The sequence below is a fragment of the Gavia stellata genome, unplaced genomic scaffold (genome assembly GCF_030936135.1).
Source record: "Gavia stellata isolate bGavSte3 unplaced genomic scaffold, bGavSte3.hap2 HAP2_SCAFFOLD_120, whole genome shotgun sequence".
In the NCBI taxonomy this organism is placed as follows: Eukaryota; Metazoa; Chordata; class Aves; order Gaviiformes; family Gaviidae; genus Gavia; species Gavia stellata.
The window spans coordinates 52,845-121,422 of NW_026777188.1; the positions used below are offsets into that span (position 1 = coordinate 52,845).

At 53.3% G+C, this 68,578-nt stretch overlaps 3 protein-coding genes and 1 long non-coding RNA gene across 4 annotated transcripts in view; 1 reads left to right on the forward strand and 3 right to left on the reverse strand.

Annotated features, from left to right (window-relative positions):
* Nucleotides 1-23,077: 23,077 nt before the first annotated feature.
* Nucleotides 23,078-28,524, reverse strand: LOC132321810 (maestro heat-like repeat-containing protein family member 2B). The gene is made up of 11 exons (XM_059835239.1): nt 28,490-28,524; nt 27,917-28,021; nt 27,568-27,691; nt 26,515-26,615; nt 25,932-26,084; nt 25,231-25,376; nt 24,821-24,983; nt 24,328-24,524; nt 23,575-23,712; nt 23,272-23,383; nt 23,078-23,116 (listed from the first exon to the last, which is right to left on the reverse strand). The coding sequence occupies exons 1-11, from the start codon at nt 28,496-28,498 to the stop codon at nt 23,078-23,080; spliced, it is 1,287 nt and encodes a 428-aa protein (XP_059691222.1). The 5' UTR covers nt 28,499-28,524.
* Nucleotides 28,525-28,555: 31 nt separating this feature from the next.
* Nucleotides 28,556-42,282, reverse strand: LOC132321811 (maestro heat-like repeat-containing protein family member 2B; the record flags this gene model as incomplete). Its single annotated transcript, XM_059835241.1, has 25 exons — nt 42,166-42,282; nt 40,951-41,024; nt 40,302-40,441; nt 39,481-39,603; nt 38,787-38,952; nt 38,286-38,384; nt 37,644-37,795; nt 37,111-37,254; nt 36,226-36,295; nt 36,001-36,114; nt 35,448-35,521; nt 34,987-35,106; nt 34,057-34,164; nt 33,702-33,861; nt 33,276-33,316; nt 32,868-33,009; nt 32,092-32,144; nt 31,545-31,652; nt 31,219-31,338; nt 30,911-31,033; nt 29,922-30,083; nt 29,573-29,695; nt 29,189-29,256; nt 28,691-28,826; nt 28,556-28,585 (listed from the first exon to the last, which is right to left on the reverse strand). Coding segments are annotated over exons 2-25 (2,592 nt in total), but the record flags the coding sequence as incomplete, so codon positions are not given.
* A 2,441-nt stretch (nt 42,283-44,723) lies between these two features.
* On the reverse strand, nt 44,724-57,686 carry LOC132321816 (uncharacterized). The gene is made up of 4 exons (XR_009484910.1): nt 57,601-57,686; nt 55,325-55,434; nt 52,259-52,429; nt 44,724-44,769 (listed from the first exon to the last, which is right to left on the reverse strand). It is a non-coding gene; the product is annotated as an uncharacterized LOC132321816 (long non-coding RNA).
* Nucleotides 57,687-63,868: 6,182 nt separating this feature from the next.
* The window catches only part of LOC132321812 (maestro heat-like repeat-containing protein family member 2B), a gene marked incomplete at both ends in the record, with an annotated part of 11,691 nt that continues 6,981 nt past the window's right edge, over nt 63,869-68,578 (forward strand). Inside the window, 8 exons of the mRNA XM_059835242.1 lie at nt 63,869-63,949; nt 64,648-64,770; nt 65,299-65,464; nt 65,867-65,965; nt 66,456-66,607; nt 66,997-67,140; nt 67,956-68,025; nt 68,137-68,250. Coding sequence (XP_059691225.1) covers nt 63,869-63,949; nt 64,648-64,770; nt 65,299-65,464; nt 65,867-65,965; nt 66,456-66,607; nt 66,997-67,140; nt 67,956-68,025; nt 68,137-68,250 — 949 coding nt within the window. The remainder of the gene's footprint in view (nt 63,950-64,647; nt 64,771-65,298; nt 65,465-65,866; nt 65,966-66,455; nt 66,608-66,996; nt 67,141-67,955; nt 68,026-68,136; nt 68,251-68,578) is intronic.

A 68,578-nucleotide genomic window follows, 5' to 3' on the forward strand; every position in this document is an offset into this window, starting at 1 on the left:
AGTGACCAGAAAGGACTGTCCTGGTACGCTGCTGCCAGCCTTCAGTCTAGTGAAATGGCTGGTCGTGGTGTATGTTTGTTGCAAATACTCTGATTTTTGAATAATCAAGATTTGATCATATAGAAAGGTTAAGTTTGATTAATAAATAAAAGAATAAAATACAAAGGTATAAGTTAGGATTGTTAAGTTTGAAACAATAACCATAGGAACCTGACCAGGGAGTCACTGTTCCATATTAAGGACCTAATTGTAGCGAGATTGAACGATGAAGAGTCGAATAGAGCAGTTTTGTCTGGGTCCCATAACAGTGTGACCTGATATGCACCAGTGATGCTGCTTGGAAAGTTCCTTACCTTTCCCACCTTGATTCGAATGTCAAGAATGCCAATCAATAGATATTAATGGAAATAGCCATTGATTATTTTAAGTACGGACATTGATAGAATGGTATAATCAAGAGAGCTATTAATGAAAAATTAAATTATATATATTCTGTATGAAGGTAACGAGGTATTACTTATCTGTGATTTAATCATAAACTAACTGCTGAACAATGTAGTATTGTGAATAGGTAGGATTTGCTTGTCAAGAGAATGATAAGTTGTAGGCCTGGTCAGTAAATGGAGGAAAACTTAGGAAGATTCCAAGAATGGAATTTTGCAACCAACCTGAGCATGCGCAAAGATGGGGTTCGACTAAAGGACAGGATGAGGAAGACTATGGCCGACCACCAGAGGACCTTAGACGACCACCTGTGTACCTGGAGGCACATGGGTCACGAGCATTTACATATATTAAATGAGTTCTCAGAAATGGTATGAGTATGTTAATTGTTTCTTGGAAATGCGATGAATATGTATACTTTGATTGTGTATAACTTTTGTAGCGGAGAAACTAAGCACGCACACGAGGTGGAGCGATCCCCTGTGCGTCCAGTGCTGCAATAAAGAAGTGTCTGCTCACCCTCGTACAGTGTGTAGGTGAGGTTTTCTATTACAGATTTGTAACATGTTTAACAGTCACGTAACCCAAATGCATGTTAAATAGACAAGTTTTGCCCTTGTTGCTGATCTGTCTGGGAGATAATTCTCAGGAGGTCATAAATGGTATGTTCTGCTGTGCTTTAAAATAACCTGTCGCCAGAAATGTCTTCCTTAGTGCCTGCGCAGAGCAAGAACCTCCAGAAGCGAGGGCATGCTGACCCTCGGGCAGCTTCAAAGCAACGAATACTTGTAAATAGGTTAAAAATCCAGTCCCCTGGTAGCAGTGTGTCTAAGTCCACCTGACTCCACATTACTCAGCACTCAGTTAGAAGTTTTTGTGGGTAGGGGTGGATGAAGTCGATATACTCTAGAGGGAGGTGCTAAAACTGGCCAGGCAGTTTATCTAAATAAATCAAAATTTACCTTTGAATGGAGTGGCATGCCTTTAGATGTAGGGGGGTGTATTGCTTTTTCCTTCTTTTGTCTGAGCACAGCGCAGTGAGAGGTGTTTCCACCTGGGGGAGGGAAACTCATCCAACAGCCATCATCAGCCTCAGGGCTTGTGGTCCTTGATGGAATCGTTAAGTGCTTGAGTGCTTGGGATAGCTTTAGTTGTGTGGTGCTTCTCATTCTGCTCCCAGCTTTTCCCATTAATGTTTGCTCTTTGGTTAATTTGTCTGTACACTGTTTACTAAACATTCTCCATTCAGAGCTCTGAGTCCCCCCCCCCCTTTTTTTTTTTTTTTTCTTAAAGGCAGGTAAACTACATGTGCCTTTCTTTGAAACCCCATGAATAGCTCTGGAGTTTACCTTGGGGGCAGGGAAAATAGGGACCCTTTAGAGTAGAGAAGAGAATTTAATAGGGGAAGCACTTCAGTGATATGCTGCTTGTGAGGAGGAAAGTACCTGCTTCAACTTCTTTTGGTAGCTTCTGCATTGTTTAGCAATGACTACTTAAAAGACTGACTACTTCAGCAAAAGAAGAAGAAATCACTTCTGATTTCTGTGTCTGACTGAAAGAACTAACCTGAACATACAGAAAACTGATGTGAAGAGCCATTTTTGGTCATTACTGGGTCATCAGTGGTGGCCTTTGTATAAATTGGATGATGAGGAGAAATGGCCCTTCAATGGAACCTTGAATTAGAATACCTTGGTGCAATTGATGTTGTTTTTGAGGAGGAGCCGGTACCGTGTTTCCCGGATGGGGGGGAAGCAGGGAAACGTCCCCGTGGCCTCCCCCGGCTGGGGAGGGAGCTGGAGCCCAAAAAAACCGCTGTGACGAGGCCCGAGCGCGGTGCTGCGTGGTGTGTGCCCCAACCAGCGCCCAAGGGGGCCCCTCCCGCCTCAGCGGTGCTTCTCGGAGGCAGCAGCCCCGCTGCTCAGAGTCACAGAGGAAGGGCAGACCCCGTCCTTGATTTTATTTTCTCAAGGTGAAACCTATCAACCAAGCTTTAACACCTACGGATGATGATTTTGTAACGGTACAGGGAGCTACTGGACAAAGTGAAAAGGGGTATTTTTTAAAAACCTCCTTAATTTAGATTGGGAAAAGAATTGGGAATACACAAATTCTTATCTGTGCCTAACTCACCAAAACCTCTATTGGGGTGAGACTTATTGGAACAACTAAAAGCAGAAATAAAATTTGAGAAAGGAATTAATTAAGGCACTGATTATAAATGAATTAGATGCGGCTCTGACTAATGTTTCTACAGCACTTAGTTGTATCCAAGCCCAATGATGGATACAGACAATAGGAGCTGCAATCATTAGGGAAGGTGAAGATGGAATCCTACCAAAAGAAAGCCGAAAGGTGATGTGGAATAACACAACGGAATTTGAAAGGAGATTCTAATCGTGGTGGCATTTGGTTAATTTTACCTTTGACCCTACTAACAACACAGCTACAGCTTTTGTACTAACAATATATAAAGGTTTAGTATATAACATACACCCGATTGTTGTGCTAGGATTAAATTACCATGGAACTGTACTTTGTCCCCCAGAACATAGGGTATGGGCTATGAAAAACAGGAATAAGTGGCAAACTATTGATGCCGAGGTCTGTGTCGTACGAGACCAGCAAGGATTTATTTGTGAAGGAAACACCATCAAAGGGCAAGATACTTGTCTTGACACTGACCAAAATGTTTGTCACTTTGAGGTGCATCCCAACGAGACCCTAAGAACCATCATAATTTACAGGGGTATGGGATGTGTTTGTCTGAGAAGTCAGTGTGATTTTGTACAAGTAGATGATCAAATGGTGGACACGAGCAACCATTCAAATATTTGCATTTGCAACTTTGTTAGTCTTACAGGATGTGATTTTAACTACATGGCTCCTGTTACTACTTATCAATTGCTACAGTTTAATTATACATTGATTCAGGATATACAGCCCACCCCTATTGGAATGAATCTCACTCTAATAAGAAAACTATTGCATCACAAAAATTTAAAAAGGTTGTTAAAACAAGTTGAAGAAAGTGGAAGAAAGACTTTAATTACTGTCCATCATGATGCAGAGGAAATACACCAAGCAGTGGAACGAGTGAGGTCAGAGGGAGAGCACAATTGGTGGGATGTGTTTAGGGGGTATTCCCCGCCAGCTACCAAAATCTTAAACATAACGACCCACCCAATATTGGTGTTACTAATAGCTATGACAACATTAACAATAGTAGATCTTAGCCTTTGGTGTAAACTCAAGGAAGTTATTGGGCAATTATGGACACTAAAAATAATGATGAAACATAACGAACCACTTTTAAACGCCAAAGAATTTGCTTAGGGGAAAGAAAAGGGGAGAATGTTACAGGACATCTTGAAAAATAAGTGTTAAAAGCAACTCAGAAGAATTAGAAGAATGTAAAGAAGATGCTTCATAACAACTCCACCTGGCACTTAGACATATTAGAGATAAAGACTGTCTTCACTAACTCTCTGCTAACTAGCAATAACGATTAGCACAAGGACGAATCGTAGAAAAATAGAATGGACTGCCAAAACAGTGCCCTAGAGTTAACTCGTCTCATTATAATGTCATTAGAATGCTAAGGAACACACCTCCTAGCTAGAAAAGCCCCAACCCAATTAAGCCCCCTACTCTCTGAGCATGCGTGGTGAATTAAAAGAGAACTGTAACTTTAAGATGAGGTAAGAACAGTATTAACCAATAGTTAATTAAGGGGTAGCACCAGGAGGCGTAACTAACTTTGTTAACTGTTTTAAATACCTGTCATGATTTTAACCCGCTGTGCATGTCAGGAGGAGAAATCCCCTTGCACCCGGGACCGCAATAGACCAATGTCGGCTTTACACCTCTGTGTGAGCTGTGAAGTTTGTTTCCGCGTGTCACCGCCCCCTCGAAGGCCCTCGCACAGCACCGTCCTCTTCGCCAGGACGCGTGTCCCAGCGACCGGGGTGAGTCCCCGTCCCCGTCCCCGTCCCCGGGGACACCCGAACCCCCTCGCTATGGCGCGGTCCCAGACACGGCAGGAGGGGCGGCCGAGGGGGTGCGGTGCCTCCGCCCGGCAGAGTGGCGGGCGGGTCCCGCAGGAGAGAGCTGCTTCCAGCACCGCGGGAAGCTCCCCCGGAGGGGCCTGGGGCCGCTGCCCGGCTGTGGCGGAGAGGCGCGGGCCGTGGCCGGGGCGAGCTGCCCCGCAGCCGGCCCGGCCCGCAGCGGAGCGGAGCGGAGCGGAGCGGCAGGTCTGGGCGCAGCGGGGGGCTCCCGGGGCGGGAAGCGCCCGGGCCGCGGAGAGAGCCGCCGGCAGCTGCCGCCAGAGCCGCCGCGAGGCCGGGGCGGGGCCGGGGCGGGGCCGGGGCGGGGCCGGGGCGGGGCCGGGGCGGCGGCGGGCGGTCGCCCCGCGCTGTAACGGACAGGAGCGGCCGGTGGCCGAGGGGAGCCGCTCCGGAGCCGGCCCGGCCCGCAGCGGAGCGGAGCGGAGCGGAGCGGCAGGTCTGGGCGCGCCGGGCCGCGGCCGCCCCCGCGGCTCTCGACAGCGGCCGGGGCAGCGCTGGCGCCCGGAGCGGGCGAGGCCGGCGTGGCAGCCGGGAGGAGCTCGGCTGCGGTGCCCCGCCGGCAGAAAGCCGCGTCCTCTGCGCTCGCCAGGCCGGCGGCGGCAGCCGGAGAGAGCCCCCCCGAGAAGGGGCAGCCGCCCGGGCCTCGGGCTGCCGGGCGTGCCGGAGCCTGGGGCTGGTGCCGGCGGGCGGGAGCGAGAAGAGCTGCGGAGGGGTGACCCAGCGGAGCGCCTGCTCGGCCCGGTGGGAGAGCTGCGGGGGGAGGTAGGAAGGTGGGGGGGCGTCGGGGGGCTGAGACGGAGCTGGGCTGGGGGAGCCGCGCGCTGGAAGGAAACAGACGGAGCCGGTCTGTTAATACAGGTCTCTGTGACTCCTGTCACCATCACAGTTTGGGGTTTCTTGATAATGGGAAGGCCGACACGGCACCAGGCCAGCTGGTGTCGGATGGGATTTCTCAAAGGGGGAAGAGGGTCTTTGCTGCCGAGCTAGCGGGTCTCATTGACAGAGCGTTAAACTAGACTTGGAAGGGGAGGGAGATGATATCAGGCTTGCCCTGACAAGCTGTGGGATGACACGCCAAGGTTAGCGGGACAGGGTGCTAGCGAGGGCCCTCAGCCCGTTGCTCTGAGATGTGCTGGGTACAGGGCAGCACAGGTGAAGTCTTACGGAGATGAGCTGGGGGCTCCTGAGGTAATAGGAGCCAAGAGGGAAACAACAGTGAAATCACAGAGTCATAGAATGTTGTGGGTTGGAAGGGACCTTTAGAGGTCATCTAGTCCAACCCCGCCCCTGCCATGAGCAGGGACATCTTCAACTAGGTCAGGTTGCTCAGAACCCCGTCCAAGCTGACTGTTTCCAGGCATGGGGCATCTACCACCTCTCTGGACAGCCTCTGCCAATCCCTCACCACCCTCATTGTAAAACATTCCTTCTTATATCAAGTCTAAATCTACCCTCTTTTAGTTTGAAGACATTACCCCTTGTCCTATCGCTACAGCCTTGCTAAAAAGTCTCTCCCCATCTTTCTTATAAGCCCCCTTTAAGTATTGAAAGGCCGCAAGAAGGTCTCCCTGGAGCCTTCTCTTCTCCAGGCTGAACAACCCCACCTCTCTCGGTCTTTCCTCATAGGAGATTTGTTCCTCTCTCTGATGATTTTTGTGGCCCTCCTCTGGACCTGCTCCAACAGGTCCATGTCTTTCCTGTGCTGAGGACTCCAGAGCTGGACGCAGTATTCCAGTTGGGGTCTCTCCAGAGCGGAGTAGAGGGCCAGAATCACCTCCCTTGACCTGCTGCTCACGCTTCTTTTAATACCTCAAAGGAATTAATGTGTGTTCCTCTGAGGAGGTGACATGCTGAAGTGCCTCTGCACCAATGCATACAGCATGGGCAGCAAACAGGAGGAGTTGGAGGCCACCGTGCTGCTAGAAAGCTACGACCTAGTTGCCATTACTTAAACCTGGTGGGAGGAACCCCATGACTGGAGTGGGGCTATAGATGGCTGCAGGCTGTTCAGAAGGGACAGGCAAGGAAGGAGGGGGTGAGGGCTTGCCCTCTATGTCAAGAAATGGATAGGTTGTGAAGAGTTGTCTCTGGAGAATAGCCACGAGCAAGTTGAAAGCTTGTGGGTGAAACTAGAGACCGAGGAAACAAAGGTGACCTTATGGTTGGTGTCTACTACAGGCCACCAGATCAAGGGGAGCCTACTGAAGAAGCCTTCTTGCTGCAGCTACAGGAGGCATCGCACCCGCAGGCTCTCGTCCCGCTGGGGGACTTCCACCACCCCAACATCTGCTGGAAAAGTAGCACAGCGAGCTGTAGGCGATGCAGGAGACTCCTGGAGAGCACTGAGGATAACTTCTTAAGCCAGGTAATGGACAGCGTGTCGTGGATGGCGTGATAGATGCACTTCGCTCCTAAGAGAGAAGCAGCAATATGTTTATTGATATCAAACCTTGTTAAATCTCTGTTTCACAGTAAATGTGACAGTGGTTTAACAAGATTCGATGGCAAGGGACACTTGATTATTTACTGCATAGATGACAGGGTCAGACAGAACTGTTAGGGAGACCCTCCCGCTGACTCACGAGGTTCAGAGAGGACCCCCTTTGCATTCTAAACTCCTTCCCTCGGAGGAGTCTAGGTGCGGCTGGTTCCAAACTTAGTCTTGGACTTGGTCAATGGTTTATGTCTAAAGGATTATACGTGCACAAGCAATCAAAGATATAATCTTAGTGAAGCTTACAAAGTTTAGCAAGCTATTAGTCACTTACCGAGGATCTGTTGCGGCAAGGACTCTCCCAACACCGAGGCGTAAGGGATCTCTGCGGCAGGCGTAACCTTGGGAGGCGTCCCTGCTCAAGGGGAGATCCCGTCGTGCAGCCCGCTGCCGTGCAGGAGAGCTCAAAGGTCTCTTGGGCTGCTTACTATTTATGGGGGTAAGATGACTGACTCCTAGTCGTATTTGCATACCGACCACAGAGATCTTAGTTTCTTTCTTCCAGATTTGGCTTGAGTGGGACTTTGACCAGCACTGTGGTTAGGTGGGCGCATTGCCCACATCAACCCTTGGCTATTGTGTTGTTATCTGTCTCCTGAACCCGCTTTGAGCCGGACGCAGCCATCACCACCAGACGCAGCCATCACGACTGCCACTGGTGGTTATCGATGGACCGCAAGTCAGGGACTGAAGGAGCAATGTCGCTCCCACTGTAAGAGAAGATCAGGTTCGTGACCCCATGAGGAACCTGGACGTACATAAGTCTATGGGATCTGACGAGATGCATCCCGGAGTCCTGAGGGAATGGGCTGATGTAGTTGCCAAGCCACTCTCCATGCTGTTTGAAAAGTCATGGCAGCCAGGTGAAGTCCCTGGTGACTGGGAAAAGGGAAACATTGCACCCATTTTTAAAATGGACAGGAAGGAGGATGCTGGGAATGACTGACCTGTCAGCCTCACCTGTGTGCCTGGGAAGATCATGGAATAGATCCTCCTACAAGCTATGCTAAGGCACATGGAGGACAGGGAGGTGATTCGAGACAGCCAGCATGGCTTCACCAAGGGCAAGTCTTGCCTGACCAACTTAGTGGCCTTCTATGATGGAGTGACGACAGCAGCGGACAAGGGAAGAGCTCCGGATGTCATCTACCTGGACTTCTGTAAGGCCTTTGACACAGTCCCCCACAACATCCTTCTCTCTGAATTGGAGATGGATTTGATGGAAGGACTGTCCGGTGGATGAGGAATTGGTTGGATGGTCGCATCCAGAGGGCAGTGGTCAACAGCTCAATGTCCGGATGGAGATCAGTGACAAGCGGTGTCCCTCAGGGGTCCATACTGGGACCAGTACTGTTTAATATCTTCATCAATGACATAGACAGTGGGATCAAGTGCACCCTCAGCAAGTTTACAGATGACACCAAGCTGAGTGGTGCAGATGACACGCCAAAGGGATGGGATGCCATACAGAGGGACCTGGACAAGCTTGAGAAGTGGGTCCATGCGAATTTCATGAGGTTCAACAAGGCCAAGTGCAAGGTCCTGCACCTGTGTCGGGGCAATGCCCGGTATCAATACAGGCTGGGGGATGAATGGATTGAGAGCAGCCCTGCAGGGGAGGACTTGGGGGTACCGGTGGACGGAAAGCTGGACATGAGCTGGCAATGTGCGCTCACAGCCCAAAAGCCAGCTGTATCCTGGGCTAGATCAAAAGCAGCGTAGCCAGCAGGTCAAGGGAGGTGATTCTGCCCATCCACTCTGCTCTCCAAAAGAGGAAAAAACCATCTTGGGTAGATTCCTTGGAGGAGTATGGGGCTGCTACCCTGGGTCTCAGATCCCTAAAGCACACGTGAAAAAACTCCTGGAGATGCCTGGGAGGAGTCTTGGGCAGATCCTGGAGGAGAGAGTTTCACCCAAAGGACAAAAATATACTCTGGGTGCTTCCTTCGAGGAGTCTGGAGCTGCTACCCAGGATCTCAGGTCCTTGAAGCAGTGGTCAGAAGACTCCGGAAATTGCTTCGGAGGAGTCTGGGGTGGACCCGGAGGAGAGAACTTCCTCTAAAGAAGAAAAAACATCTCGTGAAGCTTTGTTGGAGGAGTCTGGGGCTGCTACCTGGGATCTCACGTCACTACATCAGAGGTCAAAAGACTCCAGGATATGCCTGGTAGCAGTCTCGGGTGGATCGCAGAGGAGAGAGTTTCCTCCAAAAGAGGGAAAAACTTCTTGGGTATCTTCCTTGGAGGAGTCTGGGACTGCTATGTGGGATTTCACATCACTAAATCAGACGTCAAAACACTCCAGGAGATGCCTGGGAGGAGTCTCGGGTGGATCCCAGAGGAAAGAGTTTCCTCCAAAGGAGAAAAATATACTTGGGAAGCTGCCTTGGAGGAGTCTGGGACTGCTACCCGGGAACTAATGTCCCTAAAGCGTATCTCCAAACACTCTGGGATCTTCTTGAGAGGAGTCTTGGGTGGATCCCAGGGGAGAGATCTTCCTTTAAAAGAGAAAAATCATCTCAGGAAACTTCCTTGGAGGAGTCTGGGGATGCAACCTGGAATCACAGGTCCCTGAAGCAGAGGTCCAAACACTCTGGGAGATGCCTGGGAGGAGTCTCGGGTTCATCCTGGTGGAGAGTGCTTCCTCCAAAAAAGGAAAACCTTTTCGGGTAGCTTCCTTGGAGGAGTCTGGGACAGCTACCCGGGATCTCATGTCCCTGAAGCAGAGGTCAAAAGGCTCTGGGAGATGCCTGGGAGGAGTCTCGGGCAGATCCCTGAGGAGAGAACTTCCTTTAAAAGAGAAAAAATATTTTGTGAATTTTCCTTGGAGGAGTCTGGGGCTACTATGTGGAGTCTCAGGTCCATAAAAAGTGGTCAAAAGACTCTGGGACATGCCTTGGAGTAGTCTTGAGTGGATCCCAGAGGAGACGTGTTCCTCTAAAGGAGAAAAAACATCTCAGGTAGCCTCCTTGGAGGAGTCTGGGACTGCTACCTGGTATCTCAGGACCGTAAAGAAGAGGTCAGAAGACTCTGGGACATGCCTGGGAGGAGTCTCAGGCATATCCCGGAGGAGAGATCTTCCTCTAAAGGAGGAAAAACATCTGAGGTAGCTTCCTTGGAGGAGTCTGGGGCTGCTACCCGGGATTCCACGTCCCTAAATCAGAAGTCAGAACTCTCTGGGAGATATTTGGGAGGAGTCTCGGGTGCATCCCAGAGGAGAGAGCTTCCTTTAAAGGAGAGAAAAGACATCTCGGGTAGCTTCCTTGGAGGAGTCTGGGGCTGCTACCTGGGATCTCATGTCTCTGAAGCAGAGGTTAAAAGACTCCGGGAGATGCCTGGAGAACTCCTGAGGAGGATGAGGATTACGATGAGTTCTGAGGAGAAGGAGAAGGGGGAGGAAGAGGAGAAAAACTCCTGAGGAGGAAGAAGAAGAGGAGGAGGAGGACAAGGACACCTGAGGGCATGGAGGGCTCCAGGAAAAAGGAGGAGAAGGACTCCTGAGGCGGAAGCAGAGGAGGAGGAAGAGAACGATGAGGAAGAGGATAACTCCTGAGGATGAGGAGTAGGATTTCTGAGGAGGAGTATGAAAGGGGAACCTGAAGACAAGGACTCCAACAGAGGAGGAGGAGGATGGGGAAGACTCCTTAAGACGAGGAGGAGGACTCAAGAGGAAAAGGACTGTGGAGGAGGAGGAGGATGACAATGACGGCAACTCCATAGGAGGAGAAGGACTCATGAGGAAGAGGACTCTAGAGGAGGAGGAGGAGGAAGAGGAGGACACCTGAGGAGAAGACCTCCTATAGATGAGATGGAGGAGGACACCACAGGAAGAGGAAGGACTCATGAGGAAGAGGACTCTAGAGGAGGAGGAGGAGGAAGAGGAGGACACCTGAGGAGAAGACCTCCTATAGATGAGATGGAGGAGGACACCATAGGAAGAGGAGGACTCATGAGGAAGGGGAAAAGGAGTCTAGAGGAGGGGGAGGAGGAAAACTCCTGAGGAGATGGAGGAGGAAGAGGAGGAGGACTCCTGAGGAGGAGAATCGAGACAAAGAATTGAGTCCTGAGGAGTAGGAGGAGGAGGAGGACGACACCTCTAGAGTAGAAGGAGCACTCATGAGGATGAGGACTCCTGGGGAGCATAAGGCCAGCTGAGGAGGAAGAGGAGGTGGACTCCTGAGGAAGAAGAGAAGGAGTCCTCCTCTTGAGGAGGAGGTTTCCTTAGCAGGAAGAGGAGGACTCTGAGTAGGAAAAAAGGAGGAGGAATCCTGAGGAAGAGAAAGAGGAGTACTCCTGAGGAGGATGAGGACTCCTGAAGAGGAGAATTCTGTACAAGGAGTCCTGAGTAGGAGAAGGAGGGGGATTCCGGAGAAGGAGGAGAGAATGACGAAGAAGAGGATAACGCCTGAGGATGAGGACGACTCCCAAGAAGGACAATCTAGAAAAGGAGGAGTCCTGAGTAGGAGCAAGAGGAAGGCTCCTGAGGAGGACGACTTCTATCGAGTAGAAGAAGCACTCATGAGGACAAGCGGGAGGACTCCTGAGGATGATAAGGCCTCCTGAGGAGGAGGAGAACTCTTGAGGAGAAAGAAGGAGTGGACTCCTGAGGAGGACGAGGAGGAGGATTCCTTAGGGGGAAGAGGTAAACACCTGAGGAGGGGGTGAAGGAGGACTTCAGAGGAGGAGGCGGCGGAGGAGGAGGAAGAGGACTCCTGAGGAGGAGGAAGATAAGGAGTTCTGAGGAGGAGTACTCCTGAGGAAGAGCAGGACTCCTGAGGAGGAGAACTCTGAGGAAGGAGGCATCCTGTGTAGGAGGAGGAGGCCTGAGGAGGAGGAGAAGAAAGAGGAGGACTCCTGAGGAGGAAGAGAAGGAGAAGGACTCCTGAGGAAGTGAAGGAGGAATCCTGAGGAGGAGGAAGAGATGGACTCCTGAGGAGGAAGAGGTAGAGGAGGAGGACTCCTGAATAGAAGGACTCCTCTAGGAGGAAGAGGAGGACTCGAGAAGAGGAGAACTCTGAAGGAGGAGGAGTCCTGAGGAGGAGAAGGAGGGGAACTCCTGATGAAGAGGTGGAAAACTCCTGGACAGGAAGAGAACTTCTGAGGACTCCTGAGGAGGAGGAGGAAGAGAAGGAGGAGGACTCCTGAAGAGCAGGACTTCTGAGTAGGTGAAGGAGGACTCCTGAAGAGGAGTACTCCTGAGGAGGACGAGGACTCCTGAGGAGGAGAATTCTGTAGAAGAAGGAATCCTGAGTAGGAGAAGGAGGAGGATTCCTGAGGAGGAGGAGGAGGAAGACGATGCCTTAGGAGAAGAAGGAGGAAGAGGAGGAGGACTCCTGAGGAGGAGGAGGACTCCTGAGGAGGAGAACCTAGACAAGAAGTGCTGAGGAGGAGGAAGGGTCCTGAGGAGGATGACTCGTATGGAGTAGAAGGAGCACACATGAGGATGAGCGGGAGCACTCCTGAGGAGGATGAGGAGAACTCTTGAGGAGAAAGAAGGAGAAGGACTCCTGAGGAGGAAGAGGAGGAGAAGGACTCCTAGGAGTTGAAGGATGAATCCTGAGGAGCGGAAAGAGATGGTCTCCTGAGAAGGAGGAGGAGGACTCCTGAGGAGAAGAACTCTTTTGAAGGAGGAGTCCTGAGGAGGAGAAAGAGGGGAAGTCCTGATGAAGAAGTGGAAAATTCCTGAATAGGAAGAGAACTTCTGAGGAGGACATAGGAGGACTCCTGAAGAGGAGGAAGAGAAGGAGGAGGACTCCTGAAGAGGAGGACTTCTGAGTAGGTGAAGGAGGACTCCTGAGGAGGAGGAATAGAAGGAGGACTCCTGAAGAGGAGGACTCCTGAGGAGGACAAAGACTCCTGAGGAGAATTCTGTACAAGAAGGAGTCTTGAGTAGGAGAAGGGGGATTCCTGATGATGATGAGGAAGAAGACGACTCCTTAGGAGAAGGAGGAAGAGGACGAGGACTCCTGAGGAGGACGAGGACTCCTGAGGAGAATTCTGTACAAGAAGGAGACCTGAGTAGGAGAAGGATGAGGATTCCTGAGGAAGAGGAGGAGGAGGAATAAGAAGACTACTTAGGAGAAGAAGGAGGAAGAGGAGGAGGACCATTGAGGAGGAGGAGGAGGAAGAGGAGGACCCCTGAGGTGGAGAACCTAGAGAAAGAGAAGTCCTGAGTAGGAGGAGGAGAAAAGTGTCCTGAGGAGGACGACTTGTATAGAGCAGAAGGAGCACTCATGAGGACAAGCGGGAGGACTCCTGAGGAGGATAAGGTCTTCTGAGGAGGAGGAGGAGGAGGAGAACTTTTGAGGAGAAAGAGGGAGTGGACACCTGAGGAGGGCGGGGAGAATTCCTTAGGGGGAAGAGGAGGGGAGGGGAGGAGGAGGAAGAGGAGGACTCCTGAGGAGGAAGCATAGGAGGACTCCTGAGGGGGAGGACTGCTATAAAGGAGGAGGAGGAGCAGGACTCCTGAGGAAGATGAGGACTCCTGAAGAGGAGGAGGAAGAGGAGGACTCCTGAGCACAAGGGCTTGTGAGGAGAAGTGGAAGAGGAGGAGGAGAGGGGGCAGGAGGCATCCTGAGGAGGAGAGGACTCTGGATAGTCACGCCGTCGATGATGCAGTCGTTACCCAGCGCTCCTCCAGTGACGGGTGGCAGCGGCAGAGCCGCGGCAGAGGCCGTGTCTCGGTGCCGGTCCCGCTGCCGCACACGGCCCCTCCTCCCGGCGCACTTCGCTCCGTGGCGGCGGGCAGCAGCCCCGCTGCAGCGTGTCCCTGCGGGAGCCCCCGCCCCGCAGCTCCCCGCCCCTCCGCCCCTCCGCCCCGCGGCCCGGCTCCGTCCCCGTCCCCGTCCCCGTCCCCGTCCCCGTCCCCGTCCCCCCGCCGCCCCGTTCTCCCCCGGCCCCGCTCCCCGCCGGGCCGCGCTGCGGGGGCTCCCCGCGGCGGGGGCGGAGCCGGCCTGAGCGGCGGCTCATGAATATTCATGAGGGCGGGCGGGGCCGCGGCGGGGCAGGTTTTTGGTGTCCGTGAGGGTACGTTGTGTCCATACGGTTTGTCGGTCGGATGAACGGAGGGAAAGTTAATTTCCGCCCTTTAGTTCAAGTGTGGAAAAAAGGACACGCTCAATGCTTGCTGCTCTTTGTGGTGACGTGAATTGGGTGGTTTTAGGGTGATGAAGCAGCCTCAGAGTGGTGTTGCAGAGGGTGGGAGCTCCCGGAGCCAAGGTGCATCCATCAGAAGCCGGCACGAAGCCGGGAGGCGAGAGCTGGCCCCGGGCGGGTTCTTGCCTTCTGCCTGCGGGACGGGTTTCCACAGCTCGCGGGTGCTGGGAGAGGCTGGGGGTGGGCACGGGGGTGTCCTGGGGCCCAGCGCCTTTGCAGAGCCTTGCTGCTCCTCTGGCTTCCAGGATGGAGAGAGTTCCGTTTCTGCTGTGAGCTTTTCAGTTGCACGTTTTTCAAAAGACAAAGTCTGGTTTTTCGAGTTCGAACATTCAGAAAATAATCTCCTTACACCTGCGGACGGAGCAGAAACCTGAAGTCATTAAGGTACAAGAAGTAATTGGAACGTGCTGAAAGTTTCTATGTGCTGGGAAGCTGGGAGTGCTTCTGATTGGGAAATATGGCAGCAGAACTTGCTCTGAGACTGGAAATAACTGCAGTAACGTTGTGGCTGTTGATGGCTATAAATGCGATGTCACTAATTGCCATCGTTTTTCTCTGCAAGCTTGTACCGCCTGATGTGCTGCCAGCCTGCCGGTTGTCACCTCGCTGCTGGGTGACCGCTCCTGGGTGCTTCTCTGGGGTCCCCTGTGCACCCAGGCTTTTAAGGCAGCCTTGCTGCTGCCCCTTCCCGGTACCCAACCCCTGACCCAGCCCTCCTGCCCCAGTGACACACATCCCTGGGCAGCCTCGGCGAGTCCCCGGTTCCTTCCTTGCAGCGGCTCCTCCGTGCTTCTCCTGCGCCGTCCTTCTGCCCAAGGGCAGCTCCTGGGGCTGCTCCTCGTCCTAAGGAGACAACGGGGACTGTCACAGGCTGCTCTGTGCTGTGCACTTCTCACAGCTGCATCTTCTTAAATGTTGAAAAAATGCCTGTGTGAAAATAAAATTAATAATCAGAATAATTGATAAGGAATTACTAACCAAGAATTATTTGAGATTTAAACAAAATAGTTCTTCTTCCGAACACTTCTGTAGTTCAACTTGCTTATTTTTTCTTCACCTCGCCTTCAAGGTCCTGCTCAGTTCTGCTTTGTCCTGCATCTCTCGTTGTTTCTTGTACCGATCTCATGTAGCCAGGCAGACCGATTTCCTCCTCCTTTTCCCCCCTTTTCGCCCTCTGAATCTGTTCTGTCATCGCCTGGTCTTTGTGGAAAGACATTTAAAAACGGTGGTTGCATGCTCCGGCCTTCCAGGAGGTGCCTGTAGCTGCAGGGATGCCGTGTGAAGCAGGTGGGACAGGCCTGGTGTCTGCTCCGGGTCGGTGTTTCCTCCCCTCTGGTGCTGCTGAAGGCAGGGTGCTGCGGACACGCAGCTGCAGCTCGGGTTCAGAGCAGAACGGGTCTGCGGAGGGAAGAGCTGCCGGGTCCCGCTGGGTGAGCCGCCGTGCCGGGCTGGAGCAGCACCGCAGTGCCGGCAGAGCTCTGGTCCCTGGCTGCCTCCTGCCCCGCAGCCCGGTCCCCCAGCAGCGTCCTCTCCCCTCTGCCAGCCTGCTTGCCCTGGGACTGAGCTTGGGCTCAACCTTTTGTTCCTCATTAGTGCATCAGGGGTTTACCGGGGGTTTTTGTTTGTTTGCTTGCTTTTTATCTGCCATGCTGTGTTAAAAAAAAAAACAAAACCCCAAACCCAAACCCTTACTGTAGCTCTTTGGATTTCTGGCATTAAATTAGGTGGTGTTTTATGGGCTGAACTAAAGGAAGTCTGTAGGATTTCTACCCAGGAGTGAAGTGACCAGAAAGGACTGTCCTGGTACGCTGCTGCCAGCCTTCAGTCTAGTGAAATGGCTGGTCGTGGTGTATGTTTGTTGCAAATACTCTGATTTTTAAATAATCAAGATTTGATCATATAGAAAGGTTAAGTTTGATTAAAAAATAAAAGAATAAAATACAAAGGTATAAGTTAGGATTGTTACGTTTGAAACAATAACCATAGGAACCTCACCAGGGAGTCGCTGTTCCGTATTAAGGACCTACTTGTAGCAAGATGTTACTAATCGTAATGACAGGGAACGATGAAGAATCGAATAGAGCAGTTTTGTCTGGGTCCCGTAACAATGTGACCTGGCCAGTGATGCTGCTTGGAAAGTTCCTTACCTTTCCCACCTTGATTCGAATATCAAGAATGCCAATCAATAAATATTAATAGAAACAACCATTGATTGTTTTAAGGATGGATATTGGTAGAATGGTATAATCCAGAGAGCGATTAATAAAAATTAAATTACATATATTCTGTATGAAGGTAACTAGATATGATTTATCTGTGATTTAATCATAAACTAACTGCTGAACAATGTAGCATTGTGAATAGGTAGGATTTGCTTGTCAAGAGAATGACAAATTGTAGGCCTTGTCGGTAAACCGAGGAAAACTTAGGAAGATTCCAAGAATGGAATTTTGCAACCAACCTGAGCATGCGCAAAGATGGGGTTCGACTAAAGGACAGGATGAGGAAGACTATGGCCGACCACCAGAGGACATTGGACGACCACCTGTGTACCTGGAGGCGCATGCGTCACGAGCATTTACATATATTAATGAGTTCTCGGAAATGGTATGAGTATGTTAATTGTTGCTTGGAAATGTGATGAATATGTATACTTTGATTGTCTATAACTTTTGTAGCAGAGAAACTAAGCACGCACACGAGGTGGAGCGATCCCCTGTGCGTCCAGCGCTGCAATAAAGAAGTGTCTGCTCACCTACGTACAGTGTGTAGGTGAGTTTTTCTATTACAGATTTGTAACATGTTTAACAGTGACGTAACCCAAATGCATGTTACATATACAAGTTTTGCCCTTGTTGCTGATCTGTCTGGGAGATAATTCTCAGGAGGTCATAAACGGTATGTTCTGCTGTGCTTTAAAATAACCTGTCGCCAGAAATGTCTTCCTTAGTGCCTGCGCAGAGCAAGAACCTCCAGTAGCGAGGGCATGCTGACCCTCGGGCAGCTTCAAAGCAACGAATACTTGTAAATAGGTTAAAAATCCAGTCCCGTGGTAGCAGCACGTCTAAGTCCACCTCACTCTCCACATTACTCAGCACTCAGTCAAAAGTTTTTGTGGGTAGGGGTGGATGAAGTCGGTATACTCTAGAGGCAGGTGCTAAAACTGGCCAGGCAGTTCATCTAAATAAATCAAAATTTACCTTTGAATGGAGTGGCATGCCTTTAGATGTGGGGGTGGGGTGTGTATTGCTTTTTCCTGCCTTGGTCTGAGCACAGTGTTTCTGAGAGGTGTTTCCACCTGGGGGAGGGAAACTCATCCAAGAGCCATCATCAGCCTCAGGGCTTGTGGTCCTTGATGGAGGCCTAAGTGCTTGGGATAGCTTTAGTTGTGTGGTGCTTCTCATTCTGCTCCCAGCTTTTCCCATTAACGTTTGCTCTTTGGTTAATTTGTCTGTACAGTGTTTAGTAAACATTCTCCATTCAGAGCTCTGAGTCCCCCTTTTTTTTTTTTTTTTTTTTTAAAGGCAGGTAAACTACATGTGCCTTTCTTTGAAACCCCATGAATAGCTCTGGAGTTTACCTTGGGGGCAGGGAAAATAGGGACCCTTTAGAGTAGAGAAGAGAATTTAATAGGGGAAGCACTTCAGTGATATGCTGCTTGTGAGGAGGAAAGTACCTGCTTCAACTTCTTTTGGTAGCTTCTGCACTGTTTAGCAATAACTACTTAAAAGACTGACTACTTCAGCAAAAGAAGAAGAAATCACTTCTGATTTCTGTGTCTGACTGAAAGAACTAACCTGAACATACAGAAAACTGATGTGAAGAGCCATTTTTGTCATTATTGGGTCATCAGTGGTGGCCTTTGTATAAATTGGATAATGAGGAGAAATGGCCCTTCAATGGAACCTTGAATTATACCTTGTTGCAATTGATGTTGGTTTTGAGGGGGAGCCGGTACCGCGTTTCCCGGATGGGGGGGAAGCAGGGAAACGTCCCCGCGGCCTCCCCCGGCTGGGGAGGGAGCTGGAGCCCAAAAAAACCGCTGTGACGAGGCCCGAGCGCGGTGCTGCGTGGTGTGTGCCCCAACCAGCGCCCAAGGGGGCCCCTCCCGCCTCAGCGGTGCTTCTCGGAGGCAGCAGCCCCGCTGCTCAGAATGACAGAGAAAGGGCAGACCCCGTCCTTGATTTTATTTTCTCAAGGTGAAACCTATCAACCAAGCTTTAACACCTACGGATGATGGTTTTGTAACGGTAAGAGGAGCTACTGGCCAAAGTGAAAAGGCGTATTTTTTAAAAACCTCTTAAATTTAAATTGGGAAAAGAATTGGGAATACACAAATTCTTATCTGTGCCTAAGTCACCAAAACCTCTGTTGGGGCGAGACTTATTGGAACAACTAAAAGTGGAGATAAAATTTGAGAAAGGAAAAGTAGAACTTCAAGTGGGGATGACCAGCTAATTGAACTTCTGAGTCTGGCCCTCAGAGATACTCCTGTTAGCTCAGAAGTACCTGAGGAAATCCAGAACCAAGTATATCCAGGGGTATGGGCCTCAGAAATACCAGGAAAAGCGAAAAATGCCTCCCCAGTAATGGTCAGGCTCAAATCAGGGGCGCGGCCTGTAAGAATTAAGCAATATCCCCTCAGAACTGAAAGTAGGGAAGGAATCCGACCAGTAATCAACCGATTATCAAATAGAGTAAGAACAGAGGAGGGGATAGAGGGCCTTCAGTGGCTGCAGTTTTGATCAGTTTTCTTCCCAGGGGCGCTGGTGCTTTGTGGGCAGAAAACTCTCCCTGGAAGTCCTCCTCCTGAAAGGTTTGTTAGGCACTGTACCTCCCACCTAATTTTTGATCTTTCTTTAATAAACCTTTTTTGTTGTTGTTGTTTGGGGTGTTACCCCCTCTCCAGGATGTGATATGCCTCTGTTTTGGAGAAAAGCAAGTAAAAGAGCAGAAGCTGGGACAGGACTAGGTAAGTCGGAGGAGTGGTAGAATATCATGGGCAAAAGCGCATTTGGATTTTGGTCTGCTCCGAAATTTTCGTACTGGCCTTCCAACTCGCTTGTTACTAATGTGGAGGTGATTGTGAATGAAGAGAGGAGGGGAGAGACAAAGGAGTGGAGGGAGCGAGGAAGGGCTCAGGGGATTTGCAACACCTCGTGCTGCATTAATCCATTCAGCAGGAGATCCTCCCCACTGCTCCCGGAGCTGTAATGTGCCGCTCCTCTAGTGTCAGAAGGGGTGACTTGCCAGTGACACTGGAGCTGTCACTCCTCGCCCCTGACTTCATAATTCCCTTGGAAGCCAGGGCTACAGCCTCTCTCTTAAGAACGTGTGTTAGAGGTGCGAGTGCACAGGGACAGCAACGTGAACGGCGGGCAGTGCGAACAGGCAACGTCTCAGTCCATGGACAGGGAACTTGTTATTCCTGTCTTCTGGTGACGGGATGTCGTGGGCTTTAGCATCTTGCAGAAGGTTGTTCTTGAGAGGATGAGAAACAGGGAAGTGCTCGTCCGTCTTCCTAAGGTGCGGCATTGGGGAGGCACAGTTGGGCTCCCAGCGTGTGGGAGAATCTGCTTTCATACTAATTAGTTAGTATGTATTAAAATGAATTTGTCCTATCCTGCCCATGTAAAACCAATGTGGGGCTGGTCCCCGTGTGGAGCTGCTCCAGGCAATGCTGAGGCAGCCTAGTGACTTCATCCCCAAGGCTTTTCCTTATTTACCTTTTTGGTTCAGACTTCCCACCTTGTTTCCTGAAGTTTAAGACCCATCCCGAAGACCGTGTTGCCGTAACTGTGGTTTGAAGAATACCCAGTGTTCTTGCAAGAGGTTGCAGAAATTGTTGAAGTGATGTCCAGCTTCCTCATTCAGGGCTGTTCTGGATGGAGTAGAAGGGGTGGAAAATTATGATTCCTGTCCTGGAGTTTTCCTGGGGAAGGTTTCCCAAACCCCACATGTTAAGGTTGAAAATTTTCACGGTGGAAATTAATTTACAAATAATCTGGTTCTCCTGAAATCAGAGCGCTCTGTGTTATGCCTCAGTTTTGATGTTTTTCAACGTTGGTGAGTCACTACAACGTTAAAGACATATTTTGGTTTGTGGCACACTTGCTTCCCTCTCAGGCTTTCCCCTCCTGACCCCAGGCTGTACTTTCCTCCCTGTTACCACCTGCGTGAGGGTCCCTGCGGCAGTGTCCGAGGGAAAGGCTGTGCAGGTTTGTGTGTTGCAAGTCCTGCGGCTGGCCTGGCCCACAGCGGTGGGTCTGAGCCAAAAGTCTATTTTTCATAAGGCGATGGAGGTGATTTGGGAAAAAAACTCCACTTTTTCATGAGACTTGATATGAAATTTTTCAAGGTGTTTCAGGAAAGGAAGTAATTTGAGTTGGAGCTACTGTGTCAAGTATTTCTGATTGGTGAAAGTCTAATGATTTTCTCGCAAATACAAAACTTTCCCACAAAAAGCTTAAGCTTTGCAGAATATAAAATCTCTGTCAGGAAGATCTTACCGGTTGGTAATCTGCTCCCGCGCTGTGCATATACACCCTCATAGCACAGATCGGTTTATTCCATCATTCTGCATCTGCTCGTTGAGCGTTACAATCTCTGTCCAAGAGTAATTGAGCGTGCATTTGCAAGATAAGCGTAAGTGACAGTATCACATTTGTGACAGCAAATAACCCTGTCTTGGCCCTATTGCTGGGAGATGGGCCTGTTTGCAGGGAGATGTAATTTGAGATGGCAGACACCGTGCTTCAGAACAGGAATGGTGCATGGTGGAAATGGAGGCAAGCTTTGTTTACTTCTTCATTTCTAAGCCCTGCAGCTGAGTTCCTACCTTAGAGATGGCAATTCCGGTCGCAGCAACAATGCGGCACAAGGTTCTTGTTCTGGAGGTGCAGCGAGGTCAGTAAGGGACCCAGCCGAGGAGCCTGTCCGGCCGTCTGGGCCATCTTTCCCCAGCTGACGGCAGGGTCGTGGCCTTTGACAGATGTGGAGTTGTTGTCGTTGGCAATCAATACCTCCCCTGCTCAAAGTGTGAGCAGCAGCCAGCCTGCCTCTGTTACGATCTCAGGTGGAGCGGGTCTTTGCAGCTGAGCGGCCGTGCTGTAAATGCAGCTCTACCTCCTGCCCAGTCTGTCTGGCCATGTTCTGGTCTGGGGCAGGAGCCTCAGTTCACATCTGGGGGGTTTGGGCAGCTGGGTGCAGGCTTTCTGTCCTGGCTTTGGGTGAGACGTGCTGTGCCGTCGGTTTCAGCCACTCTGTTTTAGTGTCTTGGAGGCTGCACCCCCACGAGCCAGCCCCGTTCAAGAGCAAACGTGTGCAGGTCCATGCATCTGGACTCTGCTCTCCTCGCCTGTCCTCTTGCAGTGTGGAGGAAGGTTACTTTAATAAAGTGAGAAGCCTCTTCCATGGCTTAGTCTGCTCCTCTCTGGTTACACCCAGGGATGATCTCCAGGGACTCCACTCTGCAGGGACCTCTCTCCCCATGTCTCTGGCTTCTTGGTCCTTTGCTTTCTTTCAGGAGATGCAGCTGAACCAAGGCGTCTGGTCCGTGCGAGCGGCAAGTCAGGGGGAAATAGGAGTTACCGGCAGGGCTGAGAAGCTCTGTGGGGTTGGGAGGAGGCTCAGACCGTTTGAGGGCAGCGCAAAGCCCGATGTGCAGGGAGCCAGGGCTCACACGTGCCTCAGACTGACCTGCAGCAGTGGGGCAGGACATGGGTCCCTCTGAGCCCCCCTCATACAAATGCCTGCTGCTGGAGAAGGTCCAGCTCAGTCGCTTGCCCCGTGCCTGGCACACTCACCTCCCAGGACTACCAGAGCCCTCAGCACAGCTGGTGCCCAGGGAAACCCCCAGCACCTCGGCCCTTGCTGGTGCCCCCTCCACAGCAGGACCCTCCCCAGGCCTGGTGTTCCACCCAGTCAGGGGCTTGACTCCCTCTTCCAGCTCCAGCCCCACCTCTGTCAAGGAACGTGACTGTGCAAGGCAGGAGCACGTGTTTGAGCAATCTTTGCAGGGTCTTCAGTTAGGAACACACGGGACCCCCGGGACAGGGGACCGGAGGCTTACATGGGCTCACAGCGGGGCCAGGGTGCCCAGCAGCCTGAGGGATGAAACTGCATCTCTGCTGGTGGGCTCCCTGTGTGGAGCTGCCCCTGCCCCACGCAGATGTGCCCAGGCCCGCCGGGGCTGGGGACCAGCACCAGTGGGGCCTGTGTTGGTGGGCAGGGGTCCGATGGGCCAGCCAGAGCCCTCTGCTACACTCTGTCCCTCTGCTCAGCCCCTGAGCCATAGCTGACCCTTTAAGATCCCCCGACATTCCCTACTTGTCCCCCAGTGCCACCCTTCTGCCCCCTGACCACACCCCTCTAAACTGCTGTGCCTCCCTTGGTTCTCCCCACCCATCCTCCAGTGCCCCCTACTCCCCCCAGTGCCCCCCTTTTCCCCTGATACCCCCCCACTGTGTCCCTGGGCAAGTGCTGGGGGGGGGGCCCAGCATGGCAGGACACCGGGGAGGGCAAAGCCTGCTGTGGTGGTATGGTCAGGGCTCTCCTGGGCTGTTCCCTGCGCCAGCCCTTGCTGGTGCCAGAGGTGGTCGTGCCGTGGTGGGAGGGGTGGCAAGGGGATCCCCATGGGCAGTGGGAGGCAAGGCCCCAGGACCCCATGGGGAGACCCCTGCTCTGGGGTCTGTCCCGGCATGACTGCGCTGTGCCCAGCCCACGAAGATCCGGGAGGGGCCATGCAGCTGGCAGCCCCCAGCCTCGGTGTCACCCACATGTGGTCCCGCCAAGCACAAGGGTGCCATCGGGGGAAAAAAGATACACTGCCCTTTAGGCATCTTGTGCTGAGCTTTATTTAATTAACTCCTTGGTGCTGGCTGGAGACAGGTATCGTGGAGAGACTCCTCTAGTGCTTGCTTCACTCGCGGGTCCTTGTTGTGCTGCAGTCCCAAGAGAGCTGGAAGGACACAGGCAGTGCTGTGGGGACCTGGTCCTGGCCAGGCGCTCCCCTGTCTGCTCCGCTCCAGGGATCTTCCCACAAAAACAGACGTCCCAAGGAGCCGGATCTCACTAAAACCCTCTGAACCCTTCCTTCCCCACCCCCTGCCTTACCTCAGCAAAGAAGGCTGTAGCTGTCACCCGCAGCTTAACTGAGCAGGAATCCAGCCATGGGAAGAGGGTCTGCTTCAGACAGGGTGATAGAAGCCCAGCATGGACCAGGACGCTGCGCAAGGGAGCACAAGCGAGGGACACACAGTTACCCAGGAAGGCCAGGTTGCCAAAATTCATGTACACCAATGCAGATACTATTCTTCAGCTCAGGACGGCTTCCCAGGCATGCTGGAAGGGTCCTGCAGGCATTTCCCTGGGCACAGCCCCGCAGGAGGCAGCCATGTGCATCCCTGAGGCTCTTACCTGGTCAGGAGACGCACCCCATCAGAATGGGTCAGGGGGTCTTCAAGGAGAGCCCACGCTGCCCGATTCATGAGCAGCCGCATCCACTTCTCTGCCATGCATTTGCCTAGCACCAACTCTAAAGCCATAAGGAAAACCCTGGCAAAAGAAACAAAACACAAACCCAGTCAAAACACAGTCAAACAAAACAAGAAAAAAATCAAAACAGCAGCAGCACCACAAAACCAAAGAAAGATCAAATCACTGCAGTTTAGGGGAAGATTTCTCTTTAGCAGAGCTAAATACCCCGGGAATGATGCTTCGTAGACTGCAGCTAACGACACTGGCATTTTCATCATGCCCCAAACCCACTGAAGCAGAAGAAACTCCACGCCCCTGGACTGACTCCATGCTAGAGAACCAAGGCAACACCTAATACCTCTTCCCACCAGCATTTTGTGAAGAATGATGCCATTGCCCGCAAGAGTCACGCTCCCCCCCGGTGGGGGTCCGCTGAGGGAGTGCAAAGCTATCGTGCATGCAAGGGTATGCAGAAGGCAAGATGACAGCCGTCCACAGCACGAGCTGCCTCAGACCTTCCTGCCTGGGAGCTGGAGTTTCCCCATGAAGGAGCAGAAGTAAACCCAACCACGACGAGCAGTTTGCTCATCTAGGAAGCGGGGCAGGCAAAGCCCTCCCTCAACCCCACAAAGGCACGTGCCTTGGCGAGGGGAACCGAAGCCAGCCCCTCCATCTGCCCCTTCGGCTCCTTACCTGCACGGCTTCTCCTCAAGCACCTGGCCCTTGAGGAACAGTTGTCTTCCGCCTTCTCCCAGGGGGGAAAGCAGCCGCTCCTCGCCCAGGGTTTCGCTGGCCCACCTCAGGAGGCTGGGAAGGAGGTGGGGAAGCAGCTGCCTGAGCTCCTCCGTGCTCCTCAGGGCAAGCACCACTTCGGAGATGGCACGGGTGATCTGCAGAGAACCGTGACCAAGAAGCCCCTCTTCAGGCAAGGCCTTTTCCCACCAGCCTGGTTCCCCTGCCTGCCTGGGGCAGGGGGGTTACTGTCCGCAATTGTCACTTCTGCAACAGCCTTGTGGCTCAGGAGCACAACACTGTCCCAGCTCCCCACACTGCTTGAGGCCGGCCCAGCACAGCGCCCTGGGAGTCTCCAGGGGCATCTGCAAAGGGCACCTGACTCCCCCTTTTCCGAAGCAGGAGTTACAAAGCAGATGCAAAGCTACAGAAACGTGTCTGCCATTGAACGTACCATCAAAGTCTCCAGAGCAGTCTCATGGTTGTGCCACTCACAAGCGGAGGAGTTGGTCCCCAGGCAGTTGTTTCGTGCTCTGTTTAGTTTCTCCACTAAGCACCTCAGGACCTGAATCCCAATGGTGCTTCTCCCCAGGCTCCTCCACAGCTCCACCGTGTCACTGCAAGGGAACAGATGTTCACCCCTGAGCCCGTATCTTCGCAGTCCTGCAGTGCCCTCAAACCTTCTCCTCCTCTGCAATGGGGCTTACAACGCCCCAGTCACGGCAGAGACACAAGCACGCAGTCTTGCAACACTCAAGACAGCTCAGGCAGAAAAAAGACCTGCTTCTTAACTGGGCCACCCCAGTGCACGCAAGCTGTGGGGTCTCTGTTTGACTACAGTGGGGAAGTGGCTGGTGCACGTACCTGTCCATGGGCAGACCTTTCCGGAGGAGACTGCTGATGACGGGCTCCTGGTGAAAGTGGGCGAGGAGAAACACGGCCCAGAGCAGGAAGGGCCTGTGGGTGCTCTGCCGCATGTAGGTGCAAAGGGTCTTCAGGATTTTTGGCACCTGAATGGAAATGGAGGAGAAAGAAGGGCTCGGTGCATCCTTTACCCCCTCCTGCGGGGCCCAGACACAGTCATTCAGCACAGGAGCAGTGCCTGCTCCCGTGACACAGGGTCCAGACCTAGCTTGAAACCTCACCCCTTCCACCCTGCCTGGCCCTGGCTCACGTCTGGAGCTGGGTGTGCTCTTGGCAACTGCGCACACGTACGCACACATGCACGCGCTCACACGCACAGACTCAGTCACTGCATGTGCCTGGGCCCAACCGTACGAGCAGCTGCGTGCCCTTGTGCACACAGAGGACACGGGCACGTTTCACACCCAACGCTTGAAGAACTCTCCCCACATGTGTGTAGCGATGCAAGAGCAAAACCAAACACGCTCTTTGAGACCCTGAAGTCGCCTTGCAGGGCCTCTGCAAGGGCACCTGACTCCTTCAGCAGCCCCTTGGCTCGACACACAGGTGGCATTTCTTGAGCCTGTGCCAACTGCACAGGGTGTCGTTAAACAGCCAACAGGAGCAAAGACAAAGTCAAATGGGAAAAAGGTCGTCTTTACCTCCTGGACTATTTCCTTCCTGCATTCCACCAGGAAGATGAACACCCACTTCCATAGTGGCTTCACACACGTGGGTGTGACGTGCAGCAAGCTGGGCAGGACCGCAGTCAGAAAGTCCGTAGCCTGCGCTGGAGGGATGCACTTGCAAACAGCCTGGAGAGAAGTCAGGAACAAGAGAGACCACGTCACAGCTCTGCTCCAGCAATTCAGAATGGAAAGGAAACTTGACAGAACTGTTAGTTCGGCAGTCGTGCAGGGGGCAATCACTTTTTCCTCCTGCTATGCATACAGTGCTGTTTACATCTGATGCAGCTACCCGATTGGGAAGTGTCGCCCCCCATGTTGTTTGCTTATTATGTACCAAATTTGTATTCTGACAAGAGCAATCACACACGCACACATATACGGTATCTGCTCCAGCATGCCTGAAGGACAGTCTTGTCTCAAAGCCTCCTGCTACTTGCTAACAACAGCCATCCTGGACAGCTTGCTCTGGAGACAGCGAGGGACGCTGGAGGGGAGCAGGGAGATGTGCAGGAGCCCAGGAGCTGGGCCCCCACCCCGCTCTTTTGGGGCCAGTTACCTTTGCTATTTTGGCGCAGGTCTGCACGGTGTCTGGGCTGTTCAGCTCCTCACCAAGGCACCTGATCTCATCTGCCTGAGGCACCACCTCCATGGTCCTAGCTGGAACAAACACCAGGAGAAAAGGGGAGTCACGCCCACAGAAAGGCAACCTCTGGCCCTAGATACTGCTAAAGGAGAACCCAGGGGGTGGCAGTGAAAGCCACAGGGAAACCCAGGGCCCTCCTGAACTCGGTGCAGCAGGATTTCCTGAGCCCGATAAATGGCTGACAAATCCCGGGCTGGAAAGAGCCCTCTTCCTCCTCGAACCATTTGTTGGGGCTTCAGGGTTTCAGCAGCTACTGGCCTCTGATCCCAGCAGCTGTGTCCCCTGTTCCCACACAGGCCACCATTGTCTCTGGGAGGCAGGAAACCTCCCCGTGACTGCCTCAGCACAGGCAGACCCTGCTGCCTGAAGAGGAAACGGTTCAAACACAACCCTTTGCGGCACGCCCCGGGCCTGCAGTTCAGATCCCTCTTCCCTGCCCAGTTTGCTCTGGGCAGCAAATTGGTTTCCTCTCTTGTGCTCAGCAGGAGAGTTCTTCCCTGGCGGCGATGAGTTTGGATAGTTTGCCTGGGGAGCTGCCTGTCTCTCCAGGCTCAAGGCAGGGAGCAAGGGGGAAGGCACCCTCTGGAATGTCAGGGGCCTCATCCGAGCGAGTTGTCTGACCACCCTCTGTCTCTCCTGGAACATGGAGGGGGGCAGACATGGAGGGGGACAGTCCCCAGCATTGGTGGCAATGTCCTGCTCTCAGACAGCAGTGGGGGATGGCCCTGACCAACTGCACACATGCGCTGTGGAGGTGGGACTCAGCGACCCTCTCCCAGGGATCCTTCCTGACATGTCCAGGGAGGCAGAGGGCTAACAGGGTGGGGGCACAAAACCAGCCAAGCACGTTGCCTCCCGCTTCCCTCCTGGGGACAGGGCCTGGCCCTGCAGGATCCCAGTGGTGCCAGGCCGGGAAGGGAGGGAGGATCAGGCTGAGCAAGGCTGGGAAGCGCCCACTCTCCTTACCTTGCATTTGGAGAAGGTAGCCAAGGCAGACCCATGCCCTCTGGCGGGACGTGGCCAGGCAGTCGCTGGTCAGAGTTGCCAGCAATCCCACCAGGGAGCCGAACCGCTTGCAAGGACGTCCTCTCTGCAGGGGAGAGCAGCAGGAAAAGGGTCGCAGGCAGCCCCAGCACCCGCTCGCCTCTATCGCCCATCCTGCTCCCTGAGCAGCGACTGGGCAGAGGGGCAGGCAGAAGGGCTGCCCCGTAATCCCTGGAGCCCCAAAACCCAGCACCCAGTTGGGCAGGGTTCCCTTCTGGGGCCATGAATGGTGGGAAAAGGGCGCCAGGGCACGCGAGGGGGCTCTACTCACCATGAGCTCGAATCGCTCCTTGCAAGCTCCCAGCACATGGGCACAAACCTGCAGGGCTCTCTCCCGCTCCCATTCGTTGGCTGAGGTGAGCCAGCCCTTCAGGACCTGAGGCAGGGTGCATCTCTCTCACAACAGGCATCTTTCTCTCCCGGAGATCCCTCTCCAACTCCCTCCTTCTCTGGCCCCTTCCCAGTGCCAACCCCAGCCCCACCGAGCACTGGCACTGCTGCCTCCACTGCCTCGCTCCCTCCAGCTGCCTCTGCCCTGAGGCTGCTGTTGCTACACTGCCAGCGTCTCCCCACTCCAGCCTTCCTCCAGGCTGCTCTCAGCCAGCTCAGGGCTGGCTCTGGGCTTTCCCTCCATCAGGGCCCACTGCTCTGCCTGGCCTGAGGCTGCAGTGGCCGGGCGCTCCCGTCCCCCAGCTCAGCCCCTGGCCCCGGCCAGACGCACAGCCTCAGAGCAAGGAGCCAAAGCCCCACATTCCCGCAGGAAAGGTATCCACCTCCTAACACCCTCTAAGGCCTCCACTCTCTGCCCCTGAAACACTTTCCCTCTTGCCCCACGGCTACTCACATGGACCATGTCATCAAAGCAGGCAGAGGTCACCTCTGCCTCCAGAAAGGCTTCTAGGAGATGGCCCAGATCTTCCACGCATCTCCTGTGCAGAAGCTGAAAGCAGGAAAGCAGAGCTGAGGTTCTGCATCATGGGGGCTGCCGGGGCGCACTGAGGTGGGATCCTGACCCAGGGGTGGGCAGGCACTGGCCAGCGGGTACCTGCATGTTCACAGCTGCCCTCACTGTCTTCCTGCCCTTTTTCATCTGCTCCTTGGAAGGACAGGACAAGACAGTCTGGCAGCACACTGCCAGCAGCTTGTGATTTTCCTCCCGCCTCAGAGGTGGCCTCAGCTTGCTGGCCAGAGGAAAAAGGAAGAGAAAACACAAAGGAGATTTACTGTCTCCAGAGTGGCTCAAACCACATCTGGGTTCCTCCTAATCGAGGGCCCCAAATCCAACACACCCCCGCCCACGCCAGCAAGCACTGCCTTCAGCGCCAGCAATTCCTGCCTCCTCCCAGGCAGCAGGCAAACCCCTGCCCCCAGGTTAAGGAACCTCGGGGGCTCCCTTCCTGTGGGAGACACCCGACATGGGGAACACCCTCCCACTCCACAGCCCCAGCAGCTCCCGGCCCCATGCTCAAGGCCACTGGGGCTGCCCCAGCCAGCTGGGATGGGGCACACTGGGAGTCCCCACAGCCCGGGGAACAGACCTCACCTCAACTCCTCCAGGGCCTGGAACACTCCATACACCAGGGAGTCCCAGGGCTCCCCCTTGATCCAGTCCTGCAAGTCCCAGAAAGAGAAGCACAGAGTTGGCAGGGGCACGGGACGGCCCTCCCGCCTCCCCTGGGGACAGGCTCTGCTGCCAGGCCTGGGCAGACACTGCCCCGTCACCCCCACGCATCCCCAAAGGCACCGCAGGAGGGCCCCTGCTCCCCAACCACAGCCACCCAGCACCAGCACTCAAGAGCCCCACCAGCTCCGGACACAGCTCCAGGAGCTCACGTGAAGCCCAGAGACCATCGTGCCTCTGGGGTAACGAGTCCGATGGCACAGCCCAAAACTCCCCCGTGCGACCACCCCGGCTACAGGCACTCACCAGCAAGGTCCACGTTGCCTCCTGCTTTAAGGACAGCTCAAAGCTGCCGCAGTTGCCCACAGCCTGGATGGCACAGCTGACCTCGGTGATGCTCTGCACCAGGGCGAGCTTGAGCTGCAAGTCCTGAGGCCAAAGAGAGCAAAGCACCCCTTCAACTCTTTGAAGGGCTGAGAGGTGGAAGAAGAGCATGGGCAGGGGAAACCCATGGGGGGCTGGATCTGGACGTTGAGGACAAACCCTTCCTTGGGAGATCTTTAGAAAGGGACCGTCCACCTCGGTGCACCCCAGCCCCAAGGGGCTGAAGCTGGGACACCCAGGCATCCCTGCCCTGTGTGCCCCATGCTCCTACCCTCTGTTTAGCTCTGGAGAGCCGCAGGATGTTGCCCACGATTTCTTTATCCACGCGGGTGAGCAGCTGCTCCTTGGGGGCACGCAGTGCAATGCCGCTGTAGGTGCACATCAGAGCAGCACGAATGGCCTGGGCGCTCTCCATCTTCTGCTGCTGCTGGACCTGTGTCAACAGAGATGCCCTGAGAGGTCAGCCCCGGGACTCTGGCAGGCTCCTGCGGCAGGCCCTGCCCTGCACCCTCACCAGCTCCTTGTTTCCCTGGGCACCTCCCAGCAGCTCCCCAGGCCACTCCTCGAGCTGCGAGTTCCAAGGCCAGAAGTTGTTCCCATCCCACAGCTTGGGATCTCGCATGGGGATGGGGATGAGGTGCAGCCAGCATCGCACACACTGCTGGCTCTTTTACCACTGATTTTAGAGGTCGGGGAGCTGCCTGGAACCTTTCTGTGGAAAGGTATCTGACATAGCCTGTCACGGTCCTGCGCAGACACGCAGCCCGTGCTCGTCAGGGGTGCAGATGAGCCCACTCTGCTCACCTCCCCAGGCCAGGCTGCACCGCTCTCTCTGTAGGGCCCTGCCCTGCCCTGAAAGGCTTCCCCACAGCCCCCAGGTGGGGAGCAGAGCCAGCGAGACTTCACCAGGCTCCTGCTCTTGGCCCTCAGCTTTGGGGAAGGGTCAGAGTGTCACACCGTGCCCACCCCCTTGTCGCCAGCTCCTGCTGAAGTTAAGTCAGGGGCAAGGTGGCTGCAAGCAAGCAACCGCTGCAGCTGCCCCAGCTGGGTGGCTCTGATCCACCCGGTGTCAAACCCCCTCCTCTCCAAAGACACCTCAGGGGCCCCAATGCCAGGACGTCCCCTCTGAAACAGAGGTCTCGGCTAGCTCTTACACGAATGCTTATCTCAAGGCAGCTGCCACAACTTGGCTGCTGCAGGTGTAGAAGTGAAAGAAGGCCAAAAAAGGAAAGCCAAACAGGGAAACCCTGGCTCCTTTACCTTCCAGCCCATGGAAGTCTGATAAAACCAGCCTCTGGTGAAAGCGGTGGAGAACATGTTCACTGTGTCCAAGACCAGATGGAAGTGGCTCTCAGCCGTGTGGGACACAACAGAAATCATTCCCTGCAACCACAGAGAAACAGGGAGTTGGCTCCAGCCCAGGCACTCGGCCATGGCCAGCAACAACGGCCAGGCAGGACATTGCGGCAAGGGGGAAATGGCAGCATGGAGGAAATCGAGGTCTGGAGCAGCCCTGCCTCTCCCCCAGGAACAGGCAGGGGATGCGCAGGACATGAACATCACCTCACCTGGGCTTCAGACAGCTGCACAGGGTTTGTCTCCTGCAGGAACCTCAGCACCTGCCCTTGGACGTGTCTGAGATCCTGACAAGCTGCCAGCACTGTCCCAAGGGCCTTGTACAGGAAAAGCTGCAAGAGAAGAGGCCACGTCCGAGATGTGGTCACGGCCCGACCTGTCAGGAAAGGTCTGGCCCCAGACAGACCCGACCACCCCTGGTGGTAGCCAGCCACTGGAGTAGCCCAGGGAGGCGCATTTTGGGGGCAAGAGAAGGGGAAGCAATGAAAACCGCCTGCGTGGGCAGAGCCCCAGCCCTGGCGCGGGGCAGGAGACACACCTTCTCCCAGGAGCCGGGGGCAGAGCTGCCCAGCTGCTGGCTCAGCTCCTGGCTCAGGCCCATGGTCCAGGCCCTGTCCTCCATGGGCTCCAGCGACGCTCGCAGGAACTGTGGGGAACAGAGAGGAAGCGAGTGTTCCCCTGCCCTTGGCCAGGATGCTTTCTACGCTCGCATGTCCCGGGACACTGCTGAGGGGAGCTACTGGGAACGGCAGACTCTTCCCCTGCCCCACCCAGCCCTCTTTTCACCAGCCTCCCTCTTCCCCTAACACCTCAGGCGAGACCCTCCCGGCATGCCAGACATAGAGGAGGAGGCAGTGCTAAGGCGTGTGCCACAGCGATAGAGGGCATTAGCCATCAGCCGTGGCACGTGCGCAGACAGCAGCTCCTCTGAGTGGGCAGGCACCTACTGCGGGGGGAGGCACAGGGCACTCAGGAGGTGCCCCCACCTCCTGCTGCCTACACAGGCAGCCCCGAGCTTCCTCCCACAACTTTGTCTGTTCCCTCTTCTCCCCCTCTATTTGTGACACCCCCCAAGGATGCTGTACCTTGAGCACACGATGCTCCCACTCTGCAGAGTCCAGGGACCTCTTGGTTTTCCCTAGAAAGCAAGAGGAAGCAAAAGCCGTCGCTGCTATTTAAGCTCACACCAAAGACGAGCCCTGTGGTCTCCTCTGCGGTCAGACCTCCCAACATTCCCAGGCCATCAGGCTAGAAAGGGCCTACAAGCACCTACACCAAAGCCCTTGTGAGGCCAAAGACACAGGAGGGATCCCAGGAACATTTGTCAGGGCCACTGATTCAAGCTGGGCAAGGACGTGCTGTCCACAACAGATCCACACTGCTTGACTGCAGCTCCCAGAACAACTCCGACCACTGCGTGCCAGCGTGCATTGGCAACACACATTTTCTCCTTAATGACCCACCACTTTCTGCCCATTTGCAGCTCTTCTCCCAGGCTATTGCCAAGGACAGCTGCTGCAAACCTGGCCTGGCCTGGCAACTTGGTTCTCCAAAGCCAGGGGCTGCACCCCCTCCAGGAGCACCAGTCCTGTCCCTTCCCCAAACACCGTCCCGGCCAGGACATGGGGGTGCCGCCAAGACCTGCCCTCCAAAAGGACATCAACAGCCCCATCCATCCCCTGGGCCAAATCGACACTGGGGGACGGCTGCCCCCAGCCTCAGCTTTGGCTCCCTGGAAGGGGAAAGGCTGCAGAGCAAGTGCTGGGGAACTGGGGACAATTCTCCTCCGTCACGCTGGGAAGCTGCATTTTCCTGACCCCCTTCCCTCCCCCCAGCCTCTCCCTCCCCACCCGCACTTTACCTTCCAAGTACTGCAGCAGGAGGGGGATCTCGGTAGTCCACACCACCCCCAAGGCTCGGTGTATCCTGCCATGCAGGGCCTGCAGCAGCTGCAAGGCAGCGACTGCACGTTCGCCGCTCTTGTGAGGAGCTGCTGCCACCACCTAGGCGAGGGCAGGAGAGAAGGGTCACTCCTGCCACCAGAGCTGCAGTTTTTCCCGGGAGGGAGGGAGGGAGCTCGATGCCGCTCCTGCACCCGGGCTGCTGCTAGCCCCAAGAAAGGAGTGGGATACCCAACGAGCCCAGGCAGTCTCAGGCACACTGCCTCCTCCTTGGGGGATCCCGGCACGGGCCTCAACAGCATCTCTGCCCTGGGCTCCCCCACCACCCCTGGCCAGAAAAGCTCTTTCCCCCGGGCCCCACTACTCACCAGCAGTCGAGCCAGCAGGGCCTGGGGAGCCGGCAGCCGGGCTGTGGGGAGGAAGAAAGGCTAGGTGAGCCAACGAGCCCCTGCCATGCCGTGCCCATCGCGCCTCCGATGCCCCACACAGGGCTGAGGGCTGAGAGCAGCTGTGCTGCCACAGCGCTGACCCGGGAGAAATCCCCAGGGCTGCCCAGCACGGGACGAAGGCAGCTCCAACATGGCCAGGAACAAGCCCCGGCTCGCCAGGAGAGTGCTGCGAGCAGGAGAGACGGGCCTCTGCGCTGGGCAAGGGGCAATGCAGGGCAGAGCCCCTCGTGCCCAGCAGCAGAGCCTGGCTCCGCCCTTTGGTTCTCCCAGGCTTCTGCTGAGGGCTGGCAGGGTGCATGTAGACACAGACTGGCCAAGCCCCTGGCTGAACCCATTAGCTTCTACCTTGCTCCTGGGAGTCCACGGCATCAGGCTCCTCCTCGTCTTCTTCACACCCTGCGCTCTCCCGTCTCTCAACTAGGGCTTGGAGACAGCGGGAGAGCGGGATCAGCATGCCGCTGTACTGGGCTGGCACTACGTACTGCAGCAGCCTCGGCCACAGGAGCTGCAGAGAAGAACCAGGCAATTCACCACATCAGCATTTCTATTCAGCTCGAAGACAAAAGTGACAGTCTGCTTTTCCCTGAGCCTTGTGTGCTTCAGCACATGTGAGGGGAGAGGTTCACAGCATGGGGAAGCACGAAGAAAAATGTCCTGAAGGCAAGAAGTGGCCACAGCAGCAGGGCACAGGGTGACTTACTTTGGTCATCCCTCTCAGAGAGACGTCCAGCGAGCCCAGGATGTCCACACACAGGGCTCGAAGAGCTCCTTCCTCCGGTGTTACCCAGGCAAAAAGGCCTCCTGCCACCTGTAAGACAGAGTTGGCAAAACCCCTGTTACTCTCAGCTCCCGACCGACAAGGCTCAGGCATGGCCTCACCAGTGCTCCTGCGCCAACCTCCCAGGAGCACTGACCTCCAGAAGGAGGACAAGAATGGCCAGACCCAGCTCGGGAACCACTTCCCAGACCCTGGGAAGGACTAGAAAGCCCTGGAGCAAAGCAACACGCACAGATCCCCCGGTTGGAGGGAGGCTCTAGCCAGAGGGAAGGTCCTCAGCAAGTCAGCAAAAGGCTCAGCCATGCCCATCCTTCATCTCCTGGGCACCCAGATGGAAACACTCACCAAAGGGACTGCCAGACGGCCTGTCCCCTTGCCAGAAGGGATGCGGGTCCCCAGACTGCTATTGGATGGGCAGGGCATGCTTTGGAGGGCCAGAGTATGAGAACACCACAGAAAGATCCTCTAGCCAGGCCCATCTGGCTGCAGTGGCTGTGTTTTGCTGATTGTGAGCACTTAAGGATGGAGGATGTCCTGTCCCTAGAAGACCCCTCCCTTTGCAAGGCAGCTTTGCTGAAGGTGTCTGTGGGCACAGCTCAGCCTGTGGGGTGCGCAGGCAGCCCCACAGTCCCAGGTGGCACGCCCGGGTGCAAACCCTCATCATTCACTGACGTCTCCACCAACATCAGCACACACACACACGAGGAACAGCCATTTGCAGGTCATTCCAATGGCAGCGCCGGCGCTGATGGCCCTGCAGCGTGGAGCTCTCCATGCTCAAGGATGCCTGCAGAAGCTCTCAGCACAGGCCAGGCACTGCTGGAAGCCCCAGGTGTCTCGCTCTGCCCTTACCAGTCTGCCTGAGGTCCGGCTGAACTCGCTGAAGATGTGCCCCACCACATCCCATGCCCAGCAGCTCTGGGAGCCAGAGCTGAGCAGCTCCCGGATGAACTCCAGAACTGCCCTCCGCACCTGCCAGGGGAGAGCGTGGTTACGGTCCTCCTGTTCAAAACCCAAAGGGAAACCACCTTTGCTTGGGGGCAGCCTTTGTGGCTCGCGGAGAGATGACAAGCGCACGGCAGAAGCTTTCGCTCCGGCCATCAGGGCTGGGCTTTAGCACCAGGCTGGACGGGCATTTGCTCCACAGAGCACAGCGACCTCCCCGCTCCACTCTGCCAGCTCTCCCCGGGGAGGAGCCATCACCCACTGCCTGGGCAATGCGCCGGCACCTCCCCAGGCACCCCAGGTCTGCCCTGAGGGAAAGGCTTCCTCTGCCTCCCCTGGTGGCACTGTCCCTTCCCAAATCAGCTCACCTGGGCACTGGGGTCGTTGCACACTGACCCCATGGCCTCCATCACCTGGGGCAGCTTCTCTCTCACTGCAGGTGCTGGAAGAGATATGGAGAGGTGTGCATTGAGGCAGAGCCCCAATGGCAGAAGCTTCCAAGTTTTTCGCACACCAACGGGACAGAAAAGCGGGGCCTGACTCTGACTTCACAGGAGGCAGCGGCATAGCCAGAGCGACTCCATTTCTAGAGGCACAGCTGTTTTATAGGGACTGAAAGCTATGGTAATATGGTAACACAGAGCACGTGAGAAATGACTTGGGTACAAGCAGCTCCTGTGCACCAGCCCACCCGCCCACCCACCAGCCTGCCCGTGTTACTGAGCTTGGAGCATCATCCCTGGTGTGCCACCATTTCTAACTGCCGGAGGAGAGCTCGAGCCCTGTCGCAGGGCGTCAGCTCGGCTGGGGGACCCGCTCTTTGCAGCTCCTTTTGGGTGCAGGTGCACCGCTTTCAGCCTGTTCCTGCTCTCAGCCCAGCAGCCCCAACCCCTGCCTTCTGTCCCTGCCCATGGCACTGACCGTCAGAGTGGGCCAGCGCTCCCAGCAGGCCCAGGGCTGCCACGCGACCGGCCTTGCTCCCACCGCTCTCCGGGGAGTGCAGAAACATGCCCGTCTCCTCAGGGCATATTCGTGCTGCAGGGAAGAAATCGCATTCTGCACTAGCAGGCAGCTGCCTCTGACTGCCAAGGACAGGGAGAGAGTCGCCACAGCACGACGGGGGATCGCCCAGTCTCCTCGCCTTACCCTGCAGCGCGATGCAGCGGGGAAGTTCTGCCTTAGGGGCCAGGCCAGGCTCTTTGGTCACGTCAGGGAGCTGTGGGAACAAGGTCTGTTTTAAAGAAATCTGCATCAGCATTGAGGGGGACTGAAAAGAAAGGGTGCTCTCTGCCCTCCTCTCCCAGAGTCCTGCTGCGACTTGGCTGAGAGGGAAATCACTGTGGGAACAGGGCTGCCCCTCAGGCCCATTCCGAACAGCCAGGATCAGGCCTCCTGCAGCCTTAAGGAACCTACGTGGCACCTGTCTCACAAATCCTGGCGTGTTCCTGGCCTGCAGGAAGGTCTGTGAGACAACGGGGGAGGAAGAGGAGGCTAAAGCTACTTAAAGGCACTTGGGAAGGGAGAAATCCAGCACATCTGGGAGAAGGGGAGTCCCTAACAGCAGCTCCCAGGGAAAACCACAAACCCTCCTGGATGGGGCTTCTTGTTTGCCCTCCCCTCAGAGCAGCATCGGCAGGGTCTCTTTCCTCTGAACAGAGCCCGCTGTTGACAACTCCGTTTCCCGGCACTTCCCACTCATCAGACCTCAGCCCTCACTGGACAGGACTGGACATAGCGCTGGGCATTAGGGCAAAGCTCTTCCCACACACAGAGCGCTACAGAGATGGCAATGCCTCCCTTCCTGAGAAGACAAGCCCGGGGGACTCTTGCCTCCCTTCTGGCCCCTCCCTGCATTTCTCTTTTCTTGCCCAAAGAGTGCGGGGAAGTCTCAGGCCTCCTCTGCTCTCCCCCTCCCTGTTCCTTCTCTAAGGCCTTCCCAGCTCCTCCTGGCACCCCACAGCTCCCCAGTGCCTCGTGGCACTCGCGCAGACCCACCCCAGCAGCCACGTCGGGCCCTGCGCAACACCTCACCTTGTTGACCCGGGAGGTGTCTCGGACCTCCTGAGATTGGTGCAGCAGCCAGAGGAGCTGCTCCCAGGCATGCTCGCGGTGCTGCTCCTCACGCAGCAGGACCTCCATCATGGCAGCCACCGCCCTGAGCACAGCCTGCTTGTCCTGAAGAGGGAAGGGAGAGGCTCTGCTTGGAGGGCTGAAGGTCTGCCTAGCACTCAGCATCGCCTGCACACCAGTCTGCCCTTCCCACTGGGAGGGGTTTCCCTTTCCCTTCTGCCCTGCAGCAGAAGGGCTCACTCCAGAGGAGAGAGAGCAGTTCCCCACGCTCGCACCCCAGCCCTCCCTGCAGAAAGGCCCCAGGACTCAGCTGCTTCCTGCCAGAGAGCCTCCAGCCCCAGGCACAGTGACAGCAGGCTCCCGGCCTGGGATGCTTTCTCATTCAGACCGCTCCCTCCCCTCACCCCTCTGCTCGCACCCCACCAGCCACAGACAGACCCACCAACGTGGACATCCCCGCTGTGGCCCCAGGCGTGGAAAGCAGCACTTCTTACCTCTTCTTCCTCGCAGCCCAGCCAATTTACCAGCGCGTAACGGAAGACTGGGTAAATGTCTTCACAGAGCTGCGCTTCCCCGTTGCGAGGGAAGGGGCATTGCTCCCGGCTGCCGAAGTATGTATTGACCCCTTTTGACCATTGCTCCAGAACTGCACCAGGAGAAAGGGAAGGGCAGCACGTGAGAGTCTGCAGCAGGGACGGTACCTTGCACCCTCACCCAAGCCTGCTCTAAGGATGGTCCCAGGCTCGGCAGGGCTCAGCCCAGGACCAGATCTGCATCTGAGGCCAAGCTGTGCCCTTGAGGTGTCTGGTTTCAAACAGCCCACTGTTTCTCTCCTCCTCCCCATCCTTTTCCTCCTCAATGGCCTGTTCCCCTCCAGTATTTCCCAGGGGAAACAGGGGAACAGAAGCCATGGGAAGGGACCCAGGAGTTCCCCTGTGCAGCACCGTCACGTCCTACCCACAGAAACCTCCGGGGCTTCTCCCGCTCCTTCTGCACACTCACAGAGGTTTGGGATCGCCAAGGCCTGACCTCGCTGTGGGCTGACACCTGCCATGTTCCCTCTGAGATCACATGGAGGCATCAACGGCCACCCCAGCCCCTGACCCTGGGACCCCAGCTAAGGAGCCGACACTCACCACTGCAGACGGCGCGCAGGATCCGGCCACTCCCCACCCGGCTCAGCATGGCACGCACGGCAAGCAGCGTCATTCCCACGAAGGGGATGCACCGCAGGGCTGCAGAGAAGGCAGGGACAAAGGGACCGAGAGGGTCAGTGAGAGACACGGGAGACTGGGGTCGATCCCTGGCAAGGCTGGGGCTGCTGGGCCATGTGGGACATGCCAGAGGGTGTGGGGAGGGCTGCCTTCCCCAAGGGGGACACAGGAAAGCCCTTTAGGGAAATGGGGAGGACAGTGCGGGGCAGAGACCCTGCGGGTTTGTCTCCAGTGGGTTCCCACCCTCCAGGAACCAGGACTGGGCTAGTAAGGCAGAGCTGCCGGCCAGCCCTGGCACAGAGCAAGGAGGCATGGCGACTTCATAGCCCCCCAGTTCAACACAGAGCCTTCAGGAAGGGGGAGGGTGCTTTCTCCCCGTTATCACAGACCCCTACCCAAACCAAGAGGCCCAGGGTGCCGTACCGTAGCTGCGGGCCATTTTGCCCAAGGTGAGGAGCACGATCTCATCAGGGACCTTCCCCATGGCCTTCAGGTGGCTCTGGAGCTCAGACATGACAAAGTGGAAGCGGGAGCGGGCCAGAGCCACCAGGACGTCGCTAGCAGCCATCTTCACATCATCTGTCACACCCTGAAAAAGTGCCACAAGTTAAACACTCCCGAGAAAAAGGCTGAGGCACTCGGACAGGCTGAACGCCCCTGTCTCCCCTGCAAGACCCCTCGGGGCAGTTTGCTCAGACCGGGCGCCTGCTGCCTCTTGTACCCTGGGGTAGGCGAGCAGCTCCCCAGTGAGACGCGGGAGGCTTTTCCCTAGCACAGCCCTGTGCTGCTGCCTTCTCTCCCTCTCTGCAGAGATGCCAGGAACAAACTGTCACAGACTCAAGGACCCCCTGGGGCCTCTCCACGGGGCTGCTGGGTTCCCAGGGCTGTTCCTCAAGTGAGCTTGAACCCAGCTCTCGCTCAGTTAGAAACAGCCCCGCGTCCACCTCTCTGCACTACTCTCTGCATCTCCTCTTCAAATTCCCTATAAGGAGGAGTCCCCTTCGGACCTCCACTGGGTCTGAATAGTTGAGGAACATCTCTGTGCTGCTCTGGATTTCCCCAAAAACCAGGGCCAGAGGCAGGCTGCTTTGGCGGCCTTGAAAGAGAACAAGCTCACCTGGGCTGCTCGCATGTCACTGGACACCTCTGCTATCAGGCGGTTCACGACACCGCTCTGCAAACTGCCATCGTCTCCTTGCAAGAAGCTCTCCAGCTCCCGGTATGTCTCCACTCGGTCACCCTGGGGACAGACCACACATGGGAGTGATGGGACTTGCTTTGCCCTCATTGCCAGGGACCCACGAGAGAGACCTACTGCCCCCCAAATCATCTCTCTGCCATGGGCACGAGGTACGAGCTGCAGGCATCGGTCAGGACAGCCATGGGGAACGGCAAGATCTTCCACGGCACCTCTGACACTACCAGAGAGCCAGACAGGGAGGTTGATTCCACCAGGGTAAAAGGCCATGCGGGAGCCTAGGAAGTCGATCCTGAGGATGGGGGATGGTGGAGGTCAGACGGACAGTGCCAGGCGAGGAAGGGGAAGATGTGGGAATGAGACCAGTCCCTGAGGAGGGGGAGCCATGAACTCCCTGCACCTTGGGGCACAGTGTCGCTCCCCTCGCACAGGCAGGAGCCCAGGCGCTGGGACAGTTCTGGAACCAAAGCTAAGGTGGGGCCTTGAGCGCTTGGGCAAAGGTGCTGGAGAGATGCTGGGATTTATGCCAGAGGCTTTGCCTTGTCCAGGAGAGCACTGCAAGCTCCCAGGGAAAGGAGGGAGGGAGCAGTGGCATTAGTCCAGCTGGAGCGGCAGGATCGGCGCTTGGGGACGAAGCGCCTGCAGGAGGGCAGAGGTGCCATCACGCGAGATCCCCCTCTGCCACGGCACCTGGGGAAGTCAAGGGCTTGGAGGGGAGCCCTCGAGCCCCCTTGTCTCACCTCATGGTCTTGCAGCCGCTTTAGCAGAGAAGCCCCACTAGCCACAAAGGTAGTGACGGCTTCAGGGACAGCCTTCTTTGCCCTGCCTCCATCCTCAGGATGTGCAGGTCTGGACTGAGAACCAAAGCACGGGCAGAGAGCTGGAAGAAAAGAAAGAAATCATTTTGCTGGCTGCAGGGCTTTGCACCAGGGAGGGGGGAGGATCTTCCCAGCCTCTCCCAGCACTAACACACTATGCTGGGCTGTACTGGCAAGAGGGCAGTCAGTGGGACGAGGGAAGGGAGTCTTCCCCTCACTGCGGCACTGGGAAGACCGCACTGGGAATACCACACTGGGGGACTGGATCCATTCTGGGCTCCCAGTGACAGAATGGCAGCAATGCGCTAGAGCGAGTCCAGCACGGGGGCCCCGAGGTGGGCGGGACGTGGACATGGGGCCCTGCAAGGAGGTGCTGGGAGGGCTGGGGCTGGGCAGCCCCGACAAGAGTCGGCCGGGCCAGGTCGTCTTTGAGCAGTCCCCAGCTGCCCCACGGAGGGCAGGGAGAGGATGGAGCCAGAGCCCTCTCGGAGGTGCCTGGCAGCAGGATGAGAGGTGACGGGGACGCAGGCCCCAGCAGGCATCAGCCCCCAGCCCCCCACCACCGCCTCACCTCTGAGTGCTCTCATCCTCCTCAGGGCAGCAGGATCCCCCAGATGGACGCACTGCTCTCTCTGGGTCCTCCTCCTGCGAATGCCATGAGAAACTGGGGCAGCACCAGCCCCTTGGAAGGATATAGAGCCTGCCCACTGTGACACCCGTGCGGGGCGCGGCGCCTCACAGAGGGCTGCTGTGACACAGGGACACGTGCTGGGGACACGCTGCGGGGCGGGGACCAGACACGCAGCACCCTGCGGATCCCCACAGGCCTCGAAATGCAGGATTTCCCCATTCTCCATCACTTGAACTCACTCATGGTCCTCGAACAGTTCTAGCAAGGACTTTCTCCCGAGAGCCCTTCCCAGCCCCGTCCCCGATCCACGTCCCCCTCCAGGGACCCGAGGCCACCGGAGCAGTTTGTGCCACCGCTCACAGCCGCACGGCGTTACTCAGCCATCTGGAAAGCCTCGCTGGCACCCAGGGCCTGAGAGCATCAGGCCACAAGCCTCCAGTAAACACGCACGGCAAAGTTTTTCCCCATTTTCCCATTTTCAGCCCAGAACAGCAGCGCTGATGGGGGGCCCCAGCCCAGCCTGTCTGGGCCCTCGGGGCACAGCTTTTACACTACTTTGACCCTGCGTTTCAGGATGTTCTGTAACACCAGCACCAGGCCGAGCCACTGACTGCGGGGGCCTGGGGTTGCGGCCGTCAGCTCCTGCTGAGGCGTAGGAGCCCCCAGGTGCAGGGGGGCCTGGCTCTCAGCCTGCGGAGAAGTGGCCTCACCCTCAGCCTGCGGAGAAGTGGCCTGTGGAGAGGGTCCAGGTCGGGCCGGTGTCCTCCCCTGCCCCAGCCCTACTTTCAGGGGCGCAGTGTGATGCTGTGTGGTTACGCACGGGTGGGCCGGGAGCGGCGAGGGGCTTCTGCAAGTAGGTTCCCAAGAGCTCAGTTACTGTGTTGCTCCTCTTCCATACTGCCCCTTCTGCCTTCCGTGCAGCGGATCAGCCTGGGGCTGAGTCAGGTGCGGCGAGACCTTGGCTGTCCCAAACAGGTATTCCCCCCTCGGGGCAAGACGTCTTGGTGCCAGGCCTCTGCAAAGGGAGGACAGACTCTGGGTTGGAAAGGGCAGAGCCAGCCATCAGAGGGGTCCCTCTCTCTCCAGCCAGGTCCCCCACAAAAAGCCAATTCAGGTGCCCAGCAAGCCCCTCTCCGGCGTCAGGGAGGTACTTACCAGGGCGGCTGCCTCTGCAGCTCTTGCTGCTGCCTGTTGGTCTCAGTGACGTGCTTGAATATGTCCCAGCCTGCTTGATGCGGCTCCAGCCTTTCCAGGACCCGGACCGCTCCTGGAGAAAGGTGTCTGCAACAGCAGGAAAAAGTCATCCCTCAGCTTCTGCTGGAGACCCCTTCTGCCTCCACGCCCGTCCGGCCTCTGCACCCACCCACTCCTCCGTCCACCCGCACTTTCGCCCCGTGGTGAGTTTTAGGCCTTGGCTGTGGGGGGAACCCTGGTCATGCCCATGTTAGGAGGAATTAGGTACACTTGCTTACTCTTTTATTACAGGAGCAATGAATCACACAGACACAGAATCACAGAATCACCAAGGCTGGAAAAGACCTGTAAGATCATCAAGTCCAACCATCAACAAAAAAAACCCCAAACGAACCAAACAAAAAAACCCAACACACATCACACACCGCCATGCCCATTAAGCCATGTCCCGCAATGCCACCTCCACACGTTCCTTGAACACCTCCAGTGAGGGTGACTCCACCACTTCCCCGGGCAGTTTATTCCAGTGTGTCACCATTCTCACAGTAAAGACATTTTTCCTAATGTAGATGAACAGCAGAAAAGCTTTGGAGAAAAGCACTTCTTCAAATCTGTTATAAAGCTGTTATCTTCAAAAGCTACATACTTATTGGGAAGAGTTGAAGAGATGATTTAAAGGGAATATGTGAGGGAGAAAAAATAGTCTGTCAAGACTTATACCTCCTGTGCTTTCTGCTGATTGTTGTATAGTGTGCAGCACTACATCAGTGATGACACCATGACACTGTGGTGCACTGTGCTGCAACTGGGGAAGAGCAGTCCCTGGGCACTGCAGACGGTTTTCCTATGCACGATTATTACTGTGTTTGGATATGGTGTGGTTATGTGAGTAGGGAAAGAAATACCGGTTCAGTGTGGTACAGCCAGGGATGGAGGGAAAAGGAACGAGGATCAGGGCAGGTCGCTCATGTGGGGATGAGGCAGTGGTTTGTTTGGGGGCTTAAAGATCTCTTCTGAGATGGAGATGGGGCTGTGTGTGCTTGAGACTGAGCTGAGGGATTCCTGTGAGGTGGGGGGGGGGCAACTGATCGCAGTGTGAATCTTGGCTGCATTGGAATTGAGTCTGGTGGTTTCCTGCATCAACAACCTTTTCTGCTGTCTTCTGGAGGTAAGAGCCAATTGAGGTGGAATCTCACTGTGACTGTTGGTGCTGAAGTTCTCATCATAGCCTAGTCGGAGAGCTCTGGAGGAGACAGGAGAGGTGTCTTCTTCCAAAAGTTTGGCAGCTTACTGATTTGCTTCCTCACAGTTTATATGGTACACAGGGCAGGCAGGAGACCATCTGATGCCTCAAGGCTTTTATGCACGACCAGGTGAAAGCCTTGTCCGGTGTCCGGAGACAACTTCACACAGCCACAGCTCCGGCCGCGTGACGTGTGCCCAGATATCTCGGGACAGTTGCTGGAATGGGGAGGGAAAATGGTGGTGGAAGTTTCCTGCTCTCTAGTAAATCCTTGTTATCGTCACATTGCTTGTTTTGCTTTTTCCCCTACTGTACATTTCCTGGTACCACCGCCATCATACTCTTTTTCTGGGACTTACAAAGTACTTTCCTTCTGTTTGTCCATGCCTGTGAGACTTCAGCTGCTCTGCCCTGTTGCACGGCTTAATTTGCTTCTCTCTGATCGTGCCTCTTAACTTATCTCTGAGGGCTTGATGCGCTTCCGTGTTTTTTCCTCTTTGTCTTTCTCTGCATCTGTGGGGTTTTTTTATTTTTATTATTTTACACTCCTGTGCAGTGGACACCTTTCTTCCCTTCCCTCTGAATGAGCTGGGGCACTTCCTTGTCCCTGTCTGTGCCATTCCCCGCTCTCCTTGGGTAAACGGAGTCTCTGTGGCCTCCCAAGTCCTCACGTTCCTTTGGTGGCTCTTGGGGCCTTAAGTTTCACCGAAAGCCTTTCTCTTGCTGGCAGCGTGTGGTTTCAGATGCATCTTTCCCTTTCTTGTCACTCCTCTGTCCCATCAGAAAGAAGGGTCACATAGATGTTTGGACAAGGTTCTGGAGCAAGTGTTTTCTCATGGTTATTCCTCAGAGCACCCTCAGTCATGAGGCATTCCCATCACCCTCTTCTTCAGAGCTGGCCTGGTCTCAGACATTGATTGCAACTTTCTTTGCTCCTTAGTTTGGGTGCAAAACACCGCTGGGTACAAAAGAGAGGATGCTGCTCCCGGCAAGAGCTGTTGGTATCAAAACTCCCTTGCATGATGATAGATGCTGTGAAGGGTCTGTGTACGCCCTGTGTCCTGCCTCAACCCGTGTACACGGTGGTAGAAGTCCTGCCTTTTGCTGCTCTTGAGCTTTTGACTGTTAGTGGCCTCTCAGTGGAGTCTTTCTTCTGAGTCCCACTCTTTGTTTTACAACGGGTCTGCACTTGCACACTCCTGTCCTGGCTTGTGGGGTAGCTGCTGATCCTCTCTCATTGCAGCTGTGAGCAGGTGCTGGAGCCTTTGACTGGAAGAGCAGAAATGGATGGAGTGGAGCGATTCAAGACCGTCTTGGGTGGCCTGGAGAGTGGAAAAAAAATTGATTTGGCAATAAAAACTGGCAATCTAACTTGGTTTTTTAGCTGCATGCAGTTTGACTGTCTGCAGGGGTAAATTCACCCCCACGCACATTTAAGCAGTCATGCTTACAAGAAAAGCCAAGAAAGAAATCACCTTTATCAGGGGGAAGCATTCCTGCCTTTCTGTGAAATTTTATCCTTCAGACAGGTAAAAAAAAGGCCCCTTCCTTATACATTGTAAGGTCTTTATTGCACTTGATTTTAACCACACACATTTATTTCAACTCAGACTAACGTCTTCATTTGCCAAATTATAAAGACTGGGGATTTCGGTGCCACAAAAATCTTACTTAGCATCTGTATGGAAGCTCAGGCTGAACTAGCAAGTTACTCTCAAAACTCAGGGAAGGTTGTTTGCTTTTAGTTTGCATAGTAGATACCTGTATAAAAAGTCTTCTATGGGTAGGTATTTCCCGCAGCAAAAAATAGAAATTAAAAAGGAAAAAGAAAAACAACAACAACAAAAAATCTAAAAAATACCCAGAACATTTGATGAACTTTATTCTTTGACTAATAGCTGTTGCTACAACTAAGATCGGGAGATGTTGTTTCCAAAACTTTCAGACATTTTTCAGTACAGTTAGCTAAGTTTCATTAATCTGAGATTTGTTTATTTGTTTTGCAGCAGGTTTTATACTAATGTGTGTCTTTAAGAAAATTTCCAGGTTTTCTGTTTGGAAGGAATTGGGATTTGTACAGTCGCATAGGAAGGAACTGCAATGAAATTACTTCAGAAAGAATTGGTAAGTGGTTGTCATCCTCAGGCCTGGAGGTACTGAAAAACCAGCGCATCCTCTGCAATGTTAATTAGCTATCAATAATAAGCATAAAACTCATTTGTACAGAGGTGATTAAACCTGGCTGCGTACAGAAGCGTGCTGTGTTCCCAACAGCGGCCCCGCCACTGACTTCAGTCCTCCACCAAACTCCTTTTTTCTTCTCCACCGCAATAAAACTAGCCTTTCCTGTACTGCTGTAACCTTAGTTCCCCCTTACGGCACATCCATTTCTCCCACCCAGAGAATAACCCGTTTCCCTCCATACGCCGTGGTCTCCCTACTGCAATAGGTGCTGGGGCCCAGAAGGTACCATAAAGGGGCAGTTCCCAATTCCCCAAACAATAAATGCAAATAACTGCTGGACAGCAATACACCACGGAAGGTGGTATGAAAGTTATTTTACTGCAGCCGCTACAGTACGTCACCGTACGATGCTGAGCTAGAACACTGCAAGGGAATGGGAAATGGCTTGGAGAAAAACTCTTGTGATTGCCCCTAGAGCTTCAGCAAGAAATGCAAAGATGAAAGCTGAGTTTTAAAAAGCACCTGCCATTTTTGACATAACTATCAGTCTGATGCAAAACACAATTTTTCACTGCCAACTGGAAACTCTTCAAGTGATTCTGGATTCCAAGTAAGATGTACCTTCCGTCAAGATATACTGAGGATTTGATGAGTTTACTGTATAGCCACAATTCTTCAGATTATGATGGTTTATATTGCTTTGTGTATGTGAAAGTCAATGAACTTTTTTGTCCCTTGCATGAAGTAGTCAAAACCTTTCTCCTTGTAAAAAAAATAAAATAAAATAAAAAAGGTTGTTGAAGTGATCAGAAAAGACTCTACTCAGTTTTAAATATAGAATATACAATGGTCTAAACTCTGCAATAAAAAAATACTGTAACTCTTGATTTCCGTGACAGTAGAGCCAAACCGTTCACTTCACCTTACCATCAAAAGTCAGCAGTTTCCACAGTTTCAAAACTATGTGTTGCAGGACGCACGCAGTGCTCTTCAGGGAGGACTCGCTCCCTGACTGATCGAGCAAGGCTTTTAACCAGCAGGATTACAATTCCACCTCTTAAAAGTTCAGTTTTCTTCCCCTGAATCCAAACTCATCTAACTAAAGAGGTCCTTCTTGCTAACAACAGCTTGAGGGCTTCTGAGGGTGCTTCCTGCTCCTCAATGTCTTTTTTTACCCCCCTCGACCACACTGTTCTTAGCAGAAGTTTTTTATTTTTCTTTTTCAGCCTTTTGTCTACCCATCTCCTTGAGTCTCTGCTCAACAGGGCAGCTGAGCCCACAGACTTTGTCAGATCCCTGCTGACACAACTCCTAAGGATACTGAGGATAATTAGTACAAAAATAAATGCTTTTCATGTAAAAAGATACTTCAGTGGTGCATTAATAAGCGATGTCTCACAATGCAGCTACGTGTTTAAAGTGTTGAATCTTGAATTGGTACAAAGAAAGCCTCTGAGGTGTCATGGAGTATATTAGTGTTCATGTGGACTGATAATTACCCCATGGAACCTGATAATGAATCTGTTCGTTGCAAAACTAGTCCAGCAACTGATTAAATAAACCTAATCTACATTTTACTGCTAATTGGCTTTTCTTCTTTGCATGATGATGGAAAAAAATCAGTATAGAAATGGACAAAACCTTCACAAAGTGAGCATGCCAGGAACAGACCGAAGGGGAAAGAGGGAGGAGAAATTTTCTTTCCAATGTTATGAGACATTCACGAGGATGTCTTTTTTTAACTCCATTTGATGACTTGCACATCCTGATAATAAATGCTAATTTATTGAAGGCTTCCTGAGACAATGGGGAAAAAAAAAATTACTTACCAGATTTGATCAGACACAGAAACACTAAAGTAAATATAAAACTATGTAACAACAGCAAAAGAAGAACCCAAACAACAAACACCACAGGTTTTCTTGGAAACCGGAATTTATCTAACAACAGTAAATTCATTCCCAGAGAGAAAGTAAGATGGCGACAACTAGGGAACGCACACAGAAGCATACGGAGCAATTAGCAGACACAGGAGTTCATACATGCATCCTTTCATCTAGCAAAGACATGGGACATGGTTTTTCCTGTTGTTATAAGGCAATATATTTGGTTTGTGACACTTGAATTTTTGAAAGGTTTATGCTAGCTCATTGGAAGACAATACTGAAGCTGTGCTTTGCATTCCCCTAACGGAAATGAAGTGAAAGGATTTGCACATGTATTATGAGACAGAACTTTGAACAATGACTTTGAACGCTGTCTTATCGTGGGCTTTGGTGACTTTTTTGCAAGATAATAATTTTTGCAATGATTATTAGAGGACTCAAAACTCAGTAGATTTATTTCTTTTCCCTCCTGGTCTGGGAACTTGTAAAGCAGTTTACTCCATCACTGTCATGGGCACTGAATCGGACTCAACAGGTAGCACTTCACAAGCAAATTTCTGCCCAGGGAAGCAATACCTAATCTAAGGTGCAGATCACAGGCTGTTAACTTAGCTCTGTGTCCGCGCTTCAGCAGCGGTGAGGCAGTTTAGCCCACACTTACCACTCACCTACCGCAGGATTAAGCATTCAGAATAGCTCACGTGCTGCAAAAACATCCAAAGTTTGTTTACTCTGAACTACGAGTTTCTGCCTCCTCTACAAAGTTGCAGAAGCACCTCACAAGCATTTGATACCAGAGGCACTGATGTTTATATGACCTTAGCTGTGATCCTAGACCTAATAAGGCCATGATAGCAATCAATTACAGTAGCTCATTGGTGGCACTGCAAAAGTGACACTCACAAAACCAGGCAACCACCAATGAAGATCGTCGCACCTTGTGGCAAAGCTCGGTCGGTTACAGGCAGCACCCAGCTGACCGAGAAGGGACTCTCACAACATTTCACCCTATATGCACACCCAGAGAGGACCATGAGATGACCTTTGGCTCTGCTGGGAAGACCTGCAGCTTCGGGGGAATTTACACTGTCTGTGCAAATGGCAGAACTGCAAAACAGGTTTTTACAAGTGTATAAACTGTAATTATACAGCACTGTGCCCAGCCTGGAGCAGATTTAATAATATTATTATTAATACTGCCATGAGTCAGACCAACTCTCAGAGGGCATAGTGTAAACCTTGATATTGTTCTTCAGGAAAATAAATTGCTTCTCTGGTAACAAAGAGATCCATTAATTTTGCTGGCCTTTTCCATCTCTGCACACCAAAGACCATAAACAAAGCTCACGCTGTACGGATTCTTCATTGCCAATCTATCCAACTGCTTTAGAGCGTCGAAGGGAAAGAAGCTTGGAAAGGAAATATGATTCTGACCTCAGTAAATTCATGGATAGATGCCAGCTAAAGGTAAGTAATTGCGCAAGACTGAACAAAAATATTATTCTTACCAGTTACATGAAATGCTTTACTTTAGGGGTCAGCTGAGTAGATGTCTTGCCCTGTAAAGCAGGACTTCTTTTTCAAGCTACTGCTTCTGAATAATTCATACTTCAACTTTGTTCTAGAGTCATTAATATTCCTTCTCATGTTCATTGAAAAATTAAAAAGCAAATTAAAAAAAAAAAAGATGGTATTGGACTAAAAATAGTCCTTTGGCCTATGTAGTGGCTACCATCAAAAAACCCTCAGCAATCAGCATTCTGTTCCTTTTGCTACACACACTGGAGGTTCAACACCTACAGTGCAGTAAATTTTGATCTTTACAAAAACCAAAACAACTGGTGCGAGTCACTTCAGACAAATCATTCTGAGGAGCGTATTGGCTACTATCAGCTTGTATATAACCTGACATCATAGTTAAAGTCTTACAGCATCACGGACTCAGATGGGTCTCGTCTATGTGGTGCAATGCAGCCGTTTCACATCACGCAGAAGGCTCCAACCTATCTCTGAACGAGGTCCTCTGCCCAGGCTGCTTTGTCAGATCAGAGCATCACAGGAGTCCACTGCCAGCCCCTGGCTAGTCCAGATGCTCAGGCTTCTCTGCACTTTATCACACTGCTTTTTGCAGCACAAATGTACTACATTTATTTACTAGCTGAATCTTTTTAGGTACCATCCATATCTTCTAAAGGAATTATCATTTACAAGTCAGGTAAAGATTTGAGGTACCAAGGTAAAACTTTGAGTTCAAACATCCTTCTTCCACTTCAGTTTATCAAAATTGCTACAGCACTCCAAATAGATAAACAGCAAAGAGCCGGTAGTTTATCAACAGAACCGGTTTCTCATTTCATAGATCAGATTTCTCAAAGTGCAGTTTGACACAAAAAAGCCAAAAAGCAAACACAAAAAGCCGACACCTGAACAGATTGTAGCTTATGAAGTTAAACGAATACATTTGGCAACTCAGCACCTAAATCACTAGTCAGATTTTTCCTAGCCTAGACACGCTCCTTGGCAGACACTGCTTTGTCTCCCAGCACAGCGTATGTGCCTGACGAAGGGCAGGAACGCATACAGAGCTGGATTCCTTTCATCTGTGAGAGCTGTATCAGGAAAATTCTATGATCTGCATTATACCTTAAGATAACCAGACAAAAACCAAGGTAACGACCAAACAGCGGTTATTAATAATTTCTGCCTCACTGCCTCTGTACTGGGCACTCCATCAGATCTGTGCAGATACAATGGGGTCATACTCTTGTCACCCTGCATAGTTTGGGTGCCCTAGTAACCCTGATGAGGCCGCATACTCAGCTGGACAGTAACTTGTGGTTGCCCAGTTTCCTTAAAATGACACTAAGCCCAAGCCAAATTAATGCAAAATTTAAAGAAAAGCATTTATTCACAAAGTCAAAAACAAACAACACAGTTACAAAGGGTTATCAAATGCCAACATGTAGAAGTGCAAAAAAAGAAGTGTAAGTCAATATAACAAGGTTAAATATGGAACATCTCTCCCCTTCCCTTTCACAGCTGATTTGCTGCTGTTACAAGCTGAATATCAAGGCTCCAGTCTTGCTACACCTTACAAATCAGGCTGCAGCTGTTAGGAAGTGATTCTCCAGTAGAGAGAAATCACCTCTGTTGGAGGTGCACGTGCCCTGCAAGACCCAGTCTTCTCCCAGAAGTTTCCCAAAGGGTCCAGACAGACTTATACCACCTCCCCGAAGCTTGTTCCAGCCCTCCCTTATCCAGAAGGCACACTAATCACACACCTTGATTACAATAAGCCCTGTCTTACCTCCTTGAGATTGCACTGGTTATTAAACCAGAGCCTGTACTGTTAACCTGTGCAGAAGCAATTGATCAACTGCTGTATATTAGACACAATTTCAGCTGGTCCTAAAATGAATAAAACAACTGTGGGAGATTCTGAAACTCGCTAAGAGTATCATCTGAATCAACCAAGCACAGTGGCAGCAGTGCTTGGTGACCCTGCTCAAGCATATTTGCAGCGGGACCCTGAGGCCAGACAAAGCAGGAAACCGTAACGTGCAGGTTGGCAAAAGACTACGAGGCACAGGACGGCAAGGATGAGTAAGGCAGAGAGGATGAGTAAGGCAGAGAGGATGAGTAAGGCAGAGAGGATGAGTAAGGCAGAGGATAGCAAGAACCTCCACACTTAGAGCCTAAACCTCCCCTGTCTCCTGGTCGGAGGAAGCAGAACAGAGAGCGTGTCCTGCAATGAACAAGGGAAGTCATGATCTTAATGTCAATACTCAATGTTCTCTTAATGTCAATGTCAATCCGGAGGGGTAATACCTAGTGATTCAATTGGTTCTCCCTTTTCTTATTCTGAAATACATGAATCAAAGGTCATATATCAATATCAGTCAGGAAATTAATTCTTCTGCTTCACCCACCACAGAGACACACATCTCCATTATACCAAGCAGCAGTTCTCCTGTAAGGAAGGGGAGTTGGCACCATCTTTCATCAAGAAATTATAAAGCTCTCAGCTGCCCCTTTTTGTGATTCACTCTGCATGTTCCAGTGTGAAATGAGCCTCACGCTGACCTTTATCCCTACCCTAACTGATGCATTAACCGATCTACTTAGTGCAAGCATTTACATGAGAAAAAACATTGCTCTTTAGTGCCTCTTGATTGAAACCAGACCGTAGCAACACACAATCTTTTCAGGGACTAGTGACTAATGCTTCCTCTTCCAAAAATCTTTCTCCTAAGGTCTGTAACAAGCCTGAATGGAATAATGTGTCAAGTCCCTTCTCAAAGGTGCTTCTTCAGGGTATTTCGAGAGCAAAACACGGACACATCAGGAAAAGCAATTCCACAATTTACCAAATTTTCAGAGAGACTCAGCCCTTGTAGGAAACAAGCAGTTTGCCACTGTATCAAAGCTAGAACTGCACCATCTAGTCCTACATACCTCTTACCACGGTTTTCTTTTGTTTAGCACATAAAATGTGGCATAAAGCGTACGTGACCTTTCTAGTTACAGTTCTCAACTGTGTCCACAGAAAAAGACGACAGTCGCTTGCAAAATAAACGTATAAAAATAAAATGTATTTTATAACTATATATATGCATTTTACAATATATACAATATAATAATGGATTTTATATACATTTTTATATCTATTAAAAATATATATATAATAAAAATAACATAAAAAATAAACATATAAAACTCGCAAAAAATCAAGAGGACTTACAGGATCAGTCAGTTCTGGCAAGCTCGCTTGGTAGGTGAGAGGTCTACAGTCACAAGTATTATTCACCAAGACACAGGGAAGAAACATTGGTCCCACATCGTCCCCATCGAGCACATCTACTGTCAGGCTGGTTGTACTTGTCCTTCGCTCATTAAGATTCTGTCCTCAGTCCTGTGGAGCAAACGAGTTACATCTGGTGAGACTTTCTGAACTCAGAATCTACAAAAAAGTCTGAAGTTAAAGCGAAGGGCAAAACATATAAGCACCATAATTATCCAGGTTCTAGGAAATAGCTAATTACAGAAACTTCCGCCTCCGAGCTACAGCCTTTAATTTCATAAAGGCTCAGAAATACAATTAAGAGGTAAAAATTTACCTCTTGAATTAAGAAATGGTGTGAGACATCTATTACTCAGAAATAATACAGTTTTGAGAAATTAATTCTCAGGAAATGTGTGAGATGAAGATACATGTCTTGTTAAATATATATAAAAATGGAGCGTATTTGTATGACATAGAGAGTCCCTCGTGCCTTACTTAAAATCTGAAATGTACTCTTATGCTGCCTTGTGTAGCTCTACCGGATCCTATCTGTAAGTAAAAGGACTTTCACTTACAGAAACGGAAAGCATAAGCAGTAACAGCTACTTTTCTAATTGGCAGTGGGAAGGCCATGGACTGTAATGCTCAATCCACCTCTGCATGCCACATTTTAGGAAAGATTTAGCACCTCCTTCCCCGCCTCCCCCCCCTCAAAAAAAATAACCAGCCAGAGGACAGCAATGAGATTGATCTAAGATCTCCAAACTGTACTCCATGTGGAAAGCTGATTTGTCTAGAGAATGAGTTATACTGCTCATGGTTTAAAGGTTGAAGAACGCTTCTGTCCACAATAAAGCAGCTACAATGCTGCATCCCAAAAAAGTCTCCATGCTGCGTGACAGGTTCTTTTCAATCTATCATGGTTTCACTTTGTTTGTTTGTTTGTTTGTTTTGGGTTTTTTTAACTCTTTGGGTACACAAGACACCATTGACTACTGCAACTTCTTTATTGTCTCTTTTTTCTCTTTCCAGATGGTACAGAATAAAACTATACTTTCCTGAATTGTGGGAACCACCCGGATTATTTTTACACGCTGAACAATGTACACGCTAGCAACAGTTCACCGTTCCTTTCTTTCTTCTTTTGTTATCATAGCAAAAAACCAGCATGACTCTCCAATACTTTTTTTTTAAATAGTCAAAAATATTTCCATTTTCATGAAGCAACTGTTGTGATAGCTTTTCTTTACAAAAAGAAAATCTTGCAGAGGGAGTATGGGCCATTAGCTAAGTCTTGCCCTCCTATCCGAGGATAACACTGACAGAAAAAAGCAATTTTTTTTAAGTATTTATGCTGTTTAATATCGTCATCTGCGTAAGACGAATAGGTCATTGCTCTGAATCAGACTGGGTACTTATACTTTTTTTCCTATTTTGGAGTCCACTCAGTTCTTGGAACCCCTTTACCTTTACAGTTACTAAATACGTGAATTTCTGAATTCAGTTTTCTTCATGGTCAATGATGAAAAACAGTAACAGCTACAAGGAGCAGCCTTCATCATCAACCAATCTTTTCTACATTCCCCCAATATGTGCTCTTGAGTAATACTGGGTCAAAGCACAGATACAGAGTTATTGATTTCATAAGAAAACACATGGCCTTGCAAGACATTTCCATCATACAAGCTGCCCTATGATAAAAAAACACGATACAGAGGCTATCAGCACAGCTCTAGTCCCAAACCCAGTACCACAAAGGTGACAATTTACTGTCTAAGGACATATATTCAAAGGAACGAACAAATTAAGATGAGATTGCTTTGTTGTACTGCCACCATGGATCCCAAGCTGTGCCTTCACCAGTTACTCCCCCAGCGTGACAGGCTTCCCTCCTCACGCGAGGTGTTCGCACTGCTGCATGCCATGCCCGTCTCTTGAAAACCACGACCTGCTCAACTACCCCAGTTACTTTTCTAGGAGTGCTGTGTCTCATGAAACTCACAGCTCTGACATCAAAGGAAAAGAGCAGAATAAATGCAGAATAAATTATTGGTAAAACAACAAGGCAAATCAGTTCTGAGCCTTCACGTATTCCTTTTCAAGAGATCAGCAAGTTACGTTACCCGGGTAAAACGACTTGTTCCAACAGCTGTAACTGTGTGGGCCAGGAGCATCTTTAAATATATCTGAGTGCGAGAAGCACCGAGACATCCTCGGAGCCTGTCTTCTATTGGGGGAATGCTGAACATGCCACAAAATATGTAGGGAAGTGGACTGTAAAATGTATTTACAATTCTGTATCAGAAGGATGACAGTAATATAAATGCGTGAATTCAGGAGCAAGCTATCTAAAGTTGCTTCAGAGCATTCTCATTTTCCCACAAACAAAGTAGTGTCACAACAGAGGTAAACAACAGAGGAGAAGTTTTCGTTTCAGCTATTGTCGGAAGGACAAAAAGGGAAAAAAGCTTTCACAGCCTTCAAGGGCACCAAAAAACTTCCCTGATGACAGATACATAAGATACAGTTTAAACATCACTCTTCTCCGTATGCATTATCCACTGCCAGCCACTCTATCAAAACCTCCACATACGCTTGCAAGACAACTTGAAAGAAAAATCATACCTTCATAGAAAAATGCATTTCAAACCTGAAGGATACAACCAAATTATAGCCATTAAACTCGTTTGAGATCAAATTAGCATCGCTAGATTTGTTAGAAAATGAACACTTAGTGACACCAGAAGGCACTTTTATGCATGGGCTGTACTATGAATTTGCAACTTGCTCTTTGTGCCAAAAAGGTTGTCTTGTTACACACACTGAGCAAGCTTTTTTAACCAGTAATAATATGTCTAAGCTTTCAGCAACCGAGATAAATCTTAAATAAGATCTTCAGGAGAAGAGTATTATCAGACCTGGTAGTTCAGCGAGACTTTTCCTTTCCTTTGAAAAATCTCAATCTCCAAACTAAACCCCCCCCAAATCAGTGGCACAAATGGTCGTTAAGAGAGCTATACTTACATTTGCTTGAACAATGACAAAATAATGTGTCTTTTCTTCGTAATTTAGTCTTTCCCGTAGAATACTGCTCCAGACAAAGTGAGAGGAATATCAAAGGTGCTGCTGGAAGTCTGAAAAAGTTAAAACAGTACGATAAAATTGAACATGCTTCGAAGTTAAAACATGTTTCAGATAGGACACAACGAGATGATCGATTGGATGGCACACCAAAATTGCATATGCTTTCCACATTAGAGATTTTAAAGTCTTCTATGTTTTCTCCCCGCCCAATTTACTCTTTAAGAACCCCACAATAAATAATCTGTACGTAACAGAATTCTGATTCTTTGCATATACATTATTACTTCCAACCACAAACTGAAGTCTAACTATCCTGCTTCTTGCAGATTTGCCATGCTGAATTAGCAGCGGTGTGTTCAGAAAAGCTTTCTCTATTTGTCAGCTGAGAGTTCAGGTCTTCCGTTTCTACGGTTTGGCGTGCCTTCATCTATTTTTTCCCACTATTGTAGAAAGTATCAAGTATTAGAGATTAAGAAATCCACGTCACTGTACTTACCTTCTCTTTATTCTGGCTTTCAAGAGGGCAAGGAAGTAGTAAACATGCGGAGAACAGTAAAGCTACACGCATAGGTGCCAGTTCACAGTGGCAGTTATGCACTTGTTCATAAGGTAGTAAATTCAGATTTCACAGTGCCCCGCCAGCGAGTAGGCTGGGGGTGCACAAGAAGCTGGGGGGGTACACACGGTTGGGACAGCTGACCCCAACTGACCAAAGGGATTTTCCATACCATAGGATGTCGTGCTCAGCAATAAAACTGGGGGGGAGGGTGGCAGGGGGGCCACTGCTCTGGGTCTGGCTGAGCATCGGTCAGTTGGTGGGGAGCAATTCTGTTCATTTGCATCACTTGTTTTTCTTGGGTTTTATTTTCCTCTCTCTGTTGTTTGGGGGTTTTTTTCCTTAGGTTTTTTTTTTTTTTAATTTCTTTTTATTTATTAAACTTTTTATCTCAACTCACAAGTTTCTTTCTCACTTTTACGCTTCTGATTCTCAACCCCATCGCACCAGATTTTGTTATTACCATCCTGCTAATGACACAATAGATCCTGCCAAACCTACAACCTGCAAAATGTGAAGACCAACTTAGGCAAGACACGTTCCAGAAATTACAGTCAGCACAGGGAACCAGATGTATCTATCTTGTTCTGTCCTTGCCAGAACTGCTGGGTGACCTGTCATCAGCCCCAGTGACTAACAGCAAGCAACAATCTCTAATCTGCCTTAGCTGAGATGCAGCTCCTAGGAAAACAGCTCTTTCAGAAAGTCACGCCTTGTGATTTTGGGAAAGTGTTTCAAGGAAATGTTTTTAACACTCTAGAATGGTAAGACTAAGCATGGGAATCTCACTCCAAGTTCTAGCTCTGTCACAAATTACCTTTTTCTTTTTTTCTTTTCACCAGAAGCATGGCACTTCTTTCTGAATGCAAGATGAGTTACATGGGCTACACAGACAGCCCAATGAAAACTGAGAAATGAGTCATTCCCATCCCCCTTCCTTGGCACTCCAACACTCCTTTCACACTCCCTTCCCTGCCCGCAGGCAGGCCTTACGCAGTCTGCGCAACACGTACAAGAGGATGACTCCACCAGATATTGCCCAAATCATCTCCTATTTGAGTTTGATCAGCTCAGCTGCTGCCACAGCCTTTTCTGGCCTTACATGCAGTCTTGCCCCATTCTGGCCCTCTCAGAAAGCTCCTACAGGGAGTATCTCACTCGCTGCCTTAATCACAACTGACAGACTCCTTAAAACCCTCAAGTTGTTTCCGTCACTTCGCACATACAGTTAATACGGCCTCTCCTGGCTCCAGTAAAACCATCCACCCCCTGTACCCCCATTTCCCAAAAGCCGGCAGCACAGCATCGGTGGGGGGAAAGGCACATATCAGAACCTGGGGCTGAGAGAGAGGCACCAACATCTGCCAAAGGGAGCTGCCTCCAACCAGGGCCGCTCCCCACCGAGTTCTCTGACAGCAAAGCCCCGGTGCATGGTCTCACCAGGAGCGAGAAACAGCTTCCACGTCTGGAAAGCCCCCTTTATGAAAGGCTGTCAACAGCGATGGGGTTGTCCATGAGCATGAGACCCGCTTCAAGGCCTGGGGACAGCAAAGGCACCCGGTCTGTCCCCACCAGAGCACGCCTGCTCCACAGCTTGGAGCCGCCCCTCGGCGAGGAGGCAACTCTGCCCTCCCCTGGCCTGCCGACAGGCAACACTCACCTCCAGCTGTCCGGGCTCCAGCTGGGGACCCCCGGGGCAGCAGCAGGAACCGCTCTGACCCTGGCTGTGGGGCTGAGCACTCGGGCCCAGGGCTGGCGAGGGCCCCGCCCTCCCCTCCTCCTCCTCAGCCTGCTCAGCCTCTGCCCCCTCCGGCCCCGCCTCAGGCTGCCTGGGGCTGACAGGCTGCCGCCAGCTCCGCTGATTGGCTCAGCCACGGCCAATGGCGTGGCTGTTGTTGGGTGGGCACAGGCAGCCCGGGCTCCTCGCCGAGCTGCCCCGTGCCTGCTGCCCCGCTGTGCTGCAGCGCAGTGCTCAGCCGGCCGGGACGCCGGGCCTGGGGGAGAGGGCCTTCGAGCAGGGCCCTTCGAGCAGGGCCCTTCGAGCAGGGCCCTTGCACCGGGGGCTGTTCGCTCCGCAGCACGAGGCGCGTGCACAGCTCTGCCCTCCCTGTCCCTGAGTGCTCTCAGGGGTCTGGGCCTGCTCGGGGAGGGGAGAGGGAGCGGGGCAGGAGGGGCGCTCCCTTGGATCTGCTCTGGCGTGGTCAGTCTCTCCAGAAAAGCAGGTGTGCCTGTGCTGCCAGCCACAGCCCTGGGCAGGAGGAGCTGCGTGATGGGAGCCTCTCGCATCGGCCAGGCCGGCACCTGGCAGGAGGCAGGGCTCTGCGCTGAGCCCAGGGCCTTCCTCAGGCCTCGCCTTCCTCTGGGCAATGAGGAGGAGAGACACCCCGTCCTGGCGCGGCCCAGGACATCCTCCTGTGGCCAGAGGGAAGGACAGAGCCCCCGTCGCTCTCCCCGCGGGGACTGGCCGCTGTCCTTCGCTTCTGTTCCCGAAGCTCCCCCGTGCTGGCAGGCCCCACAGAACTTCAGGGCCACGCAAATGCCGGAGCGCTGGGGGCTCCTGGGGCTCAGGGCAGGTTTGGGCATCTCCGAAGCCAAAGGTGCGGCTGCCCCTTTGCTTCTGCAGATGCAGTTACTTGCTGCCCCCTTAGTGGTCAAAACTGCTTCTCTTCATGGCACACGGACTGGACAGAAGCCACTTCCCTGTTAGTCTGAGAGGACTTCAGGGAAACGAGGAAGTCAAAGCATGCACGCATGTATGAGGACAATGAAAAGGAGCTGCGTCAAGGTTTTTCTGCTGTTCCAGATCCGAACTCAGACATCTGTGTGCATCCCAGCACCAAGTCAGGTTTTCTTCCTCCAAGCTGCACAGCTTTTCGCCAGCGAAAGTGAGTTGGGCTGAGATGGTCTTTGGGATAACTCGGCTCCTTTCTTTTTTAATTGGGTGCCTACACTTCCCTTTTTTTCAGCAATTTCTTTCTCTCTCCCCCCCTTCCCCCCCCTTCAGTTCCACCCTCTTTCAAAGGTAATTATGATTTGACTTTCTGGACAGATCATCGCACAGGCAGACACAAGATATAAGTATGGGCTGGTCTATACCTTCAGAGCTGTAGGCTGAGCTATTCTACTCTACCTTTGAAGGCTAGATAGGTATGGGCTATGGGTAGAGTTACTCTTTGCCAGTTATTATTTCTTTTGGGGTCCTGTGACAGGGATGGTAAGGTCATCAGCCTGCAGCTCACTGAAAGAATTTTGATGGCGAATGCTGTTCTGTGTGTTTCATTTTCAATAATCATTGCATTGAGCTAGAATTATTTCTATGCCATTAGGTGATGGGAATCTTCTTGCACTCGTCTTCTGTTTCTGGATCGCGTCCTGACAGCCATTGTCATTCAAAGCTTTCCTGTCTGTTCCCGAGAGGAGTGATGGCCACGACATGGAACAACTCCTGTGAGTAATGGCTTCACCAGTAGGCTTGGATTTAGTGAATCCCCATGGACAAAGGGATGTAGCAGGTGCTCCATCCAAGAATTTTGATGTGCTGACACTCTAGTGTGAATGTGGAGGTGTTTCTTCCTCCTCCTCCTCTTCCTTTTCCTCCTCCTCCGCTGGTTCTTCATCATCATCATCGTCCTCCTCCTCCCATTCCTCTTACTCCTGTTCTTCCTCCTCCTCCTCCTTCCTCCTCCTCCATCCTTCTCCCTGCTTCTATTACCTTCTGTTTTTCTTCCTCCTCTTCCTGTTATGCAGTTATGCTGTTAACACTCCTCTTCCTTACCCTCATCCTCCTGTTCCTTCTGTTCTTTTTCTTCATTTTCTTCCTCTTATTCCTCCTCCTCTCTTCCTCTTTCTCTTCCCCCTCATCCTCCTATCCCCCCTCCTACTTTTTCTTCCTTCGCCTTCTCCTCCTCTTCTTACTGCTGTTCCTTTTCCTATTTCTTCTCCTCCTGTTCCTCCTCCACCACCTCGTCTTCCTCCGCTTGCTCATTTCTCATTTTTCTCCTCCTCTGCCACGTTCTGTTCCTTTTCATCCTCATCCTATTTTTTCCTCCTCCTTATCCTCATCTTCCTTCTTGTGTTCCTCCTTCTCTTTCTCCTTCAACTTTTCTTGCATTTTCTCCTCATCCATTTCCTTTTGTTTCTCCTCATCCTTTCCTTGCATTTTCTCCTGGCCAATTGTATGAGGTTCCACAAGGACAAGTGCCGGGTCCTGCACTCAGGTCGTAACAACCCCATGCAACGCTCCAGGCTTGGGGAAGAGTGGCTGGAAAGCTGCCCAGCAGAAAAGGACCTGGGGGTGTTGGTCGACAGCCGGCTGAATATGAGCCGGCAGTGTGCCCAGGTGGCCACGAAGACCAGTGGCATCCTGGCCTGTATCAGAAATGGTGTGGCCAGCAGGAGTAGGGAGGGGATCGTGCCCCTGTACACAGCGCTGGTGAGGCCGCCCCTCAAATGCTGTGTTCAGTTTGGGGCCCCTCACTCCAAGAAGGACATTGAGGTGCTGGAGCGTGTCCGAGAAGGGCGACGAAGCTGGTGAGGGGTCTGGAGCACAAGTCTTGTGAGGAGCGCCTGAGGGAACTGGGGTTGTTTCGCCTGGAGAAGAGGAGGCTGAGGGGAGACCTCATGGCTCTCTACAACTACCTGAAAGGGGGTTATGGTGAGGTGGGTCTTGGTCTCTTCTCCCATGTAACTAGCGATAGAATGAGAGGAAATGGCCTCAAGCTGCGCCAGGGGAGGTTTATAATGGAAAGCACAGGAGGTGTAAGTCTTTACAGACTATTTTTTCTCCTTCACATATTCCCTTTAAATCATCTCTTCAACTCTTCCCAATAAGTATGTAGCTTTCGAAGATAACAGCTTTATAACAGATTTGAAGAAGTGCTTTTCTCCAAAGCTTTTCTGCTGTTCATCTACATTAGGAAAAATGTCTTTACTGAGAGAGTGGTGACACACTGGAATAAACTGCCCAGGGAAGTGGTGGAGTCACCCTCACTGGAGGTGTTCAAGGAACGTGTGGACGTGGCATTGCGGGACATGGCTTAATGGGCATGGCGGTGTGTGATGTGTGTTGGGTTTTTTTGTTTGTATGTTTTTCTTTTTGTTGATGGTTGGACTTGATGATCTTACAGGTCTTTTCCAACCTTGGTGATTCTGTGATTCTGTGTGTGTGTGTGATTTGTTGCTCATGTAATAAAAGAGTAAGCAAGTGTACCTAATTCCTCCTAACATGGGCATGACCAGGGTTCCCCCCACAGCCAAGGCCTAAAACTCACCACGGGGCGAAAGTGCGGGTGGACGGAGGAGTGGGTGGGTGCAGAGGCCGGACGGGCGTGGAGGCAGAAGGGGTCTCCAGCAGAAGCTGAGGGATGACTTTTCCCTGCTGTTGCAGCCACCTTTCTCCAGGAGCGGTCCGGGTCCTGGAAAGGCTGGAGCCGCATCAAGCAGGCTGGGACATATTCAAGCACGTCACTGAGACCAACAGGCAGCAGCAAGAGCTGCAGCGGCAGCTGCCCTGGTAAGTACCTCCCTGACGCCGGAGAGGGGCTTGCTGGGCACCTGAATTGGCTTTTTGTGGGGGACCTGGCTGGAGAGAGAGGGACCCCTCTGATGGCTGGCTCTGCCCTTTCCAACCCAGGGTCTGTCCTCCCTTTGCAGAGGCCTGGCACCAAGACGTCTTGCCCCGAGGGGGGAATACCTGTTTGGGACAGCCAAGGTCTCGCCGCACCTGACTCAGCCCCAGGCTGATCCGCTGCACGGAAGGCAGAAGGGGCAGTATGGAAGAGGAGCAACACAGTAACCGAGCTCTTGGGAACCTACTTGCAGAAGCCCCTCGCCGCTCCCGGCCCACCCGTGCGTAACCACACAGCATCACACTGCGCCCCTGAAAGTAGGGCTGGGACAGGGGAGGGCACCGGCCCGACCTGGACCCTCTCCACAGGCCACTTCTCCGCAGGCTGAGGGTGAGGCCACTTCTCCGCAGGCTGAGAGCCAGCCCCCCCCGCACCTGGGGGCTCCTACACCTCAGCAGGAGCTGACGGCCGCAACCCCAGCCCCCGCAGTCAGTGGCTCGGCCTGGTGCTGGTGTTACAGAACATCCTGAAACGCAGGGTCAAAGTAGTGTAAAAGGAATGGAAATAATGTGAAGAAGATACTTTGTAATGCGTGCACCTGGTATTTAGACATAAAATTACAGTTAAAAACTGTCTCCACTAACTAACAGTAAGGATTACCACAAGGTCGAAGTCTAGGAAAATAGAATGGAGTGCCAAAACTGTTTTAAGGCTGACCTGCCTCATTGTCATGTGAAACCCACACCTCCTAGCTAGAAAACGCCCCCAACCCAAATAAGCCCCCTCCCCTCTGGGCATGCGTAGGGAATTGGAACTGTATCTGTAAGATGAAGTAAGAAAGGTACTAACCAATAGTTAGTTAAGGGGTAGGAGCAGTAGGCGTAACTAACATTGTTACCTGTTTTAAATCCCTGTCATGATTTCAGCCCGGGGTGCATGCTGGCTGGAGAGATCCCCCATGCACCCGGTGCCGAATGAAGTAATGCCTGCTCTTTAATAGACCAGTGTGAAGGGGTTTCATTCCTGATTTCGGTGACACTGGCACTGAGGGAGGGAGCAGGAGGGCGCCCGACCGGGGCTGGGCTGGGCACCTTCCGCCTGTTCGTGCTGCGAGGCCTCAGGGCGAGGGCCCGCGCCTTCCCCTGAGAAGGCCCAGCACGGCCCGCAGGGCGGGATGGGCCAGGAGCAGCTGTGCCCCGAGGGCCCAGACAGGCTGGGCTGGGGCCCCCCATCAGTGCTGATGTTCTGGGCTGAAAATGGGAAAATGGGGAGAAACTTTGCCGTGCGTGTTTACTGGAGGCTTGTGGCCTGATGCTCTCAGGCCCTGGGTGCCAGCGAGGCTTTCCAGATGGCTGAGTAACGCCGTGCGGCTGTGAGCGGTGGCACAAACTGCTCCGGTGGCCTCGGGTCCCTGGAGGGGGACGTGGATCGGGGACGGGGCTGGGAAGGGCTCTCGGGAGAAGGTCCTTGCTAGAACTGTTCGAGGACCATGAGTGAATTCAAGTGATGGAGAATGGGGAAATCCTGCATTTCGGGGCCTGTGGGGATCCGCAGGGTGCTGCGTGTCTGGTCCCCGCCCCGCGGCGTGTCCCCAGCACGTGTCCCTGTGTCACAGCAGCCCTCTGTGAGGCGCCGCGCCCCGCACGGGTGTCACAATGGCCAGGCTCTATATCTTCCCAAGGGGCTGGTGCTGCCCCAGTTTCTCATGGCATTCGCAGGAGGAGGACCCAGAGAGAGCAGTGCGTCCATCTGGGGGATCCTGCTGCCCTGAGGAGGATGAGAGCACTCAGAGGTGAGGCGGTGGTGGGGGGCTGGGGGCTGCTGCCTGCTGGGGGCTGCGTCGCCGTCACCTCTCATCCTGCTGCCAGGCACCTCCGAGAGGGCTCTGGCTCCATCCTCTCCCTGCCCTCCGTGGGGCAGCTGGGGACTGCTCAAAGACGACCTGGCCCGGCCAACTCTTGGTGGGGCTGCCCAGCCCCAGCCCTCCCAGCACCTCCTTGCAGGGTCCCATGTCCATGTCCCGCCCAGCTCGGGGCCCCCGTGCTGGACTCGCTCTAGCACATTGCTGCCATTCTGTCACTGGGGAGCCCAGAATGGATCCAGTCCCCCAGTGTGGTATTGCCAGTGCGGTCTTCCCAGTGCCGCAGTGAGGGGAAGACTCCCTTCCCTCGTCCCACTGACTGCCCTCTTGCCAGTACAGCCCAGCACGGGCTGTTAGTGCTGGGAGAGGCTGGGAAGATCCTCTCCCCTCCCTGGTGCAAAGCCCTGCAGCCAGCAAAACCATTTCTTTCTTTTCTTCCAGCTCTCTGCCCGTGCTTTGGTTCTCAGTCCAGACCTGCACATCCTGAGGATGGAGGCAGAGCAAAGAAGGCTGTCCCTGAAGCCGTCACTACCTTTGTGGCTAGTGGGGCTTCTCTGCTAAAGCGGCTGCAAGACCATGAGGTGAGACAAGGGGGCTCGAGGGCTCCCCTCCAAGCCCTTGACTTCCCCAGGTGCCGTGGCAGAGGGGGATCTCGCGTGATGGCACCTCTGCCCTCCTGCAGGCGCTTCGTCCCCAAGCGCCGATCCTGCCGCTCCAGCTGGACTAATGCCACTGCTCCCTCCCTCCTTTCCCTGGGAGCTTGCAGTGCTCTCCTGGACAAGGCAAAGCTTCTGGCATAAATCCCAGCATCTCTCCAGCACCTTTGCCCAAGCGCTCAAGGCCCCACTTTAGCTTTGGTTCCAGAACTGTCCCAGCGCCTGGGCTCCTGCCTGTGCGAGGGGAGCGACACTGTGCCCCAAGGTGCAGGGAGTTCATGGCTCCCCCTCCTCAGGGACTGGTCTCATTCCCACATCTTCCTCTTCCTCGCCTGGCACTGTCCGTCTGACCTCCACCATCCCCCATCCTCAGGACCGACTTCCTAGGCTCCCGCATGGCCTTTTACCCTGGTGGAATCAACCTCCCTGTCTGGCTCTCTGGTGGTGTCAGAGGTGCTGTGGAAGATCTTGCCGTTCCCCATGGCTGTCCTGACCGATGCCTGCAGCTCGTACCTCGTGCCCATGGCAGAGAGATGATTTGGGGGGCAGTAGGTCTCTCTCGTGGGTCCCTGGCAACGAGGGCAAAGCAAGTCCCATCACTCCTATGTGTGGTCTGTCCCCAGGGTGACCGAGTGGAGACATACCGGGAGCTGGAGAGCTTCTTGCAAGGAGACGATGGCAGTTTGCAGAGCGGTGTCGTGAACCGCCTGATAGCAGAGGTGTCCAGTGACATGCGAGCAGCCCAGGTGAGCTTGTTCTCTTTCAAGGCCGCCAAAGCAGCCTGCCTCTGGCCCTGGTTTTTGGGGAAATCCAGAGCAGCACAGAGATGTTCCTCAACTATTCAGACCCAGTGGAGGTCCGAAGGGGACTCCTCCTTATAGGGAATTTGAAGAGGAGATGCAGAGAGTAGTGCAGAGAGGTGGACGCGGGGCTGTTTCTAACTGAGCGAGAGCTGGGTTCAAGCTCACTTGAGGAACAGCCCTGGGAACCCAGCAGCCCCGTGGAGAGGCCCCAGGGGGTCCTTGAGTCTGTGACAGTTTGTTCCTGGCATCTCTGCAGAGAGGGAGAGAAGGCAGCAGCACAGGGCTGTGCTAGGGAAAAGCCTCCCGCGTCTCACTGGGGAGCTGCTCGCCTACCCCAGGGTACAAGAGGCAGCAGGCGCCCGGTCTGAGCAAACTGCCCCGAGGGGTCTTGCAGGGGAGACAGGGGCGTTCAGCCTGTCCGAGTGCCTCAGCCTTTTTCTCGGGAGTGTTTAACTTGTGGCACTTTTTCAGGGTGTGACAGATGATGTGAAGATGGCTGCTAGCGACGTCCTGGTGGCTCTGGCCCGCTCCCGCTTCCACTTTGTCATGTCTGAGCTCCAGAGCCACCTGAAGGCCATGGGGAAGGTCCCTGATGAGATCGTGCTCCTCACCTTGGGCAAAATGGCCCGCAGCTACGGTACGGCACCCTGGGCCTCTTGGTTTGGGTAGGGGTCTGTGATAACGGGGAGAAAGCACCCTCCCCCTTCCTGAAGGCTCTGTGTTGAACTGGGGGGCTATGAAGTCGCCATGCCTCCTTGCTCTGTGCCAGGGCTGGCCGGCAGCTCTGCCTTACTAGCCCAGTCCTGGTTCCTGGAGGGTGGGAACCCACTGGAGACAAACCCGCAGGGTCTCTGCCCCGCACTGTCCTCCCCATTTCCCTAAAGGGCTTTCCTGTGTCCCCCTTGGGGAAGGCAGCCCTCCCCACACCCTCTGGCATGTCCCACATGGCCCAGCAGCCCCAGCCTTGCCAGGGATCGACCCCAGTCTCCCGTGTCTCTCACTGACCCTCTCGGTCCCTTTGTCCCTGCCTTCTCTGCAGCCCTGCGGTGCATCCCCTTCGTGGGAATGACGCTGCTTGCCGTGCGTGCCATGCTGAGCCGGGTGGGGAGTGGCCGGATCCTGCGCGCCGTCTGCAGTGGTGAGTGTCGGCTCCTTAGCTGGGGTCCCAGGGTCAGGGGCTGGGGTGGCCGTTGATGCCTCCATGTGATCTCAGAGGGAACATGGCAGGTGTCAGCCCACAGCGAGGTCAGGCCTTGGCGATCCCAAACCTCTGTGAGTGTGCAGAAGGAGCGGGAGAAGCCCCGGAGGTTTCTGTGGGTAGGACGTGACGGTGCTGCACAGGGGAACTCCTGGGTCCCTTCCCATGGCTTCTGTTCCCCTGTTTCCCCTGGGAAATACTGGAGGGGAACAGGCCATTGAGGAGGAAAAGGATGGGGAGGAGGAGAGAAACAGTGGGCTGTTTGAAACCAGACACCTCAAGGGCACAGCTTGGCCTCAGATGCAGATCTGGTCCTGGGCTGAGCCCTGCCGAGCCTGGGACCATCCTTAGAGCAGGCTTGGGTGAGGGTGCAAGGTACCGTCCCTGCTGCAGACTCTCACGTGCTGCCCTTCCCTTTCTCCTGGTGCAGTTCTGGAGCAATGGTCAAAAGGGGTCAATACATACTTCGGCAGCCAGGAGCAATGCCCCTTCCCTCGCAACGGGGAAGCGCAGCTCTGTGAAGACATTTACCCAGTCTTCCGTTACGCGCTGGTAAATTGGCTGGGCTGCGAGGAAGAAGAGGTAAGAAGTGCTGCTTTCCACGCCTGGGGCCACAGCGGGGATGTCCACGTTGGTGGGTCTGTCTGTGGCTGGTGGGGTGCGAGCAGAGGGGTGAGGGGAGGGAGCGGTCTGAATGAGAAAGCATCCCAGGCCGGGAGCCTGCTGTCACTGTGCCTGGGGCTGGAGGCTCTCTGGCAGGAAGCAGCTGAGTCCTGGGGCCTTTCTGCAGGGAGGGCTGGGGTGCGAGCGTGGGGAACTGCTCTCTCTCCTCTGGAGTGAGCCCTTCTGCTGCAGGGCAGAAGGGAAAGGGAAACCCCTCCCAGTGGGAAGGGCAGACTGGTGTGCAGGCGATGCTGAGTGCTAGGCAGACCTTCAGCCCTCCAAGCAGAGCCTCTCCCTTCCCTCTTCAGGACAAGCAGGCTGTGCTCAGGGCGGTGGCTGCCATGATGGAGGTCCTGCTGCGTGAGGAGCAGCACCGCGAGCATGCCTGGGAGCAGCTCCTCTGGCTGCTGCACCAATCTCAGGAGGTCCGAGACACCTCCCGGGTCAACAAGGTGAGGTGTTGCGCAGGGCCCGACGTGGCTGCTGGGGTGGGTCTGCGCGAGTGCCACGAGGCACTGGGGAGCTGTGGGGTGCCAGGAGGAGCTGGGAAGGCCTTAGAGAAGGAACAGGGAGGGGGAGAGCAGAGGAGGCCTGAGACTTCCCCTCACTCTTTGGGCAAGAAAAGAGAAATGCGGGGAGGGGCCAGAAGGGAGGCAAGAGTCCCCCGGGCTTGTCTTCTCAGGAAGGGAGGCATTGCCATCTCTGTAGCGCTCTGTGTGTGGGAAGAGCTTTGCCCTAATGCCCAGCGCTATGTCCAGTCCTGTCCAGTGAGGGCTGAGGTCTGATGAGTGGGAAGTGCCGGGAAACGGAGTTGTCAACAGCGGGCTCTGTTCAGAGGAAAGAGACCCTGCCGATGCTGCTCTGAGGGGAGGGCAAACAAGAAGCCCCATCCAGGAGGGTTTGTGGTTTTCCCTGGGAGCTGCTGTTAGGGACTCCCCTTCTCCCAGATGTGCTGGATTTCTCCCTTCCCAAGTGCCTTTAAGTAGCTTTAGCCTCCTCTTCCTCCCCCGTTGTCTCACAGACCTTCCTGCAGGCCAGGAACACGCCAGGATTTGTGAGACAGGTGCCACGTAGGTTCCTTAAGGCTGCAGGAGGCCTGATCCTGGCTGTTCGGAATGGGCCTGAGGGGCAGCCCTGTTCCCACAGTGATTTCCCTCTCAGCCAAGTCGCAGCAGGACTCTGGGAGAGGAGGGCAGAGAGCACCCTTTCTTTTCAGTCCCCCTCAATGCTGATGCAGATTTCTTTAAAACAGACCTTGTTCCCACAGCTCCCTGACGTGACCAAAGAGCCTGGCCTGGCCCCTAAGGCAGAACTTCCCCGCTGCATCGCGCTGCAGGGTAAGGCGAGGAGACTGGGCGATCCCCCGTCGTGCTGTGGCGGCTCTCTCCCTGTCCTTGGCAGTCAGAGGCAGCTGCCTGCTAGTGCAGAATGCGATTTCTTCCCTGCAGCACGAATATGCCCTGAGGAGACGGGCATGTTTCTGCACTCCCCGGAGAGCGGTGGGAGCAAGGCCGGTCGCGTGGCAGCCCTGGGCCTGCTGGGAGCGCTGGCCCACTCTGACGGTCAGTGCCATGGGCAGGGACAGAAGGCAGGGGTTGGGGCTGCTGGGCTGAGAGCAGGAACAGGCTGAAAGCGGTGCACCTGCACCCAAAAGGAGCTGCAAAGAGCGGGTCCCCCAGCCGAGCTGACGCCCTGCGACAGGGCTCGAGCTCTCCTCCAGCAGTTAGAAATGGTGCACACCAGGGATGATGCTCCAAGCTCAGTAACACGGGCAGGCTGGTGGGTGGGCGGGTGGGCTGGTGCACAGGAGCTGCTTGTACCCAAGTCATTTCTCACGTGCTCTGTGTTACCATATTACCATAGCTTTCAGTCCCTATAAAACAGCTGTGC

Excerpts from the sequence above, each read along its gene's own strand:
- LOC132321810 (XM_059835239.1), bottom strand. Across the intron at positions 26,085-26,514 it reads CCTGCGCCAAAATAGCAAAG|GCTGTTTGCAAGTGCATCCC; the intron begins GTAACTGGCCCC and ends ACTTCTCTCCAG. Across the intron at positions 24,984-25,230 it reads AAAGGTCTGCCCATGGACAG|TGACACGGTGGAGCTGTGGA; the intron begins GTACGTGCACCA and ends GTTCCCTTGCAG.